General features: G+C 49.8%; 3 protein-coding genes across 6 annotated transcripts; 2 read left to right on the top strand and 1 right to left on the bottom strand.

The window, feature by feature from the left end:
• LOC100736868 (cardiotrophin-2-like) lies at positions 3,991-5,164 on the top strand. Its single transcript, XM_013995587.2, has one exon. It carries the CDS (start codon positions 4,093-4,095, stop codon positions 4,621-4,623), a length of 531 nt encoding a protein of 176 aa, XP_013851041.1. The 5' UTR covers positions 3,991-4,092; the 3' UTR covers positions 4,624-5,164.
• Positions 5,711-11,034, bottom strand: LOC100736818 (cardiotrophin-1). 3 transcript variants are annotated; one of them, XM_021086414.1, is made up of 3 exons: positions 10,931-11,034; positions 9,166-9,281; positions 5,711-7,190 (listed from the first exon to the last, which is right to left on the bottom strand). In XM_021086414.1, exons 1-3 carry the CDS (start codon positions 10,953-10,955, stop codon positions 6,726-6,728), a joined length of 606 nt encoding a protein of 201 aa, XP_020942073.1. In that variant the 5' UTR covers positions 10,956-11,034; the 3' UTR covers positions 5,711-6,725. The 3 variants fall into 3 exon arrangements, 2 of the variants coding, with proteins under 2 accessions (XP_020942073.1, XP_003481072.1); XM_003481024.4 differs by having other exon boundaries at positions 9,166-9,284; XR_001307420.2 differs by having other exon boundaries at positions 7,177-7,190; positions 9,166-9,284; positions 10,840-10,968.
• BCL7C (BCL tumor suppressor 7C) lies at positions 13,330-55,215 on the top strand. 2 transcript variants are annotated; one of them, XM_013995586.2, is made up of 6 exons: positions 13,330-13,611; positions 14,183-14,261; positions 14,600-14,708; positions 14,808-14,969; positions 16,558-16,643; positions 49,992-55,215. In XM_013995586.2, exons 1-6 carry the CDS (start codon positions 13,520-13,522, stop codon positions 50,193-50,195), a joined length of 732 nt encoding a protein of 243 aa, XP_013851040.1. In that variant the 5' UTR covers positions 13,330-13,519; the 3' UTR covers positions 50,196-55,215. The 2 variants fall into 2 exon arrangements, with proteins under 2 accessions (XP_013851040.1, XP_003124531.1); XM_003124483.5 differs by lacking the exon at positions 49,992-55,215 and adding an exon at positions 17,442-17,639 and having other exon boundaries at positions 13,341-13,611.

The following is a 70,097-nucleotide window of genomic DNA, read 5'->3' on the forward strand; positions in this document are numbered from 1 at the left end:
CTGTCCTGGCTCAGGAAAAACAAGGAACCACGAGGTCGAGAGTTCGATCCCTGCCTCGCTCAGGGGGTTAAGGATCTGGTGTTGCCATGAGCTGTGGTGTAGGTTGCAGACATGGTTCGGATGTGCTGTTGCTGTGGCTCTGGCGTAAGCTGGTGGCTACAGTTCCGTTTGGACCCCTAGCCTGCGAACCTCTATATGCCACAGGTGTGGCCCTAAAAAGACCAAAAAAAAAAAGAAGTAATTTTTTGGAAAATAACTCGAATAGGGAAATATGCCAAAGTCCTAAGTATATAGCTCAATCAATTTTCACAAAATCCAAAAAAAAAAAAAATGTATATATATATATATCTCCTTGGTGTTCCCGTCATGGCTCAGTGGTTAACGATCCTGACTAGTATCCATGAGGACGTGGGTTCGATTCCTAGCCCCGCTCAGTGGGTTAAGTATCCGGCATTGCCCTGAGCTGTGGTGTAGGTCAAAGACGTGGCTTGGATCCTGCATTGCTGTGGCTGTGGCGTAAGCCAGCAGCTATAGCTCTGATTTGACCCCTGGCCTGGGAACCTCCACGTGCCGTGGGTGTGGCCCTGAAAAGACCAAAGAAACCCGAAGTCAACATATCCTTGTTATAAGCACTCAGATCAAGGACCAAAGACCTCTTGGCTACCTTTTAAGGACAGAACCAACAGGGTGTACCATGGGTTGAATGGGGAGGGAAGGAGAGAAGGTGTCTACGAGAATCCCATGGTCTTTTTTTTTTTTTTTTTTCTTTTTCAACCGCCCGGTGGCACATGGAGTTCCTGGGCCAGGGATCAGGTCCGAGCCACAGCTGTGACCTACGAGGCAGCTGCAACAGCAACAACACTAGATCCTTTAACCTACTGTGCCAGACCGGGGATCGAGTCTGAGTCTTGGTGCTGCAGAGATGCCGCTGATCCTGTTGAACCACAGCAGGAACTCTGATTTCATGGTTTGGACTTGAGCATCTGGAAGAACAGACATGCTCTTTGCAGGGGAGGAGGGACTCGAGAGCTGAGCACTGGATAGTTTGACTTTGAGATGCTGAGCGATATCTAAGGGAAAATGTCAAACGGGAAGTTGAATACGTGGACCTGGAGTTCAGGGAACTGTTCTGGGCTGGAATTAATCACCTTACGGGGTGGGTCTGCCCTGACTTGGATGCACGAGATTGTTCAGGCCACGAGAGCTGTGCCCGTTTGAAGAGTTGTTACAGACAGATGAATGAATCGGCAGGCAAGGTCGGGGACTTGGTGCTGACCTCTGATTTCTTCCACCAGCCCTCCTCTGCCTGCTGACCCTGCTGCTGCCACCCCTCAGTCCGGGGGCCCCCATCTCCCCAGCTGAGCCCATCAGTCAAGCCTACAGCCTGGCGCTGTACATGCAGAAGAATACTTCAGCACTGCTGCAGACGTACGTAAGTGATGTGACATGGCACAGCAGGGGCGGGGGACTGAGGGGAGAGGGACGCCCCCCTCCTGGCCTGGGTCTGGGTAGGGAGGCAGAGCAAGGCCAGAGAAGGCCCCTCCACCGGTCCAAGGGTCCAGGGGCTCTGCCAACTCAGACAAGCCCATATTTATGCTGTCACTGATGGGTGGGTGACCATGGGCAAGTCATTCCTTCTCGCCCGGTCTCGGCTTCCTCATCTGTCAGATGGGATGGTGATCCTGCCTGGGCTGACTTCTCAGGACTGTTAGAAGATTCCAAGGAAGTACATGGAGGGATGGGTTTTCTGGGATCATGATTCTTTTCACAAGTACCTGCTGCCCTCTGCTTTCTTTTTTCTTTCTTTCTGGTTTTTTTTTTTTTTTTTTGGCTACCATTGTGGCATGTGGAAGTTCCCTAGCCAGGGATCAAACCCACACCACAGCAGTGATCCAAGCCAAGCCACTGCAGTGACAACGCTGGATCCCCAAGCTGCTACACTGCAAGAGAACTCCTGCTCTCTGCTTTCTTTTATTTTTCTTTCTTTCTTTTCTTTTTTTTTTTTTTTTTTTTTTTTTTTTTTTGCTTTTTAGGGCTGTGCCTGTGGTATGTGGAAGTTCCCAGGCTAGGGGTCAAATCGGAGCTGCAGCTGCCGGCCTACACTACAGCCACAGCCACAGCCACAACAATGTGAGATCCAAGCTGTGTCTATGACCTACACCACAGCTCATGGCAATGCCAGCTCCCTCACCCACTGATCGAGGCCAGGGATCGAATCCTCATCCTCGTGGATACTAACTGGATTCATTTCCACTGCACCGCAATGGGAACTCCCTGCCCTCTGCTTTCTTGAGCCCATGCCATGCTGGGAACTCTATCTTCCTGACTCCTCTTTGAGTTCTGAGAGGTGGAATTATAACCCATTTTACAGATAAGGTAACTGAGTTTCAGAAAGTGGAAATCATTTGCCTGAGGTCACAAAACTGTCCGGAAGTTCAAGATGGTAGCCTGCTGCCTGGGTCTGGCCCACAGATTTTTTGTTTGGGCCATGCAATGCTTATTCAAATACTTGGTATGAATACCTGTTGAAAATGGACATGGTGATCCTGTTGGGCTCCTGCCCCAACTCCATCTTAGTCCTGCCTTTTCCCCCAAACAGCAAGATCTGCCTCGCCCCTAGAGGCCCTGGACTGGGTGACTCTTCCACTGAACTAAATTCTAGGTCCATGTGAAGTTACTTAATCTAGTTTCTTTTTCTTTTGCTTTTGAGGGTCACACTCGTGGCATATGGAGGCTTCTGGGCTGGGGGTCGAATCGGAGCTGCAGCCGCCAGCCTATACCACAGCCATAGCAATGCCAGATCCAAGCCATGTCTAAGATATACTCTACAGCTCAGAGCAACACTGGATCCTTGACCCACTGAGCGAGGCCAGGGATCGAACCCGCGTCATTATGGATCCTAGTCGGGTTCGTTTCTGCTGAGCCACAATGGGAACTCCACGTACTCTGGTTTCTAGTCCCATATCTGCCACCATTCCCTGGATGACTTTGGGCACCTCGAGTCTCAGTTTCCCCACTTGTTAGGTGGGGATGTAGGACTAGGTGTTTATCAGTGCGTACTAAACTTCTGTGGGTCTAGGTTCATGGAGGTGAGAACTTTAATGGAAAAGGCATTCAACTGGAGTTCCTGTTCTGGCTCAGGAGGTTAAGAACCCAACAGAGCATCCCTGAGGATGCAGGTTCGATCCCTGGCTTTGCTCAGTGGGTTAAGGATCTCGAGTTGCTGCAAGCTGCGACCTAGGTTGCAGATGCAGCTCGGATCCGGTTTGCTGTGGCTGTGGTGTAGGCTGACAGCTGCAGCTCCAATTCAACCCCTGGCCTGGGAACTTCCCTGTGCTATAGGTGCAGCTGTAAAAAGAAAAAAAGAAAAAAAGAGAGAGAGAGAGAAATCAATTAAATTTAATATGAACAACTATTTAGTAATGATTATAATAAAATGAACAAACATAAGCTATTAAATGCTGTAAATAAAAATAAGGCTGTAACGACATTGTCAATAATCTATTGATTGAAAATACAGTAATAAGCGATATATAATCATAGTGTTCATGATATTAATATAAATGGATCCTCAGTGAATGATTTTAGTGCCCTTATTGCATGTCAGGTGCTGTGCAAAGTGCTTGATATATATTACTTCTTATCATCTTCACCATAATACTGCCACATGGGAATTACAGAAGCTGTGATTCAAAGTTGCACAACCTGGGAGTTCCCGTCATGGCTCAGTGGTCAGTGAACCCGACTAGCATCCATGAGGACACGGGTTCAATCCCTGACCTCACTCAGTGGGTTAAGGATCCGGTGTTGTCATGAGCTGTGATGTAGGTCACAGACGTGGCTAGGATCCCCTGTTGCTATGGCTGTGGTATACACCAGCGGTTACAGCTCTCATTGGACCCCTAGCCTGGGAACCACCATATGCTGTGGGTGTGGCCCTAAAAAGACAAAAAAAAAAAAAAAAAAAAGAAAAAAGTTGCACAACCTGTATGTGGAGGAGGCTGAGCTGGAACCTAATAGAGTCCAGGCTCTGTGCTAGAACATTCTACCAACTCGCTACCAGAGGCAGGGAATGGTGACTCTCCCTGGAAGATGCCAGTCTCATGGAAGGCAGATGCAGCCTTTTGGTCCCCTCACTCCTGTCTGTGTCTGTCCCTCGTGCAGCTCCAGTACCAAGGCAGCCCCTTTAGTGACCCTGGCTTCTCAGCCCCTGAGCTCCAGCTCAGCAGCCTGCCTCCTGCTGCCGTCTCCTTCAAGACCTGGCATGCCCTGGATGATGAGGAGCGTCTGAGCCGTGCCCAGGGGGCCTTCCTGGCCTTGACCCAGCATCTCCAGCTCGTGGGGGATGATCAGAGCGACCTGAACCCTGGCAGTCCCATCCTGCTGGCTCAGCTCGGGGCTGCAAGACTCAGGGCCCAAGGCCTACTGGGCAACATGGCTGCCATCATGACGGCCCTGGGCCTGCCCATCCCCCCAGAAGAGGACACTCTTGGGCTTGTCCCCTTTGGGGCCTCTGCCTTCGAGAGGAAATGTCGAGGCTATGTAGTAACTCGAGAATATGGCCATTGGACAGACCGAGCTGTGAGGGATTTGGCTCTGCTCAAGGCCAAATACCCTGGATAGAGGTGGGACTTCCTTTCAGAGGCTGTGACACTTCCCCTCTCACAGTGGACTTTTCGGCCTTACTTCTTGGCTAGAAAGGAGACACATCTTGTCTAGCAGACAGGACTTGTGTGCCAGGTACTCAGGAAAATCTCTTGGGAACTGGGCCTCAAGTCCCTATGGCCTGGGCCTTCCTGCCTGGGTCCTATGGCCTCCCTTCCAGATCTGGGTGGGGCCCAATGGATAGCGTCGAATGGATTACTAATCTAGGGGTACCAGTTGCCTGCTTCCTGGGTGGAAGGAGGTTCCTCTTTGAAATTCCTCCCACTCTACAGGGAGAATACAATTGGTCTCCTTCCTGGGCGCTCCCTGAGACCTTCACCTTCCTGTAATTTGGGGGGGTTCCAGAGGCTGCCCTCTTGCCTCTGTCTACCTCACTTCCTGTATGAATGTATGGACTTTCTCAGCACCTAGGCCTCCCCTCCTGCTGGAGTTCATTTCCTCCCCTAGTTTACCTGTCTGTGGCCCCTCTTCCAACTTCCGGTCTTTTTTTTTTTTTTTTTTTTTTGTCTTTTTGCCATTTCTTGGGCCGCTCCCGTGGCATATGGAGGTTGCCAGGCTAGGGGTCGAATCGGAGCCATAGCCGCCGGCCTACACCAGAGCCACAGCAACACGGGATCCAAGCTGCGCTGGCAACCTATACCATGGCTCATGGCAATGCCAGATCCTTAACCCACTGAGCAAGGCCAGGGATGGAACCCACAACCTCATGGTTCCTAGTCGGATTCGTTAACCATTGAGCCACAATGGGAACTCCTCTCTCTCTCTTTTTTTTTTTTTTTTTTTTAATGGCTGCACTGGTCATCCCACTTGTGGCCCTTTACAAACTCTCTCTCTCTCTCTCTCTCTCTCTCTCTCTCTCTCTCTCTCTTTTTTGCCTTTTTAGGGTCGCACTCACAGCATATGGAAGTTCCTAGGCTAGGGGTCTAATCGGAGCTGCCATCTCTGGCCTTCACTACAGTCACAGCAATGCCAGATCCCAGCCGTGTCTGCAAAACTACATGACAGTTCACGGCAATGCCAGATCCTTAACCCACTGAGTGAGGCCAGGGATGGAACCCTCATCCTCATGGATACTAGTTGGATTCTTAACTTGCTGAGCCACGATGGGAACTCCCCAATTTCCCGTCTTAGAAGGCTTCACTTCCTAGTCAGTGGACATCAATTCTTGAAAAACTAAGGACTCATGTGTCACATCTGTCTCCTGCTCAGGGCACATCCACTTCCTGTTCAGGGCTGCCAGATGGCATCCTGGCCTGGGGCTTTCAGGAATCTCCTATTTATACTGTGGCTTTGGCGGATGACGGGTATGTGTGTGTGTGTGTGTGACCAGGCTGTACCCCAAACCTTATTCTCCTTGAAAGTGTCTCCCCATTTTCAACAACTATATATTTTTGTAATGTAGTAGTCTTTTTATTTTTAAACATTTTATTTACAAAAAAATTAATTTATTCTCAGAAATAAATCTCTTTTTAAGGGCTTGATTTTTTTCTCTCCATAGACCTGACCTGTGGGGAAGGGAAGGTGCAGGGATAGGGCAGAGGGAGGGGAAGGAAAGGGAAGGCCATCAAAAGGGGAGGGGGCAGGGCCGCAGGGGAGGGGAGGGGGGAGGGGGAGAGCAGCAGGTGGCGTGACCACGGGGGGGGGGGGGGGGGAGGTGGCTGAAATCTGTTTGGAATAGCCCTCCCACCACAGGGCCAGCAGGCATGTCCCTGGCCAGAAAAGGACAGAGAGAAGGACAGAGAGGAACAGAGTATAGGTGTCTCCTTCTTGAGGTGAGGTGGACATGTACACGTGCTCACACGGGGCGAAGAGGAGACCAGAGAGAGACGGGGAGACAAAGAAATGCCCAGGGAGGCAGGGCCCAGCGATGGAGTAAAAGACGAAGAAAGCACGGAAATGACAGGCACAGGAAGTCACAGAGAGAAAAAGATCACGAGCGGACAGAGCACATAGAAAGATGGAGACAGTGCGAGAACCCAGACACTGACGGAGATGCAGAGACCGAGAGATGGATAAGGCCAAGGAGGAGGGGACCGCGGGCTTCGGCCCGCGTCCAGGGCTCAGGCCGGGCCCTCGGGCGCCAGCTGGCCCAGGTCGGCCTCGGTGCGGCTCACCCACTCGCGGTAGAGGCCGCACACGCGGAGCCCCAGCACCTTGGCCGCGAAGACGCCCGCGGTGGCAGTGGCGGCGGCGATGGCGGCGGTGGCGGGCTCGGTCCGGGGCTCGGGCGTCTCGGCGCCCAACGCGGCCAGCACGGCCTCCACGGCGGCGCCCAAGGCCCGGGCCTGGCGCGTCGCGTCCTCCAGGCGCTGCAGCAGGCGCGGCGCGCGCGGGTTCAGCTCGGCCTGGCGGCGGCGCACCACGTCCAGCAGCGGCGGCAGCGCGGCCAGCGCCGCCGCGTCCAGCCGCAGGCGCTCAGGCACCGGCAAGCCCTCGTGGCCCGGGCCCGGGGCGCTCAGATCGGCCACCGGCAGCCGCGGGGGCGAGAAGCCCGGCAGCCCGAAGGGGTCTCCCTGGTGCTGCACCTGCGGAGACGCGGCAGTCAGGGCGGCTCCCCCTCCTGGAACTCCACCCGCCACCCCTCTCCTGGGGCCTCAGTGTCCCCAACTCCAAATGACACCCTCCTGCCAACAGAGCTGCTGTTTGAGATTATACAGAACAACAAAAAATACGGTAGGCTTTACCCCAGTGCCTTCGTTTCCTCCTCTCAATGGAGACAATAACAGTATCAACTTTATAAGATACTTATGCGCATGTTGCAACGCTTAAGACAGGTCCTGACTCGGAAAGGCACACAAAAAAATGTTAGGAGTTCCCGGTGTGGGGCAGCGGAACCGAATCTGACTAGGAACCATGAGGATGCCAGTTCAGTAGGTTAAGGATCTGGCGTTGCCATGAGCTGTGGTATAGGTCGCAGATGCGGCTGGGATCTGGCCATTGCTATGGCTGTGGCGCAGGCCAGCAGCTGCAGCTCCGATTTGACCCCTAGCCTGGGAACTTCCATATGCCTCGGCTGTGGCCCTAAAAAGCAAAAACAAAAACAAAAAACCCCACTCTTTTATTAGTGCTATCTTCCAGACCCAGGTTCAAATCCTGTCTCCACCACTTATTAGCTGTGTAGTTCTGTGCAAAACCATTTCTCTCTCTGAGCCTCAGTGGTCTCCTCTGCAAGATGGGGGAATAGTTCCCCGTCCTGTCTTCCTACCAGAGATCTCCTGAGAATCATAGAAGATAGTGCCAGGGATCCAGTCAGTTTCACTTCCTCCCCCCAATCTCCCCCCAACCAACCCACCTCTGCACCTGCTTGGCACACAGCAAGGGCTCAGTGAATACCTGTCATGTGAATGAATCAGTGACAAAATAAAGGTGATATGTAGTTTGTAAAGATGCTATAACAGGACCATTTATCCTTTGAAACATCTTGCTTCTGGTTCCGGCACTGTGTCTGCTGCTTTAAACACACTATTCCTAACCTTCCCAATAATGGGTGTGATGATGATGATAATTTTGTAAGCCAGGACTCTGGGGCTGACTTGCCCTAGGTCATCCACCTAGGAAGGGGCGGAAGCTGGACTCTGAACCAAAGTTGGTAGGCTACAAAGTTACTTCTCTTACCCTGCTATTGCTGTCATCACTGTTAAATTATTATGTTGAATGTTATCATTACTGCCCAAGGTCACAACAAGTTGGCAGACCTACAGTCTGTCTGATTCCAAACTGGATCCTCCCTCCACGACACCAGAGTAATTTGGGGAACTACTTTCTTTTTTGGATCATGTTGGCAGATCCCCCTCCCCTGTAAAAATGCCCTCTTGCTATGGCATTTTTAGCCCTAGATTGAAACCCCTTCTTGGCCTCTTTGCATAATGCAAGTAGAAGAGTTCACAGCTCATCCTATGCAACTGCCTCCTTTTACACCTGGGGAGACCCAGACTCGTGGAGGTGAGATGACAAGATCATACAGAGCCTAGAACCCAGGTTTCCTGACTTCCAGACCAGAGTTCTTATCATGCTCTCAGGTTGCTCTGTTTTGTTTTTTCTTTTGAGGGCCACACTTGTGGCATATAGAAGTTCCCAAGCTAGGGGTTGAATTGGAGCTGAAGCTGCAGGCCTACACCACAGCCCCACAGCAACACAGGATCCCAACCACATGTATGCTGCAGCTTGTGGCAATGCCAGATCCTTAACCCACTGAGTGAGGCCAGGAATCAAATCAGGTTCTTAACCCACTGAACCGCAAGAGGAACTGCCAGGTTGCTCTGTCTAAAGCACCAAGGAGGCTGCCTCTGCACTGAGGCTAATGGAGAGGCATTTGGGGCAGAGAGAGGGTCCTCCTCCAATTTGCTCTGTAGCCAGGGGTCAATTACTAGCCCCCTCGTGGGAACCGCAATTTCTGCAGCCGTGAAGGGAGGTCAACAAAATGGGTCGTTCAAGGACCCCGTGATGTGTACTTCCCCAGACCCCAGGCCCCCTGGTACCCGCACCCTCATCCCCACTCACATATTCCTGGAGCAGCTGCTCAGCATATTTGGTGAGGAGGCGGGCAAGGCTGTGTGTCTGTTGGATCTTGGCCTCCAAGTGGGGAAGGGGTGAAATGGAGGAATCAGCCTGGGGGTCTTCTGGTGGGAAAAGGGGGAGGAATGAGGGTACACAACCCCCCTGCTTCTTGACCACCTCTTCCAGGTTGGCTCTTCCTTCCTGAATCCAGAAACTCCACTCTGGTTTGGGTTTTTTTTTTTTTTTTTGGTTGCTGTTGTTGTTGTTGTTTTGCTTTTTAGGGCCAAACCTGTGGCATATGGAGTTTCCCAGGCTAGGGGTCGAATCAGAACTACAGCTGCTAGGCTACACCACAGCCACAGCAACATAGGATCCAAGTCATGTCGGCGACCTACACCACAGCTCGGGGTAACACCAAATCCTTAACCCACTGAGTGAGGCTGGGGATTGAACCCACAACCTCATGGTTACTAGTCAGATTCCATTTCCACTGCACCACAATAGGAACTCCCAGAAGCTCCACTCTGAATCCTCCAACTTTTAAGCCAGGCAGGCTCTGTCCCCTTCCAACTGAGGGAAAATGAAGCACCAGACATTTGCCAAGTGGTTGTTCTACCTGAAATGTATTCCCTGTGCCTAGATCATTGTTGAAATCCTATTAAAGCCAAATTCAAATACTGCCTCCCCAGTGTAGATTTACCCCTCCTTTAAATTAACTTCTTCTTTCTACTTAAGGCCATTTGTTCATACTTCCAAAGTGGTGGGTGGTTTTTGGTTTTTGGTTTTTTTTTTTTTTTTTTTTTTTTTTTGGCAGCCCCCAGGGCATGTGAAAGTTTCCAGCCAGGGATCAAACCCGCAGGGCAGTTGCTACCTTTGCCACAGTTGCGGCATAAGAGAACTTCCCCAAGGTGGTTTTTTTTAATGGCTCTTTTTTTTTTTTTTTTTTTTCCCCTGTGAGAATCTGCCTCAGCCTGGGAATCCTTTGAGGGTTGGGCTCATACATCTCTCTCTCAGAGATTGTTTGTGGAATTCAGCATCATTGATGCACAGATCTTTAAATTGAAATGAGCCGTTAAGCCCATTTTACAAGTTGGGAGACTGAAATCCCACTCCTTTCCTGATGGCCCGTCTATGCAAGACGCTGGGCATTGCGCAGCATCAATGAATCGGCAGCAATCTACCTTCACTAGCACAAGCTAGAGGGTGGCGCCCCGGGAGGACTACATTTCCCTAGATGCCCATCGCGCGTGTCCAGGGCATGCTGGGGAATGTAGTCTTGGCCCGGCAACTCCCGCCCCCGCCCCCGCCCCGCCAGAGTTTGCCCCGCGGGTCCCTATCCTTAACAGCCTCGACTTTCGCTTCCTGTTGTCACTCACCAGCCCCTGTGGCCAAAGGCTTCTTCCTCTAACTTTACACGTCCCTCTGGCTCCCAGCTGTGATTCTTTCCCGATACTCTGAGAGGATCCGATGTCCTGTCCCAGCCACGACCCCAGTCCTCCCCCAAGGTGTACTCGAACCCAGGATCTACCTCCTGAGTCCAAATCCCTGAAGGCACAGCCCCAGGCCTCCTCTAAACTCTGGCGTTTGCCCCTGCCCCCAGCTCACCCACAACTCACCCGCTCGTTACCTGACACCGGGGCCCTGCTCTCCCCCACTCAGGCCGCTCCCTTCCCGTACCTAGGGGTGGCGGGGACCCAGACTCCAGCTTCCAGCCCTTCTGACCCCTGCTCCCCTCAGGCACTCGGCATCTGACCCTTCAGTCCCTTACCCAGACTTCCCTCCCTCCGGTTCATGCTGTCCCCTGGCTGATCCTGGTAGCCTCCACGCCCCCCTTCCGAGGGGGGAGAAGGGGGAAAAGGGTAGGGGCGTGGCCGGGGCGTAGCCAATCACGGCTCAGACCCCAACAATCTACCCCCCCCTCACCACCCCGCCCCCCGCCGCCCCAGGCAGGATTCCTTGGCCCTGAGCTCAGGTCCTTGCTTGCGCAGCCTCGTCGGGGAGGGGGCCTGAGGAGGGCAGCAGGATGTCTGCAGGTTGGACTCAGGCTTGGGTGCCAGGGCCTGGGAGGCAGCCTGGGTCCCAATGAGAGGAGAAGGCTCAGGCTCCGACCTGGGGTTAGTCTTGGCCTCTGGGCTGTTTTTTCCGAGAAAACTGGGGGGATAGGAGAGGGCGCAGCTGGCAGGCCTGGAATGTGCTGGCCCTCCCTCTTGGCGGGGAAGGGAAGGGGAGAGCCAGGTGCTTGAGAGGCCGAGATGGGGGCCCTCAGGCTTGGGCCACACCTGCTGGCATAAACACCTCCTGGCCTATTGCAGATGCCTTCTGCCCTTGCTCTCATAGTCACAGCTACTAGGAGGGGACCACCACCTCGTCTTACCAGTAAGAGAACCCTTCCGACACACCCGCATCTACTGAAGGCTTCTTGCGCTGGAACAAGCTTCAGAGATAGGTCCAGGGAGTCACACCCACACATCTACCCACAAACCCGATGAGGACAAACGCTGACCGGTCCGTACACACTTACTTATTCCCACAAATGGTTCCCAAGTACCCCCTCTGTCCTGGGCTCTGGGCCCCAGAGGGGATCCATTCTTAGTCTCTGGCCCCCTGAGGAGCTCAATCTGATAGTGAGACCACAGACAAAAGCAGGTAATGTGAACTGGGAAGGAGGCCCCTGTGTCTTTAAGTATTTCACCATGAGCAGACAACTGCCAGAATAAAGGAAGAAAGGGAACAACTGGCAGAGGGCACAGCATGTGGCACCATCACGCGCATATTAACAGTGACTCTTGTTGGGTATTTACTATGCGCAAGATGCTGTTCTAAGAGTTACATGTATATTAACTCATTCCCATGTTACAGCTGAGAAAATAGTGATAAGTGACTTGTTTGAGGTCACTGGACAAGCAGAGCTGGGATTTTACCCCAGCGATTTGGCCCAGAAATGATGTCATAACCACCTCTGAACATAGTCACACCAAAACACACAGACCCGAGAGCCACACCCTTGACACATTCACACACAGCAACACAAATTTAGAATGTCATACCTGCTGGCAAACACAGCCTCAAACAAAATCAACCAAGACACATGTATTTTAAGTAAGCTTTTCATTGACGTGCTATAGACACAGGGTAAAGTACACACATCCTATATGTACAGCTCCGCGAATTTTCCAAGAGTAAATATGCCGTGGGAACCAGCACCAGATTAAGAAACGGAATCTGACCAGTTCCCAGAGGCCCCTCTTAGCCCCTCCCAGTCCCCAGGGTGACCACTCTCCCCGGTGTTTCGCACCATTTATTGGTTTTGTCCAGAACTTTCTCTGAATGGGATCACAGGGCGTATTGCTTCTCTGACCTCTTTCACGAGACGTCCCCATGTTGTGTGTAGCAGGACATCACTCTCCTTGCCCTGTCGTCCATGGTGTGAACAGGCTACAATTTATTTTCCATGGCCCTGTGGATGGGTTGTTTCTAGCCTGAGGCGCTTAGGAACAGAGCTATGGACATTCCAGTACAGGTCCCTTGGGGCTCCTACCCACGCATTTCTGATGGGTGTTAACCATCCAGGAGCGGAACTGCTGGGTCACAGGGTTGGTGTACGTTCGGTTTCACTAGAAAAGCGCCAGCTTTCCAAAGTGTCTCTATCAATTTACACTCCCCCAGAAATATGAGAGGTCCAGTTGCTCTACTTCGCCTCCACTTGGCAAGGTCTCATCTGAGCCATTCTGGAGGGTGGAAGAGGCACTCAGTACATTTACAGTGTCTGGCACGTAACTGGCCCTCAGTTAATAGCCTGTAGAATGAATGGATGAAGAGATAGTTGCAGCGTAGAACCAGGCAGCCGAGCAAGGGACACACACACACGCAAACACACACACACAAACACACACACCGTTCCAGGGTCCACCCACGCGCAGCGGTCGCACCCGGGACACAGATCCTCTCGCGCCCCCTGGCGCCCACGTGGTCTGAACGCACGGCCGCAGCCCCGCCGCGCGCGTCCAGTCGCCGAGCTGCCCCAACCTCCCTCTCGGCCGCGGGCAGGGGGCGCTGCGCGTCCGGGCGCCTCGAGGCGGAGGCGGCGGGCCCGGTCGGGGCGGGGCCGGCCGGCTTCCAGGCCTGGGCTCTGGCCGCCCGCGCCGCCGGGCGGCTCCGGGGACGGGCCGGGGCGGGGCGCGGCGGCAGGAAGCGGGGCGGGGACTCGCGGAGGCGTTGGGGAGCGAGGGAGGGCGCGGCCAACTCCCGGAGGGGCGACAGGCCGAGAGAGCGGCGCCCCGGCCTGGCGCCGAGCCTGAGCCCGCCGGACGGGAGGCGGCCCAGCCGCGGGCTCGGCCTCGGCCCCAGCCCCGCCAGCATGGCCGGCCGGACCGTGCGGGCCGAGACCCGGAGCCGGGCCAAGGATGACATCAAGAAGGTGATGGCGACCATCGAGAAGGTCCGGAGATGGTGAGCGCTGCCCCGGGGGCCAGGGACGGGCCACGGCGGGCCATTCCTCCCCCGACACGTCCACACCCCCTCCGCCACCTGTGGCCCCCAGGTGTTAGGTGTGCCCCTCTCCCCCGCCGCCCCCAGCTGCGTCCTGGATCTGCAGGGCTCTATCTCTCTTCTCCTGGCTACACCCTGGGGTCTACAAAGCGTGTTCCCCAGCCCTGCCCTCCCAGAGCTGGAACCCCCCCTTTATGCCCCGCCCCCTAAAGCTTTGACACTCCTCCCGCAAGTGTGCCCCGGGATCTTCGAGGCTGTGGTCCCAGGCCTATAGTCGCGCTCTCCATGTATACCCCAGGGGTCTGCCGCGTCGTGACCCCAGCCTATTTTTTTTTCTCTCCCTCTCTCTCTTTCTCCCGCCCCCCACCTATGCCCTGAGGTCTGCCGGGCTTCTCCCTCCAAGTCCCATTAGCCACGCTGCCGCTTCTTTTGCGCACCACCCCCACCTCCACACGTATCCCCAGATACATCCAGCTCCTGGGCTGGCTCTCTCCTCAGGCCTCTCTGACCCCGTCCCTCCACCGTCCCACAGGGAGAAGCGCTGGGTGACTGTGGGTGACACTTCCCTGCGTATCTTCAAGTGGGTGCCAGTGGTGGACCCCCAGGAAGAGGTGAGCAAGCTCCCCCACACCAGGCCCTGCATCTGGGCCACCTCGGGCAAGCCCCTCCCGGCGGCTGGCCTCCACCTCCAGTCCCCACTTAGACCTTACATGCAGCCTCGGGAACAGATGTTAACAATTATTAGCAACTCCGCCTCTTTCCCCTCCCCCGCCACCAGACCCCCTGAGTTCACGGCCTAACGCCGCCGCCGCCGCCGCCGTGGCGCACAACCTGTCGCTCACGGAGGGCCTTCTGCTTCTCTGTGCCTCAATGTCGTTATTTGTTCAGTGGGGGCTTTGCAAGCACTAACTAGAAAGCTGACTGTAACCCTTCGTCCTCTAACCCCCAGGAGCGTCGGAGGGCAGGTGGCGGCGCAGAGCGATCCCGAGGCCGCGAGCGGAGGGGCAGGGGCGCCAGTCCCCGAGGGGGGGGCCCTCTCATCCTGCTCGATCTCAACGGTATGTCGGGGATGCTGGCTGGGCTTTGGGGCAGCGGTGGGGAATGAAGGAGGGGATTGGGCGCCTCAGACCCAACCCTTTCTGCTCTTGCTCCCACAGATGAGAACAGTAACCAGAGCTTCCATTCAGAAGGCTCCCTGCAAAAGGGCACGGAGCCCAGCCCTGGGGGCACCCCCCAGCCCAGCCGCCCTGTGTCACCTGCTGGACCACCGGAAGGGGTCCCTGAGGATGCTCAGCCCCCACAGCTGGGCCAGGAGAGAGGTAGGACCAGGTGCCTCCCAGGAACCTTCTCCTCTGTGTCTTGTCCTCTCCAAGGTTGCAGCCCCCCACTTGTCCTCTGTCTGGTCCCCCTCCTGTGTCGAGTCTTCTGGAGACCATCCCTGAGTCCTGTGGAAAGTGACTGCCTTTCCTCTAGGGCCTTTGGCCTTCCTCTGGCTTCTTTGGGTCTGTAGATAACTTATCACAGATTTTCATGTAAATTTAGCTTTTGAGTAGTTAAATATCTTTCTTCCCCATTCCCACCTCCTGTCCGCTTCCTGAAGGTTGGGCCCATCTTGATCCTGTTCTCGGCTGTATCCTCGGAACACTGCGGACCACCTAGCAGGTGCTCAAGAAATATTTGTTGAGGAATAGGTAATAATCAAAAGACTGATTAACAGTCGGTGATAGTTACAGCTAATACTTACTGAGCTCTTTCTGCGTGCCCGACACCCCGCTAAGCTCTTTCCATGTTTTATCTCATTTCATCCCCACTGCAGCCCTATGAGGGCTACGATCTCCATTGAGAGATGATATACCCGAAACCCAGAGAAGCTGCCCAAGTTCACCCAGCCAGCGAGCCAGGATCTTGGGCCTGAGTCTTCATCAGCTCCTCTTTCTTCCCGTAAAGTCAGTCCCCTGTCTGATCAGATCCATCTCTCAATGTGTCTGTCTGCCTTCCTCTGCCTGCCCAGGCCCTGTCGTCTCTCTAACCCACACCCGGCTCCGGCCTCCTCATGGGTCTGTTCCCCTCCAGCTGCACCCACACAGCTACCAGAGCATGCGTTTGATGGGGTCATTTTCCAGCTTCAGAACCTTCGATGGCTCCCTCTGACCTTTGACCCCTCAGCTTGGCACTCTGGGCCCTTCCCGAACCGTCCCCTGCTGACCTCACTGTTCCTTTCCAAGAACACCAGGACTTAGGCCTCCGTTCTGTGTCTGGATCGTAGCACACGCTCGTGTACCTTTACTGATATAAAAAACCATAATTGGCATTTCTCGAGCACTCACCGCATTAAAACCGTGTTAACGGTTTTGCCTGTGTTACCTCCTTTGATTCATACACCATCTGATGTGGTAATTACTATAATTATCCCCACTTGACAGATGGGAAAACAGGGTTAGAGAAATTAAGTCACTTGCTCGAGGTCAAGATTCGAACTCAGGGAGTTCCCTTGTGGCGCAGCAGGTCGAGAATCCAGTGTTGTCATTGCAGCAGCTTGGGTCGCTGTGGCATGGGTTCGATCCCTGAGTGGGAGCGAACTTCAACATGCCAGGCATGCCCCCCCCCAAAAAAAAGATTCGGACTCAGGCGGTGCCGCCCCAGCATCTGCGCTAAGCCTGTGTTCCCTCTGCCTGCTAAGTGCTCCACTTCCCCGTTTGTCCACATGATCAGATCCACTCACCCATCAGGATCCCACCTAAATGTCCTCCCTGTGTTTTCTTCCCAGCGGGTAGGGTAGCCCGGTGCCTGGCTCCCTGCTCACACCCACAGCCTGCAGGCTCATGTGGTGGGTGTGAGTTTCCCTCCAGGTCTGTGCTGTGGCGCAGAGCAGCTGCTCAGGGCATGTCTGTTAACTTCCTGTTCCAGATCCTGGGGGCATACCTGCAGGCGGCACGGATGAACCCCCGATGCTGACCAAGGAGGAGCCTGTTCCAGAATTGCTGGAGGCTGAGGTGAGAGTGGCCAGGAGGCTGGACTCCCAGGTCTTGTAGGGACTGGGGACTCTGGGGCAGCCAGAGGCCTGGGCAGGGAGTGGGGGGCTGTACTCTTGAGGTCCAGGTAGGAAATGCAGAGCTGGGACACAGGTAAAGGCTTTAAAGGGTGTTTTAGAAACAAGGTCCTGGCGTTCCCGTGGTGGCGCAGCAATAACAAACCGGACTGGTATCCATGAGAACTTGGGTTCGATCCCTGGCCCCGCTCAGTGGGTTAAGGATCCAGCATTGCCGAGAGCTGTGGTGTAGGTCAGACACGGCTCGGATCCTGTGTGGCTGTGGCTGTGGTGTAGGCCGGCAGCTGTAGCTCCAATTCAACCCTTAGCCTGGAAACTTTGCTATGCCGCGGGTACAGACCTAAAAAAACAAAAACAAAACAAAACGAAAAAAAGAAAGTCCTGCGGGCTGGATTGGGGCTGATTTGTGACCATTAAAAGCCTGAAAAGATCCTGGTGCTCCTGCAAGCATTTTTTTTTTTTTTTTAATCCTACATGTTGTAATTAGCTTAAGAAAGTTCCCCACAAATGTCTGACTTTTCCCACAAGGACTCTCGTGATAATGTTTTCCAGAAATATCAAATATCAACTTCTTTCCCCCAAACGGTGGTGGTGGTGGTGGTGTCATTTCTGGCACCCTGGGGCCCTGGGCTGGCCTCCCGGTGTGGGAGGGGAGTGGAGTGGAGGCTGTGCAGAGGCAGAGGCTAGGAGGCTGCCCTCTGGGTCTGGGTGGAGCTCACTCCTGTCCACCCTTCCTCTCCAGGCCCCTGAAGCTTACCCCGTCTTTGAGCCAGTGCCACCTGTCCCCGAGGCAGCCCAGGGTGATACAGAGGACACGGAGGGCGCCCCCCCACTCAAGCGCATCTGCCCAAATGCCCCTGACCCCTGAGAAGCCGGCCTGCCTTGTCCTGTTGCCCCAGGGGGTCCCTTTGGCTTTTTACAAATAAAGACCCTTTTGTAATTTTGTGTCCTGTCATTTCCCCATCAGGGCTGGGGAGGGTCTCCGGAGACTGTTTTGTCTCATGCTCCAGGTCTCAGATGGGGTCACTGAGGCTCCAAGAGGACCTGCCTATTGTCACACCATGAGTCAGATGTGGAATGGGGGTCTGAGCCAGGATCTGCCTCCCCAGGACTCCCTCCACCCTGCCCTGTCCCCCTGACCTTTGACCCTTCCTTCAGCCCTCCTGCTCTGGGAATCCCGGGACCCCTGCTCTTTCTTCTCAGCCCCTCCCCTGGGCCCAGCAGTTAGTACAGTTCTGGGTGGCTAGCTCCCCCCCCGCCCCCCGTCTCCCATTTGTACACAGGAACAGGGGGGCCCAGAGGGACTTTGGGGCCTGGGCTGACCCAGCCCCTTCTCTGCCCTCAGGAAGCTACAGCATTGTGCCTCCCTGCCTCCGCTTAGCCATTCCTCCACTGGAACTCCTGCCCAGGCTTCTGGTTGACTCTTATTTGTCCTCAAGCTCAATCGCTGCCTCTTCCAGGAAGCCTTCCCTGACCCCAGGCTCAGTCAATTGTCCCCACTTTGGGGCTCCCACAGCCCCAGTGTGCTTCTTTCCCTTTGTCTCAGCATTTATCGGGCTCTTTGGGGATGGTTGGTCTGAGGGTCTATCTTGAGCACTAGGCTGTGGTCTCCGGAGAGCAGGACTTGGTCCCAGGCTTGCTTAGCATAGTAGCATAGAGCAGTCATAGCACCTGTTTGGTGAATGACTGCATCAAGGAATGAGCTCTCCAGGAGGGCTTCTCTGTGGAGGCGGAACATGAGCTTGACCCTGAGACATGAACCTCAGTGTGGTGGGTCTGACCTGAAGCCCAGGTTCAAGTCCTGGCTCTGTTACTCACTAGCTCCATGGCTCTGTCCAGGCTGTTTCCCCTCTCTGAGTCTTAGTTTGTTCATCTGAGCAATGGGGACAATAACTAGTCCCCATCTGCCCCTGCAGTTTGTGGGAACCTTCAAATAACATGAGGTACCTTTTCTTTTTGCCTGCAAGAGAGTCAGAGTCAAGTGTGTTAGCCCTATTTTTATTTTTAACAAAGGAAGACACTGGGGTTCAGAGATGATCAAATTGAAACTTTGAAAAACTTTTTAAAAATATAAGGATGGGAGTTCCCGTTGTGGCTCAGCGGGTTAAGAACCCAACTAGTATCCATGAGGATGCGGGTTCACTCCCTGGCCTCGCTCAGTGGGTTAAGGATCCGGTGTTGCTGCAAGCTGTGGCATGGGTTGCGGATATGGCTCGGATCCTGAGTTGCTGTGACCGTGGTGTAGGTCGGTGGCTACAGCTCCGATTCAACCCCTGGCCTCGGAACCTCCAGATGCCACGGGTGTGGCCCTAAAAAAACACCAAAAAAAAAAAAAAATTGTAAGGGTGCTTCCTAATAGCAGCTGCAGTAGTAATATTTGAGCCTGAGCTGGCCCAGGGACCCAGGTGGGCAGTGATGTGGTATATTCATTTCTTGTTGCTGGTGTAGCACATTCCCACAATTTTAGTGGCTTAAAACAATGCAAATTTATTATCTTACTGTTCTAGAGATAAGAAATCCAAAATTCGTCTCAGTGGGCTAAAGTAAAAGTTTTAGGAAGTCTGATCCCTTCCAGGCAGGGGCTGTCGGGGAGAGTCTGTTTGCCTGCCTTTTCTAGCTTCCGCAGGCCACCGGCCTTCCTGTCGACAACCCCCCCTCTCCATTTCCCAAGCCAGCAGTGCAGGGTTGTCCAAACTCCCTTTCTCTCTTTGCTTCCATCGCCACCTCCTCTCTGGCTGTCCTCCTCCCACTAGTAAGGACTCTTGTGATGACACTGGACCCAACTGCCTAGTCTGGGATCATCTCCCCATCTCTCGGTTCTTCATTTCATCCCATCTGCAGACTCTCATCTGCCACGTAAAGTAACACATCCACCGATTCTGGGGGTAGGATGTGAGAGCCATTCTTCAGCCTCAGCACTGGTAGTAATAATCGCTGCCGTTTTCTGGGTCACCTCCTTATTCTCCCGAATCACCCCATAAAAGTGCTTTGTATGGGTTAGTAGTACAGTATTCAGACTCTGCATCTGAATCTCAGCATCTCCATTCATTCACTGGGTGACCTTGAGTAAGCGACTTGACCTCTCTGTGCCTCAGCTTTCTCATCCGTATAATGGGGATAATAGTAATATCAGGCTGGTGAGGATTCCATGAGGCAATAATACATGGAGAGTCTTGGGCTTGGCGCATAGTAAGTGCTTGATAAATGGCAGCTGTTTTTCCTATGAGACCATTTTATAGATGAGGATTGAAAGGCTAAGGAATATCCTATTCCTGTTCCTCTCCTGGCCCAAGGCCCCAGTCCCTGTGCACCTGTCCCTTGGCCCAAGCCTGCCCTCACCCTTTCTGTAGCCCACTCTGTAACCTGGTTTAAAAGTCACCTCTGGAGTTCCCTGGTGGCGCAGTGGGTTAAGGATCTGGCATTGTCACTGCTGTGGTTGCGGTTGCTGCTATAGCATGGGTTCTATCCCTGGCCTAGGAACTTCCGGCATGGCCACAAAAAAAGGGAAAAAAAGCCACCTCTTCCATAGCCACATCCGCGACCATCCCCCTGCCATGCCCTCCCCATGTCCATATGTGCTTGTTGGAAATTCTTCACCCTTTACTCTCGAGCCCTGGCCTCTAGTGCCCCCCACCCCCCCAATTCTCTTTCTCTTTGTCACTCTCTCCTTTGCGTGATACCTTAAATATCTCATGTTCTGGCCCAGCTCTTCTCTTCATGCACATCCTCCCTGCTCGGTCCCACCTACTCCTTGAATTAATACTTCCTAAGTCTCTGCCTCCAGGTTCAGACTCCAGGCTCAAAGAGCAGAAGGCTTCGAGTTCCCTTTATGGCACAGCAGAAACGAATCCGACTAGGAACCATGAGGTTGTGGGTTCGATCCCTGGCCTTGCTCGGTGGGTTAAGGATCTGGTGTTGCCGTGAGCTGTGGTGTAGATCCCAGAGGTGGCTCATATCCTGCATTGCTGTGGCTGTGGTGTAGGGCTGTAGCTCTGATTCAACTAGCCTGGAACCTCCATCTGCCATGGGTGCGGCCCTAAAAAGCAAAAAAAAAAAAAAAAAAAAAAAAAAAGCAAAAGGCCTTTACTGGGAGGTCCCGCAGACCCTCAGCTCACCCTCCTCCCAAGCTGTTGCCTGCATTGCATCTGGGGTTCCCCAGAAGTGGCCCACAGTCCCAGGAGTTGGCTCAGACGGGAGCACCTGGAAGTCAGAGTCAACATCCCATGAGCCGCCCTGTCGCGTTCAGTCCCTGTCCTGAACAGCCCTCCCATCTACCCCCCACTGGCCGCCCTGCTGCATGTGGAGGTCCTGGGCCAGGGATCGGGTCCCAGCCACAGCTGTGGCAATGCCAGATCCTTAACCCCCTGTGCCAGACCAGGGACCGAATCCGCATCCCAGGGCTGCTGCTGATCCCATTGCACTGCAGCGGGAACTCCCCATCTACCCCCTTCTTTAGGGCCCCACTGTTTTACTGGATGCCTCCCAGGGAGCTTCCACGTTTCCCTGTTGCCCGTCACCAATCCATTGTCCACCCAGCAGCTGGGCGGTCTCAGAAGCCCAAATCTGCTTGGGGTTAGCCCCTCCAGCCCCCCCATGACCTGCAGGATGGACCCACACTCCACCTCTCCCCCCCACCTCTGCACAGCTACCCTGGGAACTACTGACCACCACCCCCAGATGCACCGCTTTTCCTCACCTCTAGGGCTTCGCTCCTGCTCTCTGCTCGGCCAGGGGAGGCCTTCCCATCCCTCTTCAGCTGAGGGATACCTTCTTGTTTTTCAAACCTCGGCTTCCTGGCGTGTTCTCCTCTCCTTTCCCCGGGCCCCCTGCCTCTCCTCTGCTATCTCTCAGAGTATCCTGTATTGCCTCGTAATGGTCAGTGTTGGCTTCAGTCTCCAGTGCCAGACCCCCAAGAGCCACGAGGGCAAGGGAATCCCTTTATTCATGGCACCATGTCTTTACCATGCACTTATTCTTTGCTGGGCACTACTCTGGCTCTCGGGATATGGCATAAACAACATTAGAAAAACTCCCTGCCTTTCTGGAGCTTAACTTCACAAATTAGATCACACGTAGAAAGTTATGGGGGTTTTTTGGTTTTGTTTTTTTTTTTTTTTTTCGCTTTTTTTTGCATATGGAGGTTCCCAGGCTAGGGATCGAATTGGAGCTACAGTTGCCAGCCTACACCACAGCCACAGCAACGCTGGATCTGAGCCGCATCTGCAACCTATACCACAGCTCACGGCAACGCTGGATCCTTAACCCACTGAGCGAGGCCAGGGATCGAACCCACAACCTCATGGTTCCTAGTCATATTTGTTTCCACTGTGCCACGATGGGAACTCCGAAAGTTATAAGTATTTTGAAAAACAACAACAACAACAACAAAAAAACAACAACAACAACAACAACAACAAAAAACAGAGCAGGGAGGTGGGAAAAGAGTAGATTGCAGTTTTATTTATTTACTTTCTTTTTTTTAGATTTCAGTTTTAACTAAGGAGGTCAGGGGTAGCCCTTCTGAGGAGACATTTGAGGAAAAGCTTGCAGGAGCTGAGGGAGAGAGCCTTGCAGCTCTCTGGGGGAAGAGCATTTCGGGAAGAGGGAACAGCCAGTGCAAAGGCCCTGAGGGGGGTGCGGGCCTGGAAATGAGATCAGTGCCTCTGGAGCAGAGGGAGGGAGAGGGAGCCGTGGGAAGTGAGGTCAGGTCAGGAAGGGCCTCAGAGGCAGGACAGGCACATAACCTGTCCTTCAATCTGTGAGAATAAAAGAAGACATATTCATCATTATGCCCAGATAACAGGTGAAACCTGGAATAACCAGGATGTGTGTTTATCCTGTTCGGAGGCCGTTGTCAAGACTCTGGCTTTTATTCTGGATGTGAGGAAGAGCTATTGAAGGGGTCTGATCAGAGGAGTAACAGGATCAGATGTAGCGTTTTTGCCCCATCATATTTTGTTATAAAGAATTTTAGGGACTTCCCGTTGTAGCTCAGTGGGTTACGAACCTGGCATGTATCCATGAGGATGCTGGTTCGATCCCTGGCCTTGCTCAGCGGGTTAAGGATCTGGCATTGCCGTGAACTGTGGTGTAGGTCACAGATGCGGCTCGGATCCTGTGTTGCTGGGGTGTAGGCTGGCAGCTGTAGTTCAGATTCCACCCCTAGCCTGGGAACTGCCATACTTGCATCCCTGCATTTTAAAGTTCACAGCAAAATTGGAAGAACTGTACAAGTAATACTGATATACCATCATCTAGTTCCTAGAGCATTTTGCTGCATTTGCTTTATCATATATTCGTATCCATCCAGCCAGCAATCTTTCTCATTTTCTTGATACATTTCAAAAGAAGTTGCAGACAATAGCATACTTCCCTTTCAACACTTCATATGTGTCATAAACTCGAGTCCAGCATTTATTTACAGGTTTTTCTTTTCCTTTGAGGCAAACTATCCATATAGTGAAATGCACGGGCGTTAACCGGGCATTAACCGTGGTTCAGTGAGTTTTAACAAACATGCCATCTACATAATGCAAGCCCTTATCAGCTACCTCACTATCCTCCTGGGAAGTTTCCTCTTGGCCCTTCCCTGTCCCCACCTCCCTAGAGGCAGGACTGTTCTGATTTGGGGTTTGATCAGGTTAACCTGTTCTTGAACTTCTCATGCCTGGACTTTCACAGTCTGTTCTCCTTTGTATCTGCTTCCTTTCGCTCTACATTATTTTTGAGGGCCATCCACTCCACTGCTTGGATCAGTAGTTTGTTCCTTTCTATTGCTGGGCTATCGGCCGTGGACTTGGCTTGGACTCGGATTGCCCTGTCGGGTGGAGGGCAGATGGATCCAAATGCTCTCTCTGTTCCTAGCTCTCTGCACAAGCCTGTCAAGCCTGGGGTTCAGAGCCCTGGATGAGTGCACCCCAGGGAGATGGATAGCCTTTTTTCTCAGGGACCTTTCTAGAATGTAGAGTCTATGGTATCGGGCCCCCACAAATCAGGAGAGACAAAACTATATCCGAGGTAGGATGTAGGGTGACCAAACATTCCGCTCAGCCCAGGGCTTTCCTGGGGTTAGCCCTTCAAGTTCCAGGGAAGCCCTCAGTGCTGAGCAGACAGGGATGGTTGGTCACCCTAGCAGGATCCCACCACTGCCCCTAGGGCCCCAGGCTCTTTCTCACTTCAGACCACACTTCCTTCCTTCTAAGGATGGATCTTCCTTAAACGCCGAACTGGTCTATTGCATCCTTGCTCTAACACTTCCCATGGCGCCCCGTGGCTTTGCCTGGCAACCTGAAGGATATACTCAGCCTACGGCAGTGGTTCTCAAACTCTGCTGCACACTGGAACCACGTGGCATTGACCTAACGTTTTACTTGCTCTAGGACGTGACTTGGGCATTGGCTGCACAGGTGACGCTCACATGCCGCCACGTTTGGGAACCACTGGCCTATGGGTATGACTCGCTTGGCTTACCTGGTGTTGAATGTGGTGCCGACACTTAAAATCAAGTGGTTACATATAAAACTCTGGACCCCCGGCTACCTTTGACAAAGCAGAAGTTCTGAGACATTGAGCCTGCTACCATGTGTGGTCTTTGGCAAGGGATGGGGAGTGCTGGCGGCCCTCGGAGACAGATCATGGTCCCTCAGGCCCCATAGTCCCCACAGCCCCCTCTAGGTCTTGCTATTCTCCGTCATGCTCATTTGCATGACCTGAGGCTAATGTATGCGTTCTCCAGCCCGGTCCCCACTCACCTCCTCAACCTCTTCGCTTATTCTTCCAATATGCTCCCCTCCCTTCTCGCCCTTCCTGCCACATGGGCCTTGAGGGACCCTTTTCTACCTGCCTTTGTCCCCTGCAGTCCTCCCACCAAACTCCTTATCATGGCAGACAAGGCCCTGCTCCCTTTGGCCCCTGCCCACCTCTCTGTTCCCCCATCAAACCCACGGAACTTTGAACACCCTGAAGCCGCCCGACCCAGCCCGTTCCCATCTTAGCCCTTGCTCTCCCTCTGCCTAGGAACCTCTTCCCTTCCACCCCTCCTCTTTCTTCCTGGCCAATGCCTCCGTATCTTTCAGGCCTTGGTTGAGATCTCACCTCCTTCAGGAAGGTTTTCTGATCTTCAAACGAGGTCAGTTCCGGGTTAGTCAGTGTACTTCCTCTTTCACTTGACATCTCACTTCCCCCGCTGGGATAAGGCCACGTTGTTCATCTATGGTGTAGGGCCTTGTGTAGGGACGGCTAAGTAGTAGGTGTTTGTTAATGTTCAATGAAAGACCATCTCCCTTTCCCCACTGGCAAATCCTACTCCTTTTCCTGTTACATTTCTGCAGCAGCATTCAACTCTCTGTTCTCCTGGCGACCCAAAACCTCACTAAGGAGTTTTAGCTCACGAGTCCTTCTCACAGTGGGGTCAGTGGTTCCCCAAGCCCATCCTGTGGTTGTTTCCCCAGTTTCAGAATGCATTTCTGGAATAGACATACAACAGCCAGAATCCCCATATTGGTTGAAAGCAGGGCTGCGACTGGGTGGTGACCCCAGGTACCCCACACAGGGTGAGTGCAAGGGCAGAGCATCCATTCCCTTGTATTTATTTATTGGAAATGACTTTTCTGCCTGTCCCCTCCTTTGTTCCTCCGATCAGCTCTGAGACGCAGCTCTGGGTCAGGATGCAGAATAGGAATGGAAGTATTCCAGATTCAGTTGATTTGTACTAACTGTGATCTTGGGCGAGTCATTTTTTTTGTCTAGACCTTAGTTGCCTCATTTGAAACATGGAGCCAATATTATCTTTTCTTCATCTTTGGGTTCATCTATCTTTGACCCACGTCGGGAGCAGAGTGAACCAAGTGCAGAGCGTGCACCTGGGAAGCTGAATGTAAATCCAATTTTTGTAATGTAAATAACATTTCCCATGAGGTTTCGGGTTCCATCCCTGGCCTCACTTAGTGGGTCAAGGATCCGGCATTGCCGTGAGCTGTGGTGTAGGTCACAGAGGGGGCTCTGGTCTGGCCTTGCTGTGGCTCTGGCGAAGGCAGGCAGCAACAGCTCCGATTAGACCTCTAGCCTGGGAACCTCCATATGCCATGAGTGCGGCCCTGGAAAAAAAAAAAAAAAAAAAAAAAAACCAAAAAAAAGATTAAAATAATAGTAATAATATTTCTAACCTTTTATTTTTAAAATCACCTGTAGGATTGCAGGCACCTTAGGAAATTTAGGAAATGCAGTGTCAAAGTCAGTGGTAATCGATAATAACCCCGGTTGAGGTTTTACTGTGTGTGTATATATTATAGAGGCATATAAGACGTTGTGAAAGAGCCCAAGAGAGGCGGCTGGGATCAATGAAAACAGCCCAAAATGGGGCACCGGGGGCTCTGGGTCACCTGCCGTGTGACTTCAGTCGCCTCGTCTGTAGACTTGGATCCACAGACCCGGCTCCCTTCACAGCCTTTGGTGAAGCTTCTTGGGAACAAAGAAGTGCAGCGCGCCTCAAGAACGCCGAGCGCGGGGAGAGCGCGTCGCGGCGTCGCAGGGGTTAAGGACACCGAGCGCGCAGAGAGTCCTAGAGGGGCCGTGGGCGGACTTCCGGCGCGGCGCTCCGGGCGCCGTTTTCCACTTGGCCGCCGGGCGCGCGCGGAGGGTTTCGCCGCTGAGGTTCTGCCTGGGCTGCGGGGGCGCATCAGGGTCGTTTAGGCCGGGCCCTGCCGACGTGTCCCGTTCGCCCGAGTTCCGGACCAGCTTTTGTGACCGTAGGCAGCTTCTGAATCCCTCTGACCCTTTGGTCTCCTTCGGCTGTAGTACGGCCGTGAGGATCGCAGGACTAGCCGAGCACAGTCGGTTATTCGAATGACTTGCCCTTAGGAATGCACTGTATCCCCATTATACAGCCCAGGAAACCGAGACCCAGCAAGAGGAAGTGACTTTGGAATGGCAAAGGCATGCTTTCCCACCATCGTAGCCAGTCCCGGCAGAGGCTTAGTTCGAAGCCACATCCTTTGATTTCCTAGCGCCGAAGCGCCAGGAGTCTAAGAGTATTGCTGCTGAGAGTCACTGTCGAGAGCTTACTGTGTTTCAGAAGCGGTGCATACAGAGCTCCTCTCCTTACTACGGCCTCGGGAGCATGTCCACACTTTACAAGTAAGAGAAGTGAGGTTCAGGGCTATTTTCTCCACAGTCATGATGTGGGACCATGGCTGAGTAGAGAGGGCTGTAAATCAGGTTTGTCCGACCTAACTGGCAGATCTGTTGGGAGGAGCGTTAGCCAACATTGAGTAAGCACTGAATCCTTTTATAAAGGGGCAAAGGCTTACCACAGGGAGAAGTTGACCAGGGGTAGGGGGGTGGGGGGTGGCGTGTGCTCAGACTTGTCGGAGTTTAATAGTATCCTTGGTTCAGGTATCTTTGCATCCTTTATCTCATGGATTAAAAAAGTCAGATTTAACGCTTTCTCTTTTTAGTAACAGCTTTTATTGAGATATAATTCATGTACCATACAGTTCACTCCATTTAAACCGTACAATTAATTAGTTCTTAGTATATTCACAGAGTTACAAAACTATCACCACAGTCAGCTTTAGAATATTTTCGTCACTCTCAAACCATACCCGTTCACAGTCATTCCCATGGAGTTTCTGTAGTGGCTGAGCCAAAATGAATCTGACTAGTATCCATGAGGACCCAGGTTCAATCCCTGGCCTCACTCAGTGGGTTAAGGATCTGGCATTGCTGTGAGCTGTGCTGTAGGTTGCACATGCAGCTTGGATCTGGTGTGGCTGTGGCTGTGGCTGTGGCTGTGGCTATAGCTCTGATTCAACCCCTAGCCTGGAAACCTCCATATGCCTCAAGTGTGGCCTTAAAAAGATTAAAAAACAAAACAAAACAAACAGGCATTCCCATTCTCTACCTCCCTGCCCTCCAGCCCTAGACTATCACTAATCACTCTCTCTCTGAGGATTTGCCTATTCTAGACATTTCATATATGGCCATGTGTGGCCTTCTATGACTGAGATAATCTTTTAAACAAAGTCCAGGCCTTGAATTCAGAGCTTTGGCTTATAACCATAGCCAACCAGAACGGAATACCGTTGTTTTGATTTTGTTGTATTTATATTTACCACTCTAGGGTAAGTGAAAGGCACTTCCTATTTATGTTAGTGATATAAAATTTCCTTTTTTTTTTTTTTTTTTTTTTTTTTTTAAATGGCCACATCCATGGCATATGGAAGTTCCTGGGCCAGGGATTGAATCCAAGCCGCCATTGCAACCTATGCTGCAGGTGCAGCAATGCCAGATCCTTTTAACCCACTGTGCTGGGCCCGGGATTGAACCCATGCCTTCACAGGGACCTGAGCCACTGTAGCCAAATTCTTAACTTGCTGTACCACAGCAAGAATTCCTAATGTTTCCTTCTTGAATAAATTTGTTTCTATAAAAAAGGTGATATTTTTAAAGGACAAAATTAAGCAAATCGTAGTAGAGCGGGTGTATAAATATGTCTGGGGTTGGGAACGAGGTTTGGAAAATACTAAGTTGTCTGATTTGAGACTCTCCAGGACATAGCTGGAAAACCACCTTCCTTAACCTAAAGTCTATCCAATTCCTAAGACCACCTCTTAACCAAGTCTGGAAGTAAAACAGGGTGTGAAATGGACCAGAAGGCTAGAGAGAAGACTGTAGCCACTAGACTGAAGCATTTGGGGGACCAGGCTGGTGAAGTTGTTTCGGGTACCCCTTCCAACAAATAACCAGATATTTGTATGAAATAACTGAATTTGTGACCAAAATCCCTGGGACGTTGCCGTCATGGCTCAGCGGAAATGAATCTGACTAGTATCTGTGAGGATGCAGGTTCGATCCCTGGCCTCACTCAGTAGGTTGAGGATCTGGCATTCCCGTGAGCTGTGGTGTAGGTCGCAGACACAGCTCGGATCTGGTAATGCTGTGGTTGTGGTGTAGGCCGGCAGCTACAGCTCTGATTCCACCCCTAGCCTGGGAACCTCCATATGCTGCAGGTGCAGCCCTAAAAAGACCAAAAAAAAAAAAAGGAAAAAAACCCATCTCAGTCAGTGTTGGGGCTTTTTTTTTTTTTTTTTTTTATTACTCAAACGAATTCATCACATCTGTAGTTGTATAATGATCATAGCAATCTCATTCCACAGGATTTCCATCCCACAGCCCAAGCACATTCCCCCACCCCCAAACTGTCTCCTCTGGAGACCATAAGTTTTTCAATGTCTGTACGTCAGCATCTGTTCTGCAAAGAAGTTCAGTCTGTCCTTTTTTCAGATTCCACATGTCAGTGAAAGCATTTGATGTTGGTGTCTCACTGTATGGCTGACTTCACTTGGCATGATAATTGCTAGGTCCATCCATGTTGCTAAAAATGCCAGTATTTTGTTCTTTTAATGGCTGAGTCGTATTGCATTGTGTAGATGTACCCCATCTTCTGGATCCACTCCTCTGTCAGTGGACATTTAGGTTGTTTCCACGTTTTGGCTGTTGTAAATAGTGCTGCAATGAACATCGGAGTACATGTGTCTTTGTGAATCGTGGTTTTCTCTGGATAGATGCCCAGGAATGGGATTGCTGGATCAAATGGCAGTTCTATGTTTAGTTTTCTGAGGAATCTCCATACTGCTTTCCACCGTGGTTGCACCAATTTACAATCCCACCAACAGTGTACTAGGGTTCCTTTTTCTCCACACCCTCTCTAGCACTTCTTGTTTGTAGACTTTTGGATGATGGCCATTCTGGCTGGTGTAAGGTGGTACCTCGTTGTGGTTTTGATTTGCATTTCTGTAATAATGAGTGATGTTGAACATCTTTTCATGTGTTTTTTGGCCATCTCTATGTCTTCTTTGGGGCTTTCTTCCTCTCTCAAGGGCACACCAGAATCCAAGAGTGTTGCTGGATGACTGAGGGTGTGTGTGTGTGTGTGTGTGTGTGTGCGTGCGTGCATATATTTGAGCATGTGTGTGCTGGTGCCAGGGACAGCCTGATCCCTAGTTCATCTTGGCTGCTGTTGACATCGCTGTCCAAGCCCACAGTGGTCCCTGAAAGTCCATGGCTTCTGCCCCATACCACGCGTGAGACACCAGAATCCAGGGCTGGCTGAGGCTCCGTGTCCAGAGGATCCATGATTCCTGGAATATCAGGCAGCCACCCACTCCCAGGACTAGCTAGCTTCATGGAGCACAGGCTAGGGGCAGGCGCCAGGACTCACGCTCTCCCCTTCCAGGCCTGGGGACTTTACCATCCCAGGTCATCACCTGCACCAAGAGCCTCTGCCTCCCACCCTCCAGCCGTTCTTACTCCACTTCATATTCTTTCCACTGTGGGTGGATAATAGCACATAGCACATTAGACTCAGAGCCCATTTTTATTAAAACTAATTTTCTGGAGTGCCCGTGGTGGCTCAGCAGATTAAGAACCCAGTCTCTGAGGATACAGGTTCCATCCTTGGCCTGGCTCAATGCATTAATGGTCCAGCATTGTCACAAGCTGTGGCAAAGTTTGAAGATGGGGCTCAGATTCTGTGTTGCCGTGGCTGTGGTGTCGGCTGGCAGCTGCAGCTCCAATTCGACCCCTAGTCTGGGACTTCCATGTGCTGCAGGTGTGGCCATAAAACAAAACAAACACCCCCCTCCCTAGTTTTCTTTTCCTGGAGGGCAGGAAGAGTTTGATGTTTAAACCTTAACTAAAAAAATACATGGAGTTCCCATCGTGGCTCAGTGGTTAACGAATCTGACTAAGAACCGTGAGGTTACGGGTTCGATCCCTGGCCTTGCTCAGCGGGTTAAGGATCTGGCATTGCCGTGAGCTGTGGTGTAGGTCGCAGATGCTGCTTGGATCCCCCGTTGCTGTGGCTCTGACGAAGGCCAGCAGCTACAGCTCCGATTAGACCCCTAGCCTGGGAACCTCCATATGCCCTGGGAAGTGGCGCTAGAAAAGGCAAAAAGACAAAAACAAAAAACAAAACAGGAGTTCCCTTGTGGTGCAGCAGGTTAAGGATCCAGCCTTGTCACTGAAGTGGCTCAGGTCACTGCTGTGGCATGGGTTTGATCCCTGCCTGGGAACTTCCGCATGCTGTGAGCACAGCCAAAAAAAAGAAAAGAAAAAAGAAAAAAAAAAAAAAAGAAAAAGCAGTACACACAAGACATACATGGTCCTCCCTTTGCTGAGCTGTGCAATTTAACTTGGACCCAAACTTGAAGTTACCCACCCCCAGCCTCCTTCAAAGGCAATTAGGATCCATTGTTATTCAACTTGAGTGAGAGTCTCAACTCTAACTCCAAGCAATTTAGATCTTAGAGTAGTTTGGGACCATAGAAAACAAAATAGCTAACACCAAGCCAGATAGTATTCTAAGAACTCTGCATGCATTAACTCACCAAAATCATTTCAACAACCCTGTGAGCCGAGTACTATTATTAAGCCCATTTTACAGATGGGAAAACCAAGGCACAGAGAAGTTAAGTTACTTGTACAAAGTCCCACAGTGAGTAAAAAGTCAAGGCAGATTTCAGTCCACATAGTCTGACTGCAGAGTCTGTGATCTCAGACACACAGCACGCACTCCGAAGTCAGACAATTTCTGCCATCATTTGCAGCAGAAATGTTTACATTATGTTTATGGTAGTGATCCTGATGTATTGGCATCCTCCTGAAGCAGCCTGTAGCTGCTTGAGAAGCAGGATTGAGGACTCTCCCCCCCAAAGAGAAGTGTGAGTACCTGAAACCAGCATCTCCCGCTCAGGCCCCCTTCTCCCTCCTAGCTCCTGCCTCTCTGCACACGAGGAAACTGACAGTTGTTCCCTTGACCACAAACTGCCCCTCTGAGTTCCTGTGTGTCCTCATTGGACTAGGTTCTTTGCTACAACCCAGCAAGGGATTAGGCCTGTTTTACAGACGAGTAAACTGAGGTTTAGGAAGGGGACTCGCCCAGATCACTAACTAGAATGGGTCATAAGGACTGGAGCCCAGATGCCCAGCCCCCAGCTCCCCACTCTGTTAACTCCTTAGTGACTGTCCAGAGTTGAGTTAAGTAAGTTCCTGGGGGATGGTGGCTGGCTGTGGTACCCAAGCAACTTTCTCACCCTCTCTGGCTCCATTTCCTTACCTGTAAAATCTCTTTGCTTCCCCATTTTCCCCCCAACTTTCTAATGAAAGCAGGTTTTTTTTTTTTTCAATTTCAAAATTAAATTCAAAGACCGCTGGGTGTTCCCTTTGTGGCTCAGTGGTTAACGAACCTGACTAGGATCCATGAAGATGTGTGTTTGATCCCTGGCCTCGCTCAGTGGATTAAGGATCCTGTGTTGTCGTGAGCTGTGGTGTAGGTCACAGATGGAGCTCGGATCCTGCATTGCTGTAGCTGTGGTGTAGGCTGGAATCTATAGCTGCTATTTGACCCTTAGCCTGGGAACCTCCATATGCCGTGGGTGTGGCCCTAAAATAGCAAAATAAAATGAAATAAAATAAATTCCAAGACCACTGTGAAGAGGATGTATGTATATGAAGAAGGAAGTCTTACTCCTTTTGGGGGGGTGGCGTCACACAGGCTGCTCTAAGGAGACTTGTTCTGCCAGGGCTTCCCGAGCAGCAAGTGGGCTGAAGGGCTTGGCGTTTGGGGGAAAGGAGATGGGGATTCTTGAGCCTTGTGGGGAGCAAGGACAGGATGGCTCCCATCAACTGGGTCTTCATAAGGTGTCAGGCCCTGGAGTTCCCATCGTGGCTCAGTGGAAATGAATCTATCATCCATGAGGACGCAGGTTCGATCCCTGGCCTCGCTCAGTGGGTTAAGGATCCGGCGTTGCCGTGAGCTATGGTGTAGGTTGCAGACTCCGCTCAGATCTAATGTGGCTGTGGCTGTGGCGCATGCTGGTGGCTACAGTTCCAGTTCGACCCCTAGCCTGGGAACCTCCATATGCTGCAGATGCGGCCCTAAAAAGCAAAAAAAAAAAGGGGGGGGTAACATTCCAGGCCCTTACGTAAGGGCCGCAGATGGTGCCCTTCCTTGTATAGTACTTGCTCTCCAATTTAAAGGATTACATGGTACAAAACACCCCTGGACGAAGAGCTTCCAAATAAAGAATTCAAGACTGGAATTCGTACTCCAGAATTCGTACTGGAGAGGGGTCCCCTGCATTTCACGTGGCAGCTGAATCTGTGTTCCCTTCTGAGCAAATGTCATGACTCCCCACTTGCCTCCACTCAGATCTCCACTGGGTCCAGGGATGGGCATCTGAACCCAACTTTCCATAGCAGTGATGCTCAGTGGGGCTTAAACGTTCAGAAAGGTATGGGGCAGATTTGATGGTCAGAATTTCTGAGGATGGTAGAGGCCTGCAGGTAGCAGGGCCGAGGGAGGCTGATCATCCTGTAATTCACCAGGCAGCAGACACAGCAAAGGTCTTTGGCAGAATGTCAGTGGACTCCTGTAGGCTGGCCTGGTGGCCTGGGAGGTGTTTTTTTGTTTGTTTTCCAATGTTGTATTCATTTTATGTGTACAGCAAAGCGGATCAGTCATGCATAGAAATATATCCGTTCTTGGAGTTCCCATCATGGCTCAGTGGAAGTGGATCTGACTAGTATCCATGAGGATTCAGGTTTGATCCTGGCCTCGCTCAGTGGGTTAAAGATCCAACGTGGCCATGAGCTGTGGTGTAGGTCACAGATGAGGCTCAGATCTGGTGTTGCTGTGGCTGTGGTGTAGGCCGGCAGCTGCAGCTCCGATTGGACCCCTAGCCTGGGAACCTCCATATACTGCGGTGCAGCCCTGAAATAAATAAGTAGGGAGTTCCCGTCGTGGCGCAGTGGTTAACGAATCCGACTAGGAACCATGAGGTTGCGGGTTCGGTCCCTGCCCTTGCTCAGTGGGTTAACGATATCCGGAGTTGCCGTGAGCTGTGGTGTAGGTTGCAGACACGGCTCGGATCCCGCGTTGCTGTGGCTCTGGCGTAGGCTGGTGGCTACAGCTCCGATTCGACCCCTAGCCCGGGAACCTCCATAGAAATACCGTGGGAGCGGCCCAAAGAAATAGCAAAAAAAGACAAAAAAAATAAATAAATAAATAAAATAAAATAAACAAGTCAATCAATCAATCCATCCATCTTTTTTCCATATAGGTTATTACAAACTATTGAGTAGATTTGCCTGCACTGTAGAGTAGGTTCTTTTTTTTTTTTTTAATTACTCAATGAATTTATCCCATCTGTAGTAGGTTCTCGTTAATCATCTGTTTTATACCGTAGTGTGTGTGTGTTATTCCCCCCTCCCAATTCCTCCCTCCTCCCAATGGTTTCACCCATGGTAACCATAAGATTGTTTTTTTGTTTGTTTTTTTAGGGCCGCACCTGTGGCATATAGAAGTTCCCAGGCTAGGGGTCTAATTGGAGCTATAGCTGCTGGCCTACACCACAGCCACAGCAATGCCAGATCCGAGCCATGTCTGTGACCTACACCGCAGCTCACGGCAACACTGGATCCTTAACCCACTGAGTGAGGCCAGGGATCAAACCCACATCCTCATGGATACTAGTTGGGTTTGGTTTTCTCCTGAGCTGCAATGGGAACTCCATAGATTGGTTTTGAAATCTGAATTTGTTTCTGTTTTTTGGGTTTTTTTTTTGTCTTTTTGCTATTTCTTGGGCCGCTCCTGCGGCATATGGAGGTTCCCAGACTAGGGGTCGAATCGGAGCTGTAGCCACCGGCCCACGCCAGAGCCACAGCAACGCGGGATCCGAGCTGCGTCTGCAACCTACACCACAGCTCACGGCAACGCCGGATCGTTAACCCACTGAGCAAGGGCAGGGACTGAACCCGCAACCTCATAGTTCCTAGTCGGATTCGTTAACCACTGCGCCATGACGGGAACTCCCTTGTTTCTGTTTTTTAATTAAGTTCTTTTGTATCACTTTTACTAGATTCCACGTATAAATAATATCATATGATATTTTTCTTTCTCTGTCTTACTTCACTCAGTATGATAACCTCAAGGTCCATCCATGTTGCTGCAAATGGCATTATTCCATTCTTTTTTATGGCTAAATAATATTCCATTGTGTATATATACCATAGCTTTATCTGTTCCTCTGTCAGTGGACATTTAGGCTGGGAGGTATTTAGATATGTAAATACTGCCTACATGGATTTTGCCTACCCAGCGGCTCAGATCTAATCTCTTGGGAAGTTTGGAGGCTAGACCCAGAAAAAGTATACTAAAACAGCAGGGACCAGAAGAGCCCATTTATATCAGGAGTCTGGTAAGGTCACTATGCTGGCAGTGAATGGTGCCACTTTTAGGGAACAAGGGCATTCCAGGGACCCAATGACTTCCATGAGCTTCAAAGGCCAGGACCAGTGTCCCAGGTGTCTGCGAGGCTCACTGTAAATACCCAGCAGCTAGATGGGCTATAGAAACCTATTAAAAGGGGGTGGGGGGATGTGCCTGGGCTGTGGGATGGAAATCCTGTGAAATCAGATTGTTATGATCATTATACAACTACAGATGTGATAAATTCATTTGAGTAATAAAAAATTAAAAAAAAGAAACCTATTAAAAACCCTATATGTTTTTTCTTTCAGTGAAAGTCATTGAATAGATATGAGGCATTTTAAGTAATTTAAAACTACTTCCTCTATTAATTGGTATTCTATATACCTTTCCTTCTTTTTATTTATTAAAAAAAATTTTTTTTTCTTTTCAGGGCCGCACCCGTGGCTTATGGAGGTTCCCAGGCTAGGGGTGGAATCAGAGCTACAGCTGCTGGCCTACACCACGGCCACAGCAACGCCAGATCCTTAACCCACTAAGCGAGGCCAGGGATCGAACCTACATCCTCATGGATGCGAGTCAGGATGCTAAGTCATGGATATTAACCACTGAGCCACGATGGGAACTCCTAAAATTTTTAAAAAATATTTTATTTTTCTTTTTTGTTTGCACCCATGGAAGTTCCTGGGCCAGGGATCAAACCCATGCTACAGCAGTGACAATGTTAGATCCTTAACTGCCAGGCCACCAGGGAACTCCCTTTCCTTAGCTTCTTGAAATGTTTTAGAATATTTAAGAAGAACCAGATTCATTCTTTCCATGGATTATTCTGGGATAGGTAGCATTCCCTCTGACAAGGATATTTTCCTATGGGGTGTTTTTTGCCTTCTTAATTTCATAGCTTTAAGCGCCAAGGTCATAACACGGAATGACTTGGAATTTGTGTCTACTGGCGCTGAAATACTCAGAGTTGCCTATATGTTGAACAGAAAGAAGTAAATTTACATATTTTAAGAATTTTGGTTCAGTAGACTTTGTGATTGGGGAAGGATTGTACTCCCTGAACAACACCTAGTTACATATTTTGTTCTTATAATTGTCAATTAAAATAAAGTTATAGGCTCAGAGAGGGACAGCAGTTGGCGCAGGAGTCACACAGCAAGTTAGTGCAGAGCGAGAACTAAAATTTTTGTTCCTTATCTTCAAGCTCAGCCCACTTCCCATTCATTCTTCCCCCATAACTGTTGCCTCACAAAGCAATGGCCAATGAGAAAGGTTAGTTGAAGGGTGAAGCTGAGGAGTTCCCTTGTGGCTCAGTGGGTTAAGTATCCAGCATTGTCACTGCAGTGGCTCGGGTCACTGCTATGGTGCAGGTTGGATCCCTGGCCTGGGAACTTTCAGCCATCCTCAGGCTCAGCCAGAAACAAACAAAAAGAGTGAAGCTGAGAGAGCTCCTGTTGTGGCTCTGACTAGTATCCATGAGGACATGGGTTCAATCCCTGGCCTCGCTCAGTGGGTTAAGGATCCAGTGTTGACATGAGCTGTGGTGTAGGTTGCAGACGAGGCTCATATCTGGTGTTGCTGTGGCTGTGGTGTAGGCCGGGAGCTGTAGCTCTGGTTCCACCCCTAGCCTGGGAACCTCCATATGCCACAGGTATGGCTCTAAAATGCAAAACGCAAAACACACACACACACACACACAAATGAAGCTGAAAAGAAAAGGAAGATGAAACAGTGATCATAATAACGACACAATTTTTTTTTTCTTTTATCTTTTTTTTTTTCTCACTTTTGGCCTCCCCAAGGCATATGGAGTTCCTGGACCAGGGGTCAGATCCGAGCCACAGCTTCAACCTTAGCTTCAGCTGCAGTTGCATCATCGCTGGATCCCTAACCCACTGTGCTGAGCCAGGGATAGAACCTGTGTCTCACCCACTCCCAAGACACCGATGATCCCATTACACCTCAGCGGGAACTCCAAGAAGGCACAATTTTAAAATCTTTTTTTTTTTTTTTTTGGCTTGTGGAGGTTCCTGGGCCAGGGATCCACCCCACACAACGCCGGATCCTTGATCCACTGAGCCACAAGGAAACTCACTTTTTTGTTGTTATTGTGTAAGTATGCTATTGCTGTAGGAAATTACCACACACTTAGTATCTTAAAACAACAAAGGATTATTTATTATCTTACAATTCCGGAGGTCAGATGCCCAAGGGGGGTCTCCCTGGGCTAAAACCAACGTGTAGGGAGGGCTGTGCTCCTTCTGAGGCTCCAGGGGAGAATCCATTTTCTCACCTTTTCCAGCCCCCAGAGGGACTCCAGATTCTGTGGCTCATAGTCCCCTTCCCCCATCTTCAGAGCAGCAATGTCACGTCTCTCTGGCCTTTCTTCCACAGTTACTTCTCCCTTTGACCATTATCAGAAAAGGTTTTCCAATTTTAAGGACTCATGTGATTACCTCGGACCACCTGGATAATCCAGGATAATCTCCCCATCTCAGGGTCTTTAATTCAATCACATCTGCTGAGTCCCTTCTGCCATGTAAAGTAACAGACTCACAGTTTCTAGGGGTTAGGGTACGGCTATTTTAGGACATGAGACAAAGGGCCATTTTTTCTGCCTATCACAGTTATGAAATACTGAGCACATACATAAACATTCATAGAGAAATAGCTTAATATAATATTGTAAGACGAGTTCTAGTACTGGCACAGCGGAAACAAATCCGACTAGTATCCATGAGGATACAAGTTCTATCCCTGGCCTCGTTCGGTGGGTTAAGGGTCTGGCGTTGCTGTGAGCTGTAATATGTAGCTCAGATCTGCAGTTGCTGTGGCGAAGGCTGGCAGTTGTAGCTCTGATTCGACCTCTAGCCTGGGAACTTCCATATGCCAAGGGCACAGCCCTAAAAAGCAAAAAACCCAAAAAACCCAAAAACCAAAATACCCTCGTTACCACAATTCCAAACCATAAATAAACAGTTAGAATCTTGGCAAAAACCCTCCCATCAATCTTTTGGGATTTTTTTTGGGTTTTTTGTTTGTTTTTGGTTTTTGCATTTGCCTGAAAATTTTTTTGTCCATCTATTTATTTGAAACACTTTTGTCACTTTATGTGTTGCTTATAAATTGCTTATAGCTGACATTTAAAAGTTATTTAGTCTGGGAGTTCCCATTGTGGCTCAGTGGTAGTGAACCTGACTAGTATCCATAAGGACTCAGGTTCAATCCCTGGCCTCACGCAGTGGATTAAGGATCCAGCATTGCTGTGAGTTGTGGTGTAGTTCGCAGTCACGGCTTGGATTCTGTGTTGTGGCTGTGGTGTAGACTGGCAGCTACAGCTCCGATTCGACCTCTGGGAACCTGGGAACCTTCCTATGCTACAGGTACAGCCGTAAGAACAAACAAACCAAACTATACTACCATAAAACTTTTAAAAAGACAAATAACCAAATGACAGATGTAATTCCTATTAGCAATCACATTAAATGTAAATGGATTTAAACATTGTAGTCAGGAGTTCCCATCATGGCGCAGTGGTTAACGAATCCGACTGGGAACCATGAGGTTGTGGGTTCGATCCCTGGCCTTGCTCAGTAGGTTAAGGATCCAGCGTTGCTGAGAGCTGTGGTGTAGTTTGCAGACATGGCTCGGATCCTGCGTTGTTGTGGCTCTGGAGTAGGCCGGTGGCTACAGCGCTGATTAGACCCCTAGCCTGGGAACCTCCATATGCCGAGGGAGCAGTTCTAGCAAAAAGGCAAAAAGACCAAAAACAAAACAAAGCAAAACAAAAACCATTGTAGTCAAAACATAGAGCTTGGCGTGGAGTTCCCACTGTGGCACAGTGGGTCAAGAATCTGACTGCTGAGGCTCAGGTCGCTGGGAGGTATAGGTTCATCCCCAGCCCAGTGCAGTGGGTTAAAGAATCTGGTGTGGCCACAGCTGCAGCTCACGTTGAGCTGCAGCTAAGATTCAATCCCTGGCCTGGGAACTTCCATATGTCAAGGGTGTGGCCTTAAAAAAAAAAAAAAAAAAGAATGACTTCAGCAGCTTGCTGCATCGGTGCGGGTTTGATGCTCCAACTATATGCTAACTTTATAATCAACATAACTCAGTTGAAAGTAAAAGGATAGGAAAAGACGTGCCAAGCAAAAGTAACTATGAGAAATGTGGAGGGGCTATACTAATTACGAGACAAAACAGAATTTAAGACAAAACTTGTTACTAGAGACAAAAAACATTTTGTGGAGTTCCCGTCATGGTGCAGCGGAAATGAATCCCATTAGGAATCATGAGGTTGTGGGTTCGATCACTGGCATTGCCGTGAGCTGTGGTATAGGTATCACACACAGCTCAGATCTGGTGTCGCTGAGGCTGTGGTGTAGGCCATTGGCTACAATCTGATTAGACCCCTAGCCTGGGAACCTCCATATGCTGCAAGTGCAGCCCTAAAAAGACGAAAGAAAATTTTTTTTATAATGATAAAAAGGTTGATCTATCTAGACGACATAATAATTATAAACATACATGTACCTAAAAACAGAACCCCAAAATACATGAAGAAAAATGGACAGAACTGTGGGGAGAAACAGACAATTCAACAATAATGGCAGTTCCTGTTGTGGCTCAGAGGAAACGAACGTCATTAGTATCCATGAGGATTCAGGTTTGATCCCTGGCCTTGCTCAGTGGGTTAAAGATCTGGTATTGCCTTGAGCTGTGGTGTAGGTTGCAGATGCGGCTCGGATCCCGCGTTGCTGTGGCTCTGGCGTAGGCCGGTGGCTATGGCTCCAATTCGACCCCTAGCCTGGGAACCTCCATATGCCGCGGGAGCGGCCCAAGAAATAGCAAAAAGACAAAAAAAAAAAAAAAAAGAAAGAAAGAAAGAAAGAAATCGGGGAGAGATTACACATGATAAATCCAGTCTGTCACCCTAAGCCTTTAGATCCCCTCTTCTATGTGATGCCAGGAAAACCACAACATCTCGACTTCACTAAGTATAGACCACTCCAAATTTCAGTCACTAACCAAATAATTGCCTAGTGCCCGCCCACTTCAGGTGTATGAGTTAGCACATTAGATCTGGATCTTTAGTAGGTATACCCATATAGGGGAATTTGGCCTTACTTAGTGTTATATTCTGCCCTTGTTGGTCTAACACCCTTAGAATCCATTTCCCACACTCCCTAGGTTTCTGCCAACATATTATTCGTGTGTTGCTATTCTTTTGCTATGTAAGCTGTTTCTTCCTGGATCATAGTGTGTACCCGTCCCTTTAGAATGTGTTGAGATTTGACCCTGGTTAAAGGCTTAGAGGCTACAGCGTAGTTGTGGTGAATTTTGAGTGAAATGAGCACCCCCTTTTAAGGCATTTGCCCCATGTGGGGTTATCATAAGGTTTTCAGACAGAGAAAAGAGTCTCTTCAGACAAGGAGAGCAAACTACTTCCAATTGCAGAGGAAATTCAGAATGATTTGAAAGTTTAATATCGTCTGCTTCAGGAGTTCCCATTGTGGCACAGCAGAAACGAATCTGAATAGGAACCATGAGGATGTGGGTTTGATCCCTGGCCTCACGCAGTGGGTCGGGGATCCGGTGTTGCTGTGAGCTGTGGTGTAGGTGGCAGATGCAGCCCAGATCCTGCATGGCTGTGTCTGTGGCTGCGGCTGGCAGCTGCAGCTCCAATTTGATTCCTTGCTTGGGAACTTCCGTATGCAGTAGGTGCGGCCCTAAAGAGAAAAAAAGAAAAAAAAAGTTGTCTGCTCTATCTGGTTCCAACCAGATGAGTATTTCCAAATTTCTGGATGCTATTTTTTCCTGATTGATGCTTTAGTTTTCCCCTGACAAATTTGATAAGACTATGAATTCAATTGTCATTGTAAATTAGCACCCTACACAATTAAATTTTGTGTTTGACTTTTAGCAGTGGGTCTACATAAGTAAAAGATTGTTTTAGGACTGTTATGGAAGTATTCTAGTTCTCAGATTGTGGCTTGTGCTGGGAGTGAATAGACCTGGGTTTGTCATTTTCTCTCTGTGATCACTCAAGTGTACTGCAAAGAATCCATCCTACACCACGGTCCTGAGTCATTACTACTCCCATAGGAGTCAAAGGCAGCAGCCAGTTGTGTTCCCAAGGCATGTGCTTTAGTTGGCACCTCATCACAATCACAGGCGACAGTTTGATTATCTGTGATGCCACTGCATATTGTGGATTGCTGTTACTGGCATCCTTTTTGTTTTTCTTTTTAAGGGCTGCACTCGCAGCACATGGAGGTTCCTAGGCTAAGGGTCTAATCGGAGCTGTAACAGCCAGCCTACGCCACAGCCACAGCAACGCAGGATCCGAGCTGTGTCTGCCACCTACACCACAGCTCACGGCAATGCTGGATTCTTAACCCGCTGAGCGAGGCCAGGGATTGAACCCACAACCTCATGGTTCCTAGTCAGATTCATTTCTGCTGCACCACAATGGGAACACCTGGCATCCCTTTTCCTCTCGGTTAGGAACTCAGCACTGTGCTCGAACTCAAGGATGTGACCATATCAACTGTAAAATCCCATCTTTTGTGGGTCTTTCTCCTGGGACCACTCCCAGGACAGAAGGTCCAGCCAGGAAACAGAAGCCACAGTGAGAAAGTTTAACATAAAGAATTATTAATAAGGGATTGGAATAATAGGGAATTGGCTAGTGAGAGCTAAGGACAATTCTAAAGAAGACAGAAACAAAGGTATTCAGATCAGCTACATCACTAGGACTGAGATAAAGAGCCCAAGGAAGGGTCCTCTCCCACCAAGGAGAGATCCAGACTTCATGGGAAAGGGCATGGCAGAGAGGTCACTGACTGCCTCACCACCAGGAACATCCTGACCCCTCTGGGGTGTCAGGTGAAGCTGTCATTCACTGAGCACCAAGAAGTATTCTCTACGGGAACCCAGTGGTGGAGAGGCTTTGCCAGTACGGGGATCAAGCACTGTAGAAAGTCATGCTATTGTGGAGTCAGGAGCTAGAGCACTGAGAACCCAGTGCTGGAGAAAGCTGCACCAGTACACTACAGGAAACAGGTGCTGTTGACGTTAGAGAAAGTGCACTTGGCCAGAGCACATTGCTGGAGAAAACCGGACTGCTACCAAAGTCAGGGGTTGGAGAAAGTTTGCTCTGCAGGAGATCAGTACTAGAGAAAGCTGTTTCGGGGTCAAGATGGGGGTGGGGAGGATTGATTGTGCAAAAGGAGTCCAACTGTCAGGAATCCGCTCACTGCAAAGGCAGCAGCATATGGTCGGGGTCCTGTGGTGTCCACGTGGGGGTAGAGAGGGTGGCTTGCAAGTTAGGGGCTGTGAGTGCTCAAACTATTCCTCACTCTCACATGCATCTAAGGCAGGGGACCAATGGATGTGCATGTGCCCCTGCAAAACTGTACAAGAGCAGGGAAAAAAGGACACCCCAAGATCAGAACCAGAAAGAGATATTTTAGTGTCCCTCTAGCGCCCTCTACCGGCGAAGCTTAACGTCATGCTCACTGCAAGGAGAAATGCATAGTCCGGTGTCTCAGAGCAGATCCTAGAGCCTGAATTTGGAGCTGAGAGGCAATACATTGAAAACTGTCCTAGTGGCTGAATCCCCACGCAGGCTCCCTGACCCACAGACTGGGGTCCAGTCTGGCCGGAAGGGCTAAGTGAAAGTCCCATGTCCTCCAAAGATGACAAACCCGTGTAAAATCACATCCCTGGGAGAAGAGCAGAGATTCATGCCAAAGAACTGAAAGAAGCAGGGGTAGGGAGACTGATCATTTATCCATTTAACCCACCAGTGTGGCCTGTGCAGCAGGCAGGCAGAGCATGACTGGACCGTCATGAACTTATTCAGATGATGAGTCCAGTTGCACCTACTGTCCCAAGTTTGGCTCCTTCCCCCCTGGTATTCGATATGCAGCTAATCAACTTGGCTTTTCCTCCATCCCAATATGCCTGGTCTACCAGAGCAGCTCCTTTTTTAGCTGGCAAGGCCACTATGTATCTTTAGGTCATGCAGGGCTCTGTCAGTTCTACTTTGCCATAATATAGTCTGCAAAGATCTCAAGCATTTTAATATCCTATGAAACACCACACTGGTCCACTATATTGACAACATTATTGGATCTAATGGGCAGGAAGTAGCAAGTATTTTAATTGCCTTAATAAGACAAATGAGAGGGGAGTTCCCATCATAGCTCAGAGGTTAATGAATCCGACTAGGAACCATGAGGTTTTGAGGTCAATCCCTGGCCTCGCTCAGTGGGTTAGGGATCCGGCGTTACCGGGAGCTGTGGTGTAGGTCGCAGCCACAACTCAGATCCTGCATTACTGTGGCTGTGGTGTAGGCCGGCAGCTGCAGCTCTGATTCGACCCCTAGCCTGGGAACCTCCATATGCTGTAGGAACGTACCAAGAAATTGCAAAAAGACATATGGGAAAAGTTCCCATCATGGCTCAGCAGAAACGAATCTGACAGCATCCTCGAGGACGCAGGTGCGATCCCTGGCCTTGCTCAGTGGGTTGAGGATCTGGCGTTGCCATGAGCTGTGGCGTAGGTTGCAGACTCGGCTTGGATTCAGTGTTGCTGTGGCTGTGGCGTAGGCCGGCAGCTATAGCTCCAATTTAGCCCCTACCCTGGGAACTTCCATATGCTGCTGGTGTGGCCCTAAAAAAAAAAAAAAGACATATGGGAGTTCCCTTTGTGCCTCACTGGTTAATGAACCTGACTAGGCTCCATGAGGATGTGGGTTCGATCCCTGGCCTTGCTGAGTGGGTTAAGGATCTGGTGTTGCCATGAGCTGTGGTGTAGGTCGCAGATATGGCTCAGATCTGGCGTTGCTGTGGCTGTGGTGTAGGCTGGCAGGTGTAGCTCCGATTCGACCCCTAGCCTGGGAACCTCCATATGCTGCAGGTGTGGCCCTAAAAAAACAAAAAGCAAAAGACATATGCAAACTAGAGAGTGGGAGTAAACCCCGCTAAAGAGTCACGGGACCATCACTTCAGTGAAGTTTCTGGGTATCAGTGGCCAGAGTATGTAAAGATATCTCCTCCAAGGTGACAGGCAAGTTGCTCCTTTTACAAACTGACCCCTTCTTTAAAAAAGAGGCACAATGTTTGGGACATATTTGGATTTTGGAGACAGTGTATTTCATCAATAGAGTCACCTTGGAGGTGCCAGTTTTGTGTAGGAACCAGAGCAAAAGAAGGCTCTGGGGCATGTCCAGGCTGTGGTGCAGCTGCCCCATCTCTTGGCACTTATGAGCCTGCAGAGCTGGCGTTATGCCACCAAGCACCAGTAGCAGAATCAAAGCACAGACCCAAAGATTTTTGATAAACATAGGCCCTTTTCTTTCTGCTTCCTTTTTTGTTTTTGGGGGTGGGGGCCCACACCCTCGACATGCAGGAGTTCCTGGGCCAGGAATCGAACCCATGCCAAGCAGTGACAGAGCTGGATCCTTAACTCCCTGAGCCACCAGGAAAATCCTGTAGGCCCCCTTTTTTTTGCCTTTTAGGGCCATACCTGTGGCATATGGGGGTTCCCAGGCTAGGGGTCGAATCAAAGCTGTAGCCACCATCCTATGCCACAGACACAGCAACCTGGGATCCAAGCCAGGTCTGTGACCTATACCACAGCTCACAGCAATGCCGGATCCTAACCCACTGGGCAAGGCCAGGGATCGAACCCAAGTCCTCATGGAGAGAACCTGAGTCTCCATGGATACCAGTCAGGTGGTTTGTTACCACTGAGCCATGACAGGAACTCCTGGAGAAAAGTCTTTTAAACAGCTACCTGGTTAGTTGATAATCTCTCCCTGCCTTTTTTTTTTTTTTTCCCACTGTACAGCAAGGGGGTCAGGTTATCCTTACATGTATACATTACAATTACAGTTTTTCCCCCACCCTTTCTTCTGTTGCAACATGAGTATCTAGACATAGTTCTCAATGCTATTCAGCAGGATCTCCTTATAAATCTATTCTAAGTTGTATCTGATAAGCTCAAGCTCCCGATCCCTCCCACTCCCTCCCCCTCCCATCAGGCAACCACAAGTCTCTTCTCCAAGTCCATGATTTTCTTTTCTGAGATGTTCATTTGTGCTGGATGTTAGATTCCAGTTATAAGTGATATCATATGGTATTTATCTTTGTCTTTCTGGCTCATTTCACTCAGTATGAGATTCTCTAGTTCCATCCATGTTGCTGCAAATGGCATTATGTCATCCTTTTTTATGGCTGAGTAGTATTCCATTTTGTATATATACCACATCGTCCGAATCCAATCATCTGTCGATGGACATTTGGATTGTTCCCATGTCCTGGCTATTGTGAATAGTGCTGCAATGAACATGCGGGTGCATGTGTCTCTTTTAAGTAGAGTTTTGTCCGGATATATGCCCAAGAGTGGGATTGCAGGGTCATATGGAAGTTCTATGGATGGATTTCTAAGGTATCTCCAAACTGTTCTCCATAGTGGCTGTACCAGTTTACATTCCCACCAGCAGTGCAGGAAGGTTCCCTTTTCTCCACAGCCCCTCCAGCACTTGTTATTTGTGGATTTATTAATGATGGCCATTCTGACTGGTGTGAGGTGGTATCTCATGGTAGTTTTGATTTGCATTTCTCTTATAATCAGCGATGTTGAGCATTTTTTCATGTGTTTGTTGGCCATCTGTATATCTTCTTTGGAGAAATGTCTATTCAGGTCTTTTGCCCATTTTTCCATTGATTGATTGGTTTTTTTGCTGTTGAGTTGTATAAATTGCTTATATAGTCTAGAGATTAAGCCCTTGTCAGTTGCATCATTTGAAACTATTTTCTCCCATTCTGTAAGTTGTCTTTTTGTTTTCTTTTTGGTTTCCTTTGCTGTGCAAAAGCTTTTCAGTTTGATGAGGTCCCATGGGTTTATTTTTGCTCTAATTTCTATTGCTTTGGGAGACTGACCTGAGAAAATATTCATAATGTTGATGTCAGAGAGCATTTTGCCTATGTTTTCTTCTAGGAGTTTGACGGTGTCCTGTCGTATATTTAAGTCTTTCAGCCATTTTGAGTTTATTTTTGTGCATGGTATGAGGGTGTGTTCTAGTTTCATTGCTTTGCATGCAGCTGTCCAGGTTTCCCAGCAATGCTTGCTGAATAGACTTTCTTTTTCCCATTTTATGTTCTTGCCACCCTTGTCAAAGATTAATTGACCATAGGTGTCAGGGTTTATTTCCGGATTCTCTATTCTGTTCCATTGGTCTGTCTGTCTGTTTTGGTACCAATACCACACTGTTTTGATGACTGTGGCTTTGTAGTATTTCTTGAAGTCTGGGAGAGTTATGCCTCCTGCTTGGTTTTTGTTTCTCAGGATTGCTTTGGCGATTCTGGGTCTTTTGTTGTTCCATATAAATGTTTGGATTGTTTGTTCTAGTTCTGTGAAAAATGTCATGGGTAATTTGATAGGGATTGCATTGAATCTGTAGATTGCTTTGGGTAGTATGGCCATTTTTTCAATATTGATTTTCCCAATCCAGGAACACGGAATATCTTTCCATTTTTTTACATCTTCTTTGATTTCTTTGATTAAAGTTTTATAGTTCTCGGCATATAGGTCCTTTACCTCCTTGGTCAGGTGTATTCCGAGGTATTTGATTTTGTGAGGTACAATTTTAAAAGGTATCGTATTTTTGTATTCCTTTTCTAATGTTTCATTGCTGGTATACAGAAATGCAACTGACTTCTGAATGTTAATCTTATATCCTGCTACTTTGCTGAATTTATTAATCAGTTCAAGGATCTCTCCCTGTCTTAAACTCAAGTGACTTAGGACTTGAATTACTTCTCCAAAACTCTCTTCAAGCAGTACCTAGTAGCTTGGTGTTTGATGGAATAACAAAGGGGCAGGAATTTTAGAGGGTGATCTGTGGAATTCTGCCTACTACACAGGTGTCTCCATCTTTGCCCCAGACCTTGAAAGGAAGCCATCCCTCTCTGCCATGGACTTCTGAGATCCTAGCCTGGAACAGAAGATAAGAAAATGTGGTCCATGCTCGCTCTCTCCTCTGGAGAGATCACAATCAGCTCTTCAACTGGTTCATAAATTCTTAGCATCTTGGTGTGAATTAGGAAAAGATGCCCTTTACTTATATAGAACTCTGTTTAGTAGGAAGTGAATGGCACTGCCAAGAGCTGTGCAGTGCACAACCTGTGCAACTGGAGGAGGGGCCCCCATTCCACTGTTGCTTTCCAAACACTCACCCACACTAACCGTTGTCTGTGGAGACATTTTTTCCCAGAATCCTTTCTGACATTCTGCATTGGTTTATTATTATTATTATTATTATTATTATTATTTGCTTTTTAGGGCCACACCTGCAGCATATGCAAGTTCCCAGGCTAGGGGTAAAATTGGAGCTACAGCTGCCGGCCTACACCACAGCCACAGCAACGCAGGATCTGAGCTGTGTCTGTGACCTACACCACAGCTCATGGCAACACTGGATCCTTAACCTACTGAGCAAGGCCAGGGATAGAACCCGAGTCCTCATGGACACTCATTGGGCTTGTTACTGCTGAGCCACAACGGAAACTTCCTGCATTGGTTTATTTTCATCTGTCGATTTGGGGGAAATGTGAAATAAAATGGCCATGAATTGACCTGACTAGGCTGATGAATTAATACTCAGAAAAAAAAAATGTTTTTCCACTGGTTGGGTTTAATCTGTTTAGTTATATCCATGAGTAAATAGTCAAGATCTTACAAGGGGCAAACCTTGAAGTCACAGCAATATTAAGATAATAATAGCAGCCACTGTTACTGTTTCTCAGTGCCTATCTCTCTCTATATATATATATGTATAGATCAGATACATATAAATACAACACACACACACACACACACACACACACACACACACACACACACAATCTCATTTAATCCTCACAGGAACCCTGTCAAGTAGGGATTATTATCCCCACCAGAGAGACAAGAGAAAACTGAGGCCTGGTCATGTTCTATTACTTGCCCAAGGTCAGGGATAAACAGAAGCTGAGTTAGGGAGTTCCCGTCGTGGCTCAGTGGTTAACGAATCCAACTGGGAACCATGAGGTTGCAGGTTCGATCCCTGGACTTGCTCAGTGGGTTAAGGACTGTGAACTGAGGTGAACTGTGGTGTAGGTCGAAGACGTGGCTCGGATCCTGCATTGCTGTGGCTGTGGCATAGGCCAGAGGCTACAGCTCCGATTCAACCCCTGGCCTGGGAACCTCCATGTGCCGTGGGAAGCGGCCCTAGAAAAGGCAAAAGGACAAAAAAAAAAAAAAATTCAGTTAGAACTCAATTTTTTGCCATATGATAAAAAGCCCACACTCCTAACCACTTGCTGGAGATTAGCTGAGTGCCTGTGCCCTGAACTGAGAGCTTTGCTCTCTGCCTCACTTGCTTCTTTTATAAGCCAGGGTTACTCAGCGGTGAGGCCAAGTGGCTCAGTCTAGTGCAGGGAAGAGGCCAGGTCTGGAATGTCTTAACTGCATTCAAGGGACTGGCCTGCAGAGAAAACTGGTAGGGAGTTGTTTGTGGCTACAAGAGAAGTATGGCCAGGGGGGCTTGGAATAAGGAAAAACGGTAGACCCTGTCTTATTCGCCAGGGTCTCTCCAAGTGCCTAGCCCCTATTGGCACATAGTTAGTGTTTGCTGAATGACTGAATGACCACCTGTGACAGCATACCTGTGACAGCTCTTCTTTGTGCTCTGTTTCTGATGTCAGCTCTTGCTGCTCTGCCTTTCCCTTTCCAATAAATTAGCTCATCTGAACTGCAATTGAGAGTGTCCTATGTTGCAGGCCCTGGGCCAAGTGTTTTATGTGCATCTTCTCCAATAAAGTGAAGTAATAACATACCCATAGATTATTTCATATTTGAGGGGCTGCTGGGCTGGAGCGAATATCCACTACCTTGTACATTCCAGTGCTCAATTTATTAGACTCTAACCAAAATAAAAAATTGAAAGCCATTTTTAATAGATGTAGGCTTTGATTACAAATATAAATTATCTTAATTTAAACTGCAAATCAAATACGAATTCAATATGGCTGATTCTTTTGCCTGCTTCCTATGCTTTAAACATACACAAACACAGTAATTACTTTATAGAATGTATTAAAACCTTGGCCAATCATAACTAGTTATAAAAGTGCTAAAACTATGGATTTAAATTTTTCTTATCCTTATTCTGACACCTTCCTGAGGTTCCAGTTTTTATGTCTCTCTAGGGTTTCAGTAAATCTATTAGTGGGTTTTTGTTTTTGTTTTTTCTAGGTCCGCTCTCACAGCATATGGAGGTTCCCAGGCTAGGGGTCCAATCGGAGCTGTAGCCACCGGACTACACCACAGCCACAGCAACGCCAAATCCTTAACCCACTGAGCAAGGCCAGGGATCGAACCCTCAACCTCATGGTTCCTAGTCAGATTCGTTAACCACTGAGCCATGATGGGAGCTCCCAATCTAGGCATCTTTTTGATGGGACCTGTAGATCAGTATTTTTTAAAGCCCCTTCATGCGCCAGGAGATGAAATAGTAAATGTGTTTTAAGTTTTATGTTTAAATAAGTTCTCCCCAGGACAAGCAGTGTTGAACTTTCCTATCTGCTTACTGTACGTGTTCATCAGTTCTGTGCAGTCGTGGTTACCCTGCTGTTCCGGGTCAGTGGACTCACAATGGGCTCTATGCTTTCCTCTTGCACAGATGGAAATGAGTTCATATTTATGCCCTATAAATAGAGGAAGAGGAGTTCCCCGTTGTAGTTCAGCAGGTTAAGAACCTGACTAGTATCCATGAGGATGCAGGTTCAATCCCTGGCCTTGCTCAGTGGGTGAAGGATCCAGTATTGCTGGGAAATGTGGTGTAGGTTGCAGAGGGCACTGGGATCTGTGTGGACAGCTGCAGCTCCCTCTAACCACTAGCCCAGGGAACTTCCATGTGCCGCAGGTGCAGCCGGAAAAAAGAAAACGCTACAGATTCTTCTTTCCTCCCCGCAGGATTCGGGAGTGAGGATGACCAGGAGAGCCCTCCACGAAAAAGGCCTGAAAACAGAGCCCCTCAGGCGGCTTCTTCCCAGGAGGGGCCTCCGGACAAACAACCGGCCCAGTTCCGCGGTGCCTCCGCCGGACCCCAGAGCTCCTGGGGGAGGAAGCAAGGCCCCGAGGGCACCCAGGACGATCCCCCAGGGGAAGGGGAGGTGAGCCGGCTCCCCAGGCAAGGCAAGGCCCTTAGGCTTGCCCTGGCCGCCCCAAGATCCAGCCACCCACCCGTGCCCTCCAAGGTGCAAAGAGCTTCCCAGCTTCCCATTCACTGCGGGAACATCAGGGGCGAGCGGCCCCGCGGCCCCAGCCTGCCCCGAACCTAAGTCACAGCACCCACAGCACACCCACCTGGCTCGCCACCGACACTCGCCCAGAGGAAGGGCTGCGGGCACCACGGAACCACTTCGAGCTCCTGAGGACGCATCGCAGCCAGAGGCCCCAGAGCGCGAGGTGGGCGCCCGGCCTCCAGACCGGGAGGGGCAGCACGGGACACGCCCGGCCCCCCGCTCGCCTCCCACTGAGGCCTGGCCCGGGGAGGTCAGGCCCGTGCAGAGACCCTGCGTCTCACGCCCACCCCACCCCGCCCCACCCCCTCCCTCCTCACTAATGCCTCCCCCAAGGTCCGCGGATGCCAGGCTTGCGGGTGGGTTCCGTTGATGGGCCAAGGACCTGCACAGCAAGAGCTCCCAGTGGGTGCCAGGACCCTAGAAGCCCGTGGGGGCGGGAGGCCTTTCCGCACAGAAGCCCACCTAGCCACCCCGGCCCGCGTGGGGACGGGGAAGGCGACCTGGGCTGGCGGGGAGCGCCCCAGGCTTCTGGCACAGCCTGGAGCCAGCCCCAGCCCACCTGGAGAAGGCCCAGGGCGATTGAGCCCTTGGAACAGATGCAAGGGCCCGTCACCAAGCTCTTCCTTGCCAGCTCCACTGCTGGGCCCGGCGTGGTAGGAAATAATCAAGTCTCCCCTTTGTCCAGGGCTTGCTCTGTACCAAGCTTTGTGATTTATGGGAATTATCTCAGTCAGTCCTCACCTCCCTGTGCCATTGGTGTTCTCATTAGTGGCGTTTTACAGAAGGAGAAACAGCCTCAGAGAGGTTAAGGGACTAGTCCAAAGTCACACAGCCAGTATGTTGCAGAACCAGCATTCAGACCCAAGTCTGCCTGCCTGACTCCACAGCCCGCCCAAAGGCACTGCTTCTCCTGCTGGTGTATGAATGAAGGGTGTTGATTTGACAGGGCATCTGTGTACGGAAGCGTCCGATGTTCCTCGTGGTAATTACATAGGACAATTTTTATACTAAAGTGAGCAGATACGCCCTGGAATGAAAGTAAACATATGCACCAACGAGTAAGATGCAACTTGAGACATTGTTGAAATTCCACGCCAAGGCCAAGACTTCGGGCTCAGCCCCTGGCTCCGGGAAGTGACCTCTTCTCAGCCCGCTCCGCTGCCTTTAGAGGGACACTGGCCATGGACCACTGCCTGTGTGGAGCCTTCCAGAGGCCAAGGAAGATGGCTGCTCTCCAGTTCACCATCTCACTAAGCTGTTTAGGAAGTTCATGCAGTTTCTCGGAGTTAAGGTTCCCCGAGTCCCAACGGATATCAATCTAGGATTGGGGATTGGAAAACTGAAATTCTTGGGAATTCCTGATATCATGTTATTTTGTATTTTTCATAACATTCTTTTTCTTTTTTTTTTGGTCTTTTTAGGGCTGTACCTGTGGCATATGAAAGTTCCCAGGCTAGGGGTTGAATCAGAGCTGCAGCTGCTGGCGTGCGCCACAGACACTGCAACCCCAGATCTTTAACCCCTGAGTGGGGCCAGGGATCGAACCCATATCCTCATGGATACTAGTTGGGTTCGTTACCACTGAGCCATTACAGGAACTCCTAAATTTGTTTTTTAAATAAATAAGAAATACACATTAGGTAGTAGTTACAAAGAACTGTAGGCTATAGCAAATATTCAAAAACAGGAAAATACCAGAGAACATTACTGGGTAGGTTTCGGATAACAAAAAGTTTAAACTTTTGACAAGATCAACTGCACTACACAGAATCAAGTGTTGAAATTGCTAATTATTTAAGGACTTGTTTCAAAACATTTTCTTTCTGAACATCATGCGTAGGATTTGTATAAGATATACAATACATGTAAACAGGTTAATATTTATTTTGATTTGTGAAAATGACTCACTGTTAACAGCAGATAGGGCCACAAATACTTTTTTTAATATGGCAGCAGCTAAAAACAAAAAAAACAAAAAACTGATTAGATTGCAACAAATTCTGTCCCAAGTTCCAGAAATGTCTACCTTAACCTTGGACTCTACGTGTCAGTGTTTTCCTTCTCACGCTTTCTACTTGACGTCAGTGGATTCCTTCAAACCAGGAACGCCTCGATGTTTCTTGTTAAGCATTAATTCTCACAGAAGAACTATGATACTTTTTTCCTATTCCTCCCAATCTCTTGGCTGCCAGTCTCTTGGCTGACTCTTCTTGGGATTCAAAAAAATAGAAATTTCCTGAAAACTGTCAGGAAGGACCTCTTGCGTAGACATACTCTCCTAAGCTAACCAGGATTGGCATGGCGCCTCTGCAGCAAAAATAATGATCTAGTGTTTTGTAAAGCCAGCCACAGACAAGCTTCACGCCAGGAGCCTCAGAAGATCCAATTTATCCAGCCCTGCCAGTTCCTGGTTGTGAGACCTTGGGCAAGTCGCTTGACCTCTCTGAGCTTCAATCGAATGGACAGAATGGAGCCTGGAAAATAATGCACTTGCTTTGCAAGGCCGTACTGAAGAAGGCTTTAAGGTGTGGCATCGGAGTCAGACAGTCTGAGATTGGAACCCATTACTTACTACCTCTTTGATCTGGGGTGTGGTCTAACCCCTCTGAGCCCCGCTTTCCTCTTCTGTAATATGGAAAAACAGAGTGAGCCCGTCTCATAGGATTTTGGTGAGTTTGAATGAGGTCACTCATGACGATGCTTAACACAGAGCACCATGTATTGTGAATGCCTGATCCACATGGACTGGTGTAGTTCTATCTGCTGTATCTACCTCACAGGGCAGTTGTGAGGATGAGAGGGAGGTTCTCTTGTGGGGGTACTTTCGAAGCTGTGAATCGGTCATCCCCACACTTCCCTGTCCTCGAGAGAGGAGAAGGTCCGAAGCTCCTGGCAGACAGCAGTGGTTTCTCCCAACTAAGGAGCCTGAGAACCCCTGCCTGTATCCACAGGAGGGAGCTGTGTTGAGGAGGCAACGTCACCGCGGTTGTCTGGAACACAGGGTTTCGTTGCAGTCCAGTAGGCAAACTCTGGCATCCTTCGACTGGGGGCACGCTTGGGGGAAAGCCAATTTTCAGGAGGCAGCTTTGGAGAAAGGACAGTATTAACCAGAGCCTGCCCACTGCAGGTTTGTTTCATAGGGATGGAATCCGAAGGGAGCCTGTAACAGAAGGAGGTGAGGGGGACTCTTTGTTGTCTGAAGCCCTGTTACTGGCCGAACGTAAGAAACAATCCTATTCGCTGGAACCAGGGCATCCCGCTGTGCTGTGTATGCACTTATGATGCACATTCATTCCTAGACTGTGAACTAAACACGCATGGAAAGGCTCTCCAAAGACGATCTGTGTAATCCCGACAGCAGCCCATAAAGGAAACACGCGCATGACGCCTGCTCCGCAGCGGAGACTCCAAGGAGTCTGGGAAAGTTAAGTCCGCCGCCCACAGTTGCAGAGCCTGTGTGTACGTGGAGTCAGGATTCAGATGGAGTCCAAGCCCTTCGCCTCCGCCAGGCTGCCTCAACTCACCAGGTACCAGATGCTGAGCTTGAACAAGGAAGAAGGAAACACAGGTGTATGGGATTTAGTGCCTAAGGTGGCCTCCTCTCTTGCCTTCTGTGACCGCTCCCTCCTGATCCTCCGCCTCCTTTTCTGGACACTGTCTCTTTGCCTCCAGGGATGTTTTCCTCTGCTTAGCCCTTAAGTCCAGGTCCTCTGGGCCCCCTCCTTGGACTCTTTTTCTTTTGTACAGGACTATGAGAGATCTTTATGCCCAAGGCTTCGACCCCAGGGCGCCTCTCCTTCTAATCCAGCCTGCCCTTCTGAGCACCAGCCTGATCCAGCCAACTGCCTCCTGATAGCCCCTCTTTGACGTTCCAGGCTCCCACCTGAAATCCTCCTCTCCTCCTTAACCTGCCTCTCCTCCCGAGTTCCCCTTCCTCCTTCCCATGGCCCCCTACATTCAAATACTGGTATAGCGACGGGGAACCCCAGAAACCTTCATAGACGAAGCCTCTTGAGTCAGTTCTTGGGGCTAGAGATGGATGGTGGGGTGTGTTCTCTGAGAGCTGCCCCTGGTGTGGGTGTGGACTTGGAGGGTGGAATTTGTTGTTTAATCAGTGGTCTGTGACGTGCCTGGCAGTGGGTCCGGTCTAGGAGCGAGGGGTGGAGGACACATTGCTGAATGAAACAGACCGGATCCCTGGCTTCAGAGGGCTTTCAAGCCACTAGAGCAGATGGACCTTAAGCAATCTTCCCCAAATACAAACTCTTAAAACCGTGACAAGTATCACGAAGGAAGCGTTCAGGGTCCTGTGAAAGAACCAGGGAAACCTATTGGGTTGGGAGCATCAAAGGCCACTTTGAGAAAACGACAATTACGTGATACCTGAGAACCGAGTTGAGGGAAGAGAATTCCATGTAGAGGTCATGGGTGCACTCACACAAAAGCCCAGAGGTGGCCGAGAATTTGGTATGTTGGGAAACCTGGAAGGCAGCTCGTGTCTATGGAGCTGAGTGTGCTGGGGCCTGTGGTCAAGCCAAGCCTGGCCTGGCTGGCTGGGGACGGTGGCAGGTGCCTTGTGGGCCATGGTAAGGAGGCTGGATTTTTTGGTTTAGCTTTTTATTTGGAAATAATTTCAAAGTTACAGAAAAGTACAAAGGGCATCCGTATGTCCTTTCGTCCAACCTCACCTCTTAAAGTTACTTCCTCTCTCTCTCTCTCCATGTGACTTTTATTCCAAATTATTTGAGAATAAGTTGCATACATCCCGTTCCTTTACCCCAGTGCGGGTACAGTTCTCCACTTCACTAGATGTAACATCGGTGCACTCTGGTATCGAATTTACCATCCATTTTGCCAATTGTCTCAATGATATCCTTTACGGAGTATCTGCCCCTGTAGTCCAAAATCCAGGCTAGCCATGATGTATTGCAGTACACTGTCGTTTCTCTTTAGTCTCCTCTGATCTGGAGTGGTCAGCCTTTGTCTTTTATGACAGTGACCTGGTGGAAAAGCACAGACTTTCCCTTTACTAGAATGTTCCTCCCTTGAGCTCTGTCGGCTGTGTCTTCATTAGCATATAGAGGTTAGGCCTTCCTGGCTGGACGTCTGCGTACGTGTGGTCGTGTCCTTCTCAGTGTGACAGCAAGAGGCACCCAATGTCTGTCTGCTCCTCCTGAGTGATTTTAATTTTTGTCCGATGGCTCCAATCTCTAGTTAAGCATTTTCCCTTGTAACGGATGAACAGAGAGATGCGTTTTACAACCGTGCAGCTATCCCATTCCTTAGATTATTAAATAGAGGAAATTGAATATCTTCATTATTCTTGCCGGAATCAAGTCAGTCTTTATCACAGTGGTTACAAGATGACAATGTCAACTCCAGGATACCCTCCACTTGACCTTCTTCTGCCTATTTATTTAATATTTATTAGTAGTAGGGACTTTGAGATTTCTATTATTTTCCAATAATTGTATACTTATTCATTTTAATTATGTGAGTGCTCAGATTGCCCCAGATTTGGCCAATGAGAGCCCTTGAAGCTAGAAGCCTGGCTTTGACCCCCCACTTCAGTGGGATAGCATGATTCTTTGTGGGTTTTTTTCTTTTTTTTTGCTTTTTTTTAGGGCCACACTTGCGGCACATGGAGGTTCCCAGGCTGGGGGTCAAATCGGAGCTACAGCTGCCGGCCTCCACCACAGCCACAGCAACATGGGATCCGAGCTGCATCTGCAACCTACACCGCAGCTCATGGCAACCCTGGATCCTTAACCCACTGAGCGAGGCCAGGGATTGAACCTGCATCCTCATGGATACTAGTCAGATTCGTTAACTGCTGAGCCACAACAGGAACTCTGGGTAGCATGATTCTGTTTGTGTATTTGATTGACACCCTCTACTGTGTGCCGATGCATTGTAGGGGCACAGACGAGGAAGGGGGAGGACCCTATGGGAAGCTCCTGCGTAGTCAAGGAGATGTGGCTTAGCCTGCAGTAGTGACATATTGGATGGAGAAAATGGATGGATGTTGGAGAAACTTTGGTGGTAGAATTGGCAGGATTTAGTGGGAGTGGATGCGTGAGCCGTCAGAGGGGGAGGAGCCAGGAATGACTGAAGTGGCTGGGTGGGTGGTGGAGACGGGTACTGACGTGGGGAAGACAAGCGGAGTAAGGGGGTCGGGGCGGGGGTGGGTGGCTTAGACAGCTGGATTTGAGCTGCTTTGACGTCCAAGGGAAGATGTCAAGTAGGCAATTGGCTATATTGGTCTGGAGTTGGCAAGAGAAGTCCAGACCAGAAGAAAACTGAGGAGGTGCCACAGACGATTTCTGAATCCACGGTCTTGGATGAAACGCTATAAAGGGGAAATGTGAAGTGAGGCGAGAGAGGGACCAGGCTGGGCAATCCTGAGGGAGCTCACTGTTTGGGGGTGAGGCAGGAGAGCCGTGAGGCAGGAGATGGCAATGGCCAGGTCTGTAGGGGCCAGATCACGTGGAACCTGGAATGTCAGGCCAGGTCCGGAAGGCTCTGGGGAAGCGCTTAAGAGTTCTGAGTAGGAGAGTGAGTGACAGGGAGAGATCTGAGTGTTAGATTTCGCTCAGAGCCAAGCGGGGATGTTCGGGTGGGCCGTGTAATGCTATGGTTCTTTCGAAACTAAATCAGCTGCCCTCTTGCCACTGAGGTTGGAGCCCTGTGCCTGGAATGCCCTCTCCTTGTCTGTCTGGGGACAGAAAAGATGACCAAGACATCACCCCCAGCTCCTCTTTTTTTTTTTTTTTTTTTTTTTGGTCTTTTTAGGGCTGCACCTGCGGCGTATGGAGGTTCCCAGGCTAGGGGATGAATCGGAGCTGTTGCTGCCGGCCATAGCCACAGCCACAGCCACGCCAGATCCAAGTGCAGTCTGCGACCTCCACCACAGCTCACGGCAATGCCGGATCCTTAACCCACTGAGTGAGACCAGGGATTGAACCCACAGCCTCGTGGTTCCTAGTCGGATTTGTTTCCGCTGCCCCATGATGGGAACTCCATGCCCCAGCCCCAGATAAAGTGACAGCAAACCCCCACCTCCCTGCCGCATTTTGGCTGGAGCCACCCAACTTGCTTCTGGGACTTTTTTCAGGGGGGCTAGGGGTGGGGGGGGGTCAAGCTTTTGAGCCAGGCGCCGGGTAGGCGTGAGCGTGCAGGGCATGGTCTCTGAGGTTTGTAGGAGTCTGTTTAGGGACCGCGATCCTTGGCCCCAGCACACTTTGAGTTCAGCGTGGCCTCTGTCACCCAGGCAACCGCCCATTTAAATGTGTATGCTGTCCCCTCCCCACCCCTGCACACTCGGAGGAAGATGGATTGCTCCTGGACGAACACCCAGAGCATCCCCTCCTTAGCAGGGGTGGTGACAGGCAGGGGACCTGCAGTTCTGCCTAGAGGGTGTCAGCAGCCAGTTTGGAGACACGAACTACCCAAGGCAGATCTTTTATGAGGCCAGTGCGAGGGGCAGACACTTTGGAAGCCCCAGAAAGGCAAAGTTGTTTCTAGTTGGAAAAATCAGGAAAGATCCCCCGACAAGGTGGCATTTGAATCGGACCTTGAGGGTAGAGAGGGCTGTTTTCCCTTTCACAAAAGAAACAGTTGATTATTCGGTGGAAAAGAAGAAGAAAAAAAAAAATCATAGCCCCCCCCCCGTCCTCATATTTTATTGACTTTGTCAACACAGTCGTTACTAGTTGCATAAATATCCCACTGGACAGATCCGCCACTGTTAGTTCTCTTACTGTTGGAATAATTCATTCTGGGCCTCAGGACACTGGCTTGGGGACCGTGGCCGGGCACTGGGGACAGAAGCAACTTGGGGCCACATGCACCTCAGGAATCAGTGCTTAAGCCCATCTGCTCATTCGGCAAATGTTTATTAAGGACCCAAGACATCCCAGGCCCTGAGGATAAGACGTGATCAGGACATGATTCCTGTCCTGAAGAGCACGCATCCACTAGAAAGGGAGTCACACGGGGAGGGAATTTACTGAAGGGCACATGTAGATGTCACCGTAGAGGCACAGTGTGTGCAAGTGGTGCTGACGTAAAGGGGCTGGATGGAGCCGAGGCCTTGGGAGCAGATGGGCTTGTCAGGCCGAGCAGGACAGCGAGAGGGGGACATCTGGGGACGCATATTGGAGGCCCCCGTTCAGGTGGAGCATGGCGACATGCTGCTCTGCCCACAGGAGGGAAGGCACATCTCTCCTACGCTTAGGCTTCTGGGTATTTGCTTTTTCTGTTTTGTGTTTATTTGTCTTTCTAAGGCCGCACCCAAGGCATATGGAGGTTCCCAGCCTCGGGGTCTAATGAGAGCTATAGCCGCAGGCCTACACCACAGCCACAGCCACAGCCATGCCAGATTCGAGACGCGTCTGCAGCCTCCACCACAGCTCACAGCAACGCCGGATCCTTAACCCACTGAGCAAGGCCAGGGATCGAACCCACATCCTCATGGATGCAAGTTGGGTTCGCTAACCACTGAGCCACGATGGGAACTCCTGTTTCTTCTGTTTTCTATTTCAGATATTTCCTTTCTCATTTGGGGAGTGTTTTATACTCTTTTCCAGAATCTCAACTTGCATGTTTAATTCATTCATTTTTTCTCCTTTTGACACTAAAGTGCTATTAATTTTTGTTTATATCCTTTTTTTTTTAAGGGCTGCACCCACAGCATATAGAAGTTCCCTGGCTAGGGGTGGAATCCGGGCTGTAGTTGCTGGCCTACACCACAGCTCATGGCAATGCTGGATCATTAACCCACTGAGCAGGGCCAGGGATCAAACCCATGTCATCATGGATACCAGTTGGGTCTGTTACTGCTGAGCCACAATGGGAACTCCAATGCTATTAATTTTGCTTCTGCAGATAACTTTAAAAGTATCCTTTTTTGTGATTATTATTTTCTAAAGAGTTTTTGTTCTTTTAAAAAATTTTTTTTCAGCCGCACCCAGGCCATATGGAAATTCCTGGGCCAGGGATTGAACTCGAGCCATAGCAGTGACAACACCAGATCCTTAACCCACTGAGCCACCAAGGAACTCCGACTTTGTTTTATGCTTGATTTACTTCTTGTTCTAAGGGTAATTTGAGATGTTTTTTGTGTTTTTCAATTTCTAAGTGGTGTGTTTTATATTATTGTTAGTTGTGTTACATTTTGATCCAAGACTGACTTCTAGAATTTCCACTTTTCAAAAGGTACCAAAATATTCTCTGTAGCTTAATATTTATTGAATTCTGTCGCTGTCTATGAAACTTGAAATAAGGTACACTATCTGTGTTCAGGGTAAAAAATTTATATGTTCATATCTTTTATGCCCTTATTTATTTTTTGATTACTTGTTCAGAAAATGTGTTAGAATATTTCTAATAAAACTGTTTCTCATGTTTCTCCTTGTACTACTAAACATTTGGGTGCATGGATCTTTCTTTTTATTGAACACATGAGAAATTAAACCCCTCCAGTAGGAGTTGCCGTTGTGGAGTGGAAATGAATCTGACTAGAAACTATGAGGTGGTGGGTTCAATCCTGGCCTCGCTCAGTGGGTTAAGGATCTGGTATTGCTGTGAGCTGTGGTGTAGGTTGCAGACAGGGCTCAGATCCTGCGTTTTTGTGGCTGTGGTGCAGACTGGCAGCTGTAGCTCTGATTCAGCCCCTCGCCTGGGAACCTCCATATGCTGTGGGTGTGGCCCTAAAAAGCAAAAGTAACAACAACAACAGTAATAATACACCCCTTCACTGTAAAGTATACCTTTTAGAGAGTGAGTCTGAGGCTCACATTCTGGAGTGAAGATAGCCGGGATTCAAACCCCAGGTCTACCATCTCTTTGCTCAGATTCCCAATCTGTAAAATGAAGATAATAATATCTCCGAGTCTGATATTTTTGGTGGTTTTTTCTGTTTGTCTTGAGCGCAAGCTGCCCATTGTCTTTGCTTGGCCCCGCAATAAACCTTTTAAAAAAAAAACTTGTTAAAAAGTAATGGGGGCATTCCCATCGTAGCTCAGTGGAAGCAAATCTGACTAGCATCCATGAGGTTGCATGTTCGATCCCTGGCCTCAAGTGTTCAGTGGGTTGAGGATCCGGCATTGCCGGAGCTGTGGTGTAAGGCTGCAGCTGCAGCTCTAATTTGACCCCAAGCCTGGGAACGTCCATCTACCACAGGTGTGGCCCTAAAAAAAAAAAAAGCAATAAACGAGGTGATGAATGGAAAGCATTTACCTTGACATAAGATAAACACTCAGTAAAGGCAGAATTCACTATTACGTTGCCTGGCCAACCACTCCTGGTTTTCTTTTTTTTTTTTTTTCTGCCATGCATGGCCTGCAGAAGTTCCAGGGCCAGGGATTGAACTCTTACCACAGCAGTGACAATGCTAGATCCTTAACCCAAGGAACCACCAGGGCACTCCTCCCGGTTTTTGAGGCCTGTGCTGTGGAGGGAGAAAAGGTCTCCAGAAACCTCTATCCAGGAAGCTTTGGGTAAACGGAGTGCTTCTTCACCGTTAGAAGGCATTGTGGAAAACAGGGAGGGGAGGAGTTCCCGTCGTGGCGCAGTGGTTAATGAGTCCGACTAGGAGCCATGAGGTTGTGGGTTCGATCCCTGGCCTTACTCAGTGAGTTAAGGATCCGGCGTTGCCGTGAGCTGTGGTGTAGGTCACAGACAAGGCTTGGATCTGGCATTGCTGTGGCTGTGGTGTAGGCCGGCAGCTGTAGCTCCTATTCGACCCCTAGCCTGGGAACCTCCATATGCCGCGGGTGTGACCCTAAAAAAAGGCAAAAAAAACCCTGCTAAAAACCCCCCAAAACCTGGGAGGAGGATAAAAAAAGTTGACAGCTTTCCAGCGTGCAAATGCAGTGACACACTGTGGTTTTGATGTTAGGATCACTGGGTGAGCCCATGTTTTGGCAACTCTGCCTGCGGGGGCGGCGGGGGCGGGGGCAGGAGGGAGGGGAGAAAGGGGGAGAACCCAGCTGCCCCTCGACGTTGCACTGAACACTGTGTCCACTCCTCAGATCCTCACGTCCCTTTCACCAGCGCTGTGAGCTGGGATTGTCTGTTTCCTGCAAATAGCTTCCACCTGCAATCTTCAGGGGCTTGTCCTTGACACTGGAGCCACTTTCCCCGTGGGACCATGCCCTTGCATGTCACCATGCCCCCACCCCCCAGGGGGCCTAGCCAATGACTGGTGAGATGGACAAAAACCCAGCTTCTTGGCCTGAAGCAGGACAAACTCTAAGATGCTATTTATACTCCAGAGCTGCTCACACCCCTGCTACCCTGCCTACCTCGCCCCTTTACTGCTTTTTCCTGGGAACATTTCCTTAATAAACCACTTGCACTTTAATCCCTGGCCCAGATTAAGCTTCTGGGAGAATCTGACCAAAACAAACTGCTTTACTCCCTCCTGACAGGGGGACTTCTGGTGTGGAGAGGACACAGCAGCAGTTTTTGTCCTTTCATTGCGCCAAAGGATTCATTTCCACTGCACCACAATGGGAACTCCCATAAAGAGATTTATTACATGGAATTGGCTCCTGCAATTATGGAGGTTGAGGAGTCCAGACCCGGGAGAGCTGATGGTGTAAGCTCCAGTCTGGAGTTCCCGTTGTGGCTCAGCAGTAACGAACCCGACTAGTATCCGTGAGGACACGGGCTGGATCCCTGGCCTCACTCAGTGGGTTAAGGATCTGGCATTGCTGTGGCTGTGGTGTAGGCCAGAGGCTACAGCTCTGATTTGATCCCTGGCCTGGGAACCACTGTATGCTGCAGGTGTGGCCCTAAAAAGACTAAATAAATAAATAAAGTCATAATGTTACATACCAACCCCCCCCTCACTACTGAACTATATGCTTTAAGAAGGTGAATTGTGTGTAGTATGCAAATTAGATCACAAAGCTTTTTTTTTTTTGGCTTTTGTCTTTTTAGGGCCACACCTGCAGCACATGGAGGTTCCCAGGCTTGGGGTCGAATCGGAATTATAGCCACTGGCCTACACCACAGCCACAGCAACACAGGATCCGAGCTGCGTCTGCAACCTACACCATAGCTCATGGTAATGCCAGATCCTTAATCCACTGAGCGAGGCCAGGGATCGAACCTGTGTCCTCATGGATGCCAGTCAGATTCGCTCCCGGTGAGCCATTACGGGAACGGCACAAAGCTATGTTTTAAAAGTCAAATTTTTGATGGTCAAGATATCATTTTTTCCTTTTATGAATCATGCTGTGATGTCAAGTCCAAGAACTCTCTCTTGCCCTAGAGTTTGAGGATTTTACTCCTATGCTTTATAAAAATGTTTTATGGTTTTTACTTTTGTCTTTATTATTATTATTATTTTTAGAGCCACACCTTGGACAAATAGAGATTCCTACGCTAGGGGTCGAATCAGAGCTACAGCTGCCAGCCTCCATCACAGCCACAGCAACGTGGGATTCCCCCACCCACTGAGTGAGACCAGAGATTGAACCCGCATCCTCCCAGGTACTAGTCAAATTCATTTCTGCTGCGCCACGAAGGGAATTCCCTATGGATTTTACATTTAGCATTTAAGTCTATAATGCATTTTGAGTTAATTTTTGTGCAAGGTTTGTTTTTTGTGTGTGGTTTGTTTTCTGGTTTGGGGCCTGCGGATGTCCAAATGCCCCAGCACTATTTACTGGGAAAGCACCACTGAATTGCTTTTGCATCTTCATTGAAAATCAGTTGGGGGAGTTCCCGTTGTGGCTCAGTGGTTATCAAATGCGACTAGGAACCAAGAGGTTGCAGGTTCCATCCCTGGCCTTGCTCAGTGGGTTGAGGATCCGGCATTGCCGTGAGCTGTGGTGTGGGTTGCAGACACAGCTTGGATCCTGTATTGCTGTGGCTCTGGCGTAGGCCAGCAGCTACAGCTCCAATTAGACCCCTAGCCTGGGAACCTCCATATGCGACAGGTGCAGCCCTAGAAAAGACAAAAGACCAAAAAAAAAAAAAAAGAAATGCTGAAAGTAGACATCTTTGGTTTGTTCATAATCAATATGGAATATTTCAGAGTTCCTGTTATGGCTCAGTGGTTGATGAATCTGACTAGGAACCATGAGGTTGAGGGTTCGATCCCTGGCCTTGCTCAGTGGGTTAAGGATCCGGCATTGCCGTGAGCTGTGGTGTAGGTTGCAGACGAGGCTTGGATCCCGCGTTGCTGTGGCTGTGGTGTAGGCTGGTGGCTACAGCTCCGATTCAACCCCTAGCCTGGGAACCTCCATATGCTGCGGCAGTGGCTCTAGAAAAGACCAAAAAAAAAAAAAAAAAAAGGAATATTTCACCTTTAAGTTTGATCTTGGCTGTAAATTTTTTGTGTATGCCTTTTGTCAGATGAAGAAATTTCCTTCTATAGAGTTTTTATTTATTAATTATTATTTATTTTTGGAGTTCCTGGGCCAGGAATCATATCCAAGGCACAGTTACAGCCTAAGCTGCAGCTGTGGCAACAGTGGACCCTTAATCCACTGTGCCAGGCCAGGGGTTGAACCTGGGTCCTAAGGCTTCCAAGACACCGACAATCCTATCTTGCCACAGTGGGAACTCCCTATTGAGTTTTTAATTTCAGTTATTGTACTTTTAATTTCTAAAAGTTCTATTTCATTCTTTTCAAATCTGTTCAGTCATTGGTGGTGCTATTATTTCCTGCTTCTTGCAGATATTTTTCAAGTCTATGTTTTATTTCTTTAAACATAATAATCCAATCTTTTATCATTTAGGTGTGATAATTCCAATATAGGAAATGTTTGCAGGTTGGTTTCTGCTGTTATTTCTCTGTGTCCTTGGATATTTCTAACAGTATTTTCTCCTTGAAAACTTATCTGGGGGAATTTGTATTTGCTTCTACCAGTGCCTAAACACAGCCAATCTACAGCCACTTTAAATTACAGCTTGATTTTTTTTTTTTTTTTTTTGTCTTTTTGCCTTTCCTAGGGCCACTCCTGTGGCACATGGAGGTTCCCAGGTCAGGGGTCGAATGCGAGCTGTAGCTGCCAGCCTACACCACAGCCACAGCAACATGGGGTCCAATATGCATCTGTGACCTACACACAACTCACAGTAATGCCAGATCCTTAACCCAATGAGCAAGGCTGGGAATTGAATCTGCGTCCTCATGGATGCTAGTCAGATTTGTTTCCACTGAGCCACAATGGGAACTCCTAGAGTGATTCTTAATACCCATCTTTATCTCATATCCCATCTCCAATCTTCTAAGAAACCCTTTGGGGGGAGTTCCCGTCGTGGCTCAGTGGTTAACAAATCTGAGGTTGCGGGTTTGATCCCTGGCCTTGCTCAATGGGTTAAGGACCTGGCGTTGCTGTGAGCTGTGGTGTGGGTTGCAGATGTGGCTCGGATCCTGAGTTGCTGTGGCTGTGGTGTAGGCCGGTGGCTACAGCTCCGATTAGACCCCTAGCCTGGGAACCTCCATATGCCGCAGGAGTGGCCCTAGGAAAGGCAAAAAAAAAGGAAAAAAAAAAAAAAAGAAAGAAATCCTTTAGGGAAATTCCCACTGTGGCGCAACAGGCTTGGTGGCCTGCCCTGAGAACTCCACATGCTGCAGGTCAGCCAAGGAAAAAAAAAAAGAAAAGAAAGAAATCCTTTGGGCTCTACCTTCGAAACATGTAGAATCTGGCCACGTTTCACCACTTGCACCACCACCACCACCCTGGTCCAAACTACCATCATCTCCTACACACCAACCCGCATTATTGCAATTCCTTTCTAACAGACCTCCCTGCTTCTGTCCTTGCCCTCAGATAGGTTACCAACAGCAGTCAGAAGTGTTTGCTTAAATAGGGAGTTCCCATCGTGGCTCAGTGGTTAACGAACCCAACTAGGAACCGTGAGGTTGTGGGTTCGATCCCTGGCCTTGCTCAGTGGGTTAAGGATCTGGCATTGCTGTGAGCTGTGCTGTAGGTCACAGACCCAGCTTGGATCCTGTGTTGCTGTGGCTGTGGTGTAGGCCGGCGGCTACAGCTCCAATTCAATCCCTCCGATTAGACCCCTAGCCTGGGAACTTCCATATGCCGCCGATGCGGCCCTAGAAAAGACAAAAAAAAAAAAAAAAAAAAAAAAAAAAAAAGTGTTTGCTTAAATATAAGTCACGTGACATCACTCCTCTGCTAGAAACCCTCTAATGACTCCCCAGTTCAAAAAGCCAAGCGGGAGTCCCCATTGTGAGCAGTGGAAACAAACCCGACTAAGAACCATGAGGTTTCCGGTTCGATCCTTGGCCTCCCTCAGTAGGTTAAGGATCCCGTGTTGCTGTGGCTGTGGTGTAGGCTGGCAGCTACAGCTCCGATTCCACCCCTAGCCTGGGAACCTCCATGTGCCACGGGTGTGGCCCTAGAAAATACAAAAAGACAAAAAATAATTAATAAAAAAAAATAGAATGGCTGGGTGATGGGGTTCTGCTGTACCCCACAGGGAACGGTATCCAGTCTCTTGGGTAAGAACCTGGTGGGAAAAAAAGAAAAAGGGCATGTGTATGGGTGGCGGGTCACTTTGCTGTACAGTGGTAACTGAAGGAATATTGTAAATCAACTATGCTTTAATAAAAAATGTAAAATAAATACACATAACAAGATTGTTTTTCATTGACAATGCTGGCTCCTTAACCCACTGCACCCCAAGGGAACTCCCTATCTTAATTATTCTTACGTGCGAGGTCCTGTGGTTATTAAACCGCAGATGTTTGGAAGGAGCACCGCGCTACGCTCCAGAGCCCGGCAATCAACTTAGCTCCTGGCTCGCCGGTGACTAGGTGGCCTTAGGTGAGCTCCTCAGCCACTGGAACCCCAGCCTTCTCTCTGTAAAGAGGAGATTTTCACAGTGTCAACTCCGCAGCGCTGGCAAGGCTGGAAGGCCATGGGTGGGAAGCACTGGGCAGTGCTTGGCTCAGAAGGCACCGCGTACACGTTACCCATTGTTGTTATTCTAGAGCTTGGAATTCAGAATCAGAATCAGGTCGGGTTTCACCCACCAGGTCGCGCGGATACAGCTCGGTGCTGGCTGTAGACCGGGCTGAACCCCCTGAGTGGAGGTCGGGGGGGGTCTGAGAAGTGCTCTGGCTTCCAGGACCAAGTAAGCCTCTGTGCTCTCTTCTCTGGGGCTGTCTCTCTGTCCCTCTGCACCTCTGGGGCTGGGTGGAGCTGGGGCTGCTGCTTCCAGCCATGGGACTGGACGGAGATTCTCAACCTCTTGCTCGACTGGGGTGCCTCCTTATGGTACCTACTTCCTCGGCCATCGCCAGACACGGTAATGGTTGCTGGGCAGTGCGGAGAGACATCCAACTTGAACCTCGTCCTGAAAGATCTTACAGTCCAACTAGGGGGATGAGACATGTGCGACTGGGCCATTTACCAGCTGATAATTATTACTGACTGCCTACCATGCACAAGATGTTTGATAAGGGAGTTCCCGTCACGGTGCAGCGGAAACAAATCCAACTAGGAACCAGGAGGTTTCAGGCTCGATCCCTGGCCTCGCTCAGTGGGTTAAAGATCTGGCATTGTTGTGAGCTGTTGGTGGAGATTGAAGGCACGACCCGGATCCTGCATGGCTGTGGCTGTGGTGTAGGCCAATAGCTGTAGCTTCAATTCAGCCCCTAGCCTGGGAACCTCCATGTGCCACAGGTGTGGCCCTAAAAAGCAAAAACAACAACAAAAAAGTTTGTTGATTCAGGCACAGCCACAGAAATCCAGAGGTGGGAGAAATGATAGTAGTTTGGTCATATTCATCTAAACTGAAGCCTGGCCTCTCTTGATGAGATGGCTGGAGTGGGTTGGATGCCGGGTTTTCAGGGAAGGTTTCACAGAATAGAACTAGCTGTAGATGTTGCCCAAAAGCATTTACTAGAAAATACCCCGGAGTTCCCCCCGTCATGGCTCAGTGGTTAATGAATCTGACTAGCATCCAGGAGGATGCAGATACAATCCCTGGCCTTTCTCAGTGGGTTAAGGACCCAGCATTGCCGTGAGCTGTGGTGTAGGCCGCAGACAGGGTTTGGATCTTGCATTGCTGTGGCTGTGGTGTAGGCTGGCAGCTACAGCTCGATTCGAACCCTGGCCTGGGAACCTCCATGTGCCATGGATACGGCCCTAAAAACAAAAAACAAACAAACAAAAAAAATGCCAAGTTATGGTCCTCAGGTTACTTTGAGAGACTGTGAAGCAATGAATCCAGCTGTTTGTGAGGGTTCCTGTAAGGCGAGTGGAAAATTCAAATGGAAATGGGGTCCGAGAAAGAAAAGTGTGAGGGAGGCTGGGAGCTTGCCCTCTCTGTGGCCTTTACATACATCCCTCCGGGTTTACTTTCCATCTGAATACTTTGGATGGAGACCTAGGAACCAAAAACTTACTTCTCTATTCTAGGAAAAACGTGAGTGCAGACATAAGCAGCTGATCCTCAGGCTCAGAGACAGGGAGGACTTGGGAATGGACTGAACTTAGAGTGAATGGGGAAATACAGTCCTGTGTAAAAGGAGGCAGCCGGAGTGCCCGTCGTGGCTCAGCGGTTAACAAATCCGACCAGGAACCATAAGGTTTCAGGTTCAATCCCTGGCCTTGCTCAGTGGGTTGAGGATCCAGCATTGCCGTGAGCTGTGGTGTAGGTCGCAGACATGGCTCAGATCCTGCATTGCTGTGGTGTAGGCCGGCAGCTCCAGCTCTGATTCGACCCCTAGCCTGGGAACCTCCATATGCTGTGGGAGCGGCCCTAGAAAAGGCAAAAAATAAATAAATAAAATAAAATAAAATAATAATAAAAGGAGGCAGCCACTGCTCAGTTCAAACCAGATGCTGGGTGCAAGAACCCAGGTTGTTTCCAGCTCTACTGACGAATCAAAAGCTGGAAATCTGAGTTGTTGGGTTTTTTCTAATGAAATGTCCCAATGTTAAAAGTGGACATCAATTTGAATTTTTCAAAATTCTGCCAGAGTTCCCGTTGTGGCACAATGGAAACGAATCCGACTAAGAACCATGAGGTTTCGGGTTCGATCCCCAGCTTCGCTCAGTGGGTTAAGGATCCAGCGTTGCTGTGGCTGTGGTGCAGGACGGCAGTAACAGCTGCAATTCAACCCCTAGGAACATCCATATGCATCCAGCATGGCCCTAAAAAGAAAAAAAAAAAAAAAAAAAAAGATCCTGCCTACTAGTTGAAACACGTTTTCCATTTGTCACTGTCAGTCTGTAACCTTTATTTAGGGGACTAAGCAAGATCAGGTTAGAAAGATGAGCTGAAGCAAAGTTTCAAATGGCCTTGAACGCCATGCTTATGGAGGCCTGACTTGAGTCTATAGACAGCTGTGGTTGTACAGATTAAAAGTTTTTTTGAACATGGGAGTGGCTTGATACAAGGGTTTGGGGACCTATGGGGTAAAGTGAAGGGGGGTGGCATATGAAATAACAGTGGAAGCAGCTAGGATTGCAATAATACAGGTTTCTTTTCTTTTTTTTTTTTTTTGGCCTCACCCAAGGAATATGGAGGTTCTGAGGTTAGGGGTCGAATTGGAGCTGTAGCTGCCGGCCTACACCACAGCCACAGCAACACAGGATCTGAGCCGCATCTCCGACTTACACGACAGCGCACGCAATGACAGATCCTTAACCCACTGAGTGAGGCCAGGGACCGAACCTTTGTCCTCATGGAGGCTAGTCAGATTCGTTAACCACTGAGACATGACAGGAACTCCGATAATACAGGTTTTCGACACAGAAAGTTGAAAGCTGAAAGATGGTGGCAGTGGGACTGGAAAATAGGTTGGAGCAAAACAAACAAAAAGAGAGAGACAAAAACTAAAAGATGGTAAGATGAGGGAAGCAGTAGGGTGTGGCAGGAGAAAAGATAAGCAGGATCCAGCTAAGAGTGAACCCGCTCTCCCGCCGCCGGAGAGAGGAAGGCCAACCAGGTCGGTTTCAGGCCTGCAGACTTCGGCGAAGTCCGCCTGCCTTCACCCTAACGCTGACCCGGGAATGAGCTCGCGGGCCCAACCAGCGCTCCGCGGCCCTAGCCCCGCTCCCGGCTTCCTGAGGCTCTGGGGCAAGGCCGTTTACAAACGGATTTTATAAACCAGTTGCCTACGGTTAGAGTCACCGGCTCTTCAGGGCAACTTGTGGGGCTCAAGAAGGAGACGGAGACGGAGGCGGAGGCGGAGGCGGACGCGCTGGCACTTGGAAGCGGGAGGAAAAGAGGGAGCGGTTTCTTACCCGGGGCTCTGGAAGGACGGAGGCCTCAGAGAGGGGACGGCGAGGGCCGGGCTGCTGGCCCTTCCAGGAGAAACGGCCGCCAGCCTCGCGCCTCACGGCACGAGCCTCCGGGGCGGCTAAGTTCACAGGCGCCCCCGCACCGCCCCGGGGACCGCGGTCTGCGCCGCCGGCTTCTCCTCCCCACTCACAGTCCCCCTCTCTTTCTGGAGCTCCTGTCCTCCGCGGGAAGGCCCTGGCCAAGGGGTAGCCCTGAGCGCCGCACCCCGGAGCCAACCCGCCGATTCCCGAGCCCGACACCCGCCGGAAACGCGTTTTCCTCCCGCCCCTGGGGCGGCCGCTCTAGGAGCCTGGGGTGTGCGGGCGTCTCAGTGGGAATAACCCTTTCGGCCCCGGCAGGGGAAGTGACAGCTGTAGGACTCGGTTCCCTGGCTTTCCCGAAAAGAGCCGAGTTGTCTGATGCTCGCGTGGGGGAGCGTTTCGATGATTCTGGTGCTCAGATCGGGAGGCTGGAGCCCCAGTGGCTGGGTTGCTAT

Source organism: Sus scrofa, chromosome 3 (genome assembly GCF_000003025.6).
Source record: "Sus scrofa isolate TJ Tabasco breed Duroc chromosome 3, Sscrofa11.1, whole genome shotgun sequence".
In the NCBI taxonomy this organism is placed as follows: domain Eukaryota; kingdom Metazoa; phylum Chordata; class Mammalia; order Artiodactyla; family Suidae; genus Sus; species Sus scrofa.

Bases quoted from the DNA above. Each gene is read 5' to 3' on its own strand.
- LOC100736868 (XM_013995587.2), top strand. From the start codon at position 4,093: ATGCCAGTCTCATGGAAGGCAGATGCAGCCTTTTGGTCCCCTCACTCC.
- LOC100736818 (XM_003481024.4), bottom strand. From the start codon at position 10,955: ATGAACCGGAGGGAGGGAAGTCTGG. The intron at 9,285-10,930 runs GTAAGGGACTGA...TTTTCCCACCAG, and splicing joins CCGGAGGGAGGGAAGTCTGG to AAGACCCCCAGGCTGATTCC. The intron at 7,191-9,165 runs GTGAGTGGGGAT...GCGTCTCCGCAG, and splicing joins AGCAGCTGCTCCAGGAATAT to GTGCAGCACCAGGGAGACCC.
- BCL7C (XM_013995586.2), top strand. From the start codon at position 13,520: ATGGCCGGCCGGACCGTGCGGGCCGAGACCCGGAGCCGGGCCAAGGAT. The intron at 13,612-14,182 runs GTGAGCGCTGCC...ACCGTCCCACAG, and splicing joins ATCGAGAAGGTCCGGAGATG to GGAGAAGCGCTGGGTGACTG. The intron at 14,970-16,557 runs GTAGGACCAGGT...TTCCTGTTCCAG, and splicing joins ACAGCTGGGCCAGGAGAGAG to ATCCTGGGGGCATACCTGCA.